At 31.9% G+C, this 72,089-nt stretch overlaps 5 protein-coding genes across 8 annotated transcripts; 2 read left to right on the top strand and 3 right to left on the bottom strand.

Moving 5' to 3' along the window:
• Positions 8,783 to 11,723, bottom strand: LOC109327120 (probable purine permease 5). Of its 2 annotated transcripts, none has more exons than XM_019560164.1 (2): positions 11,591 to 11,723; positions 8,783 to 10,010 (listed from the first exon to the last, which is right to left on the bottom strand). In XM_019560164.1, exons 1-2 carry the CDS (start codon positions 11,613 to 11,615, stop codon positions 8,932 to 8,934), a joined length of 1,104 nt encoding a protein of 367 aa, XP_019415709.1. In that variant the 5' UTR covers positions 11,616 to 11,723; the 3' UTR covers positions 8,783 to 8,931. The 2 variants fall into 2 exon arrangements, with proteins under 2 accessions (XP_019415709.1, XP_019415710.1); XM_019560165.1 differs by having other exon boundaries at positions 11,575 to 11,665.
• On the bottom strand, positions 25,259 to 28,540 carry LOC109327005 (pentatricopeptide repeat-containing protein At4g18520-like). The gene is made up of 4 exons (XM_019559968.1): positions 28,121 to 28,540; positions 27,638 to 27,803; positions 27,205 to 27,232; positions 25,259 to 27,168 (listed from the first exon to the last, which is right to left on the bottom strand). Exons 1-4 carry the CDS (start codon positions 28,523 to 28,525, stop codon positions 25,491 to 25,493), a joined length of 2,277 nt encoding a protein of 758 aa, XP_019415513.1. The 5' UTR covers positions 28,526 to 28,540; the 3' UTR covers positions 25,259 to 25,490.
• LOC109326907 (leucine aminopeptidase 1-like) lies at positions 31,725 to 37,298 on the top strand. The gene is made up of 10 exons (XM_019559804.1): positions 31,725 to 31,931; positions 32,099 to 32,522; positions 33,231 to 33,425; positions 33,579 to 33,804; positions 34,598 to 34,724; positions 35,344 to 35,439; positions 35,856 to 35,933; positions 36,060 to 36,120; positions 36,421 to 36,608; positions 36,988 to 37,298. The coding sequence occupies exons 1-10, from the start codon at positions 31,740 to 31,742 to the stop codon at positions 37,114 to 37,116; spliced, it is 1,716 nt and encodes a 571-aa protein (XP_019415349.1). The 5' UTR covers positions 31,725 to 31,739; the 3' UTR covers positions 37,117 to 37,298.
• Positions 41,168 to 45,158, top strand: LOC109326080 (transmembrane 9 superfamily member 10-like). Of its 2 annotated transcripts, XR_002105213.1 has the most exons (8): positions 41,168 to 41,533; positions 42,360 to 42,524; positions 42,613 to 42,722; positions 42,966 to 43,074; positions 43,156 to 43,268; positions 43,375 to 43,525; positions 43,628 to 44,878; positions 44,934 to 45,158. XR_002105213.1 is itself a non-coding variant. In XM_019558733.1 (7 exons), the coding sequence occupies exons 1-7, from the start codon at positions 41,408 to 41,410 to the stop codon at positions 44,783 to 44,785; spliced, it is 1,932 nt and encodes a 643-aa protein (XP_019414278.1). In that variant the 5' UTR covers positions 41,168 to 41,407; the 3' UTR covers positions 44,786 to 45,158. The 2 variants fall into 2 exon arrangements, 1 of the variants encoding a protein (XP_019414278.1); XM_019558733.1 differs by having other exon boundaries at positions 43,628 to 45,158.
• LOC109326949 (signal recognition particle receptor subunit alpha-like) lies at positions 58,586 to 62,959 on the bottom strand. Of its 2 annotated transcripts, XM_019559884.1 has the most exons (10): positions 62,824 to 62,959; positions 61,386 to 62,412; positions 60,682 to 60,766; positions 60,468 to 60,563; positions 60,214 to 60,366; positions 60,003 to 60,110; positions 59,791 to 59,910; positions 59,361 to 59,486; positions 59,014 to 59,097; positions 58,771 to 58,896 (listed from the first exon to the last, which is right to left on the bottom strand). In XM_019559884.1, the coding sequence occupies exons 2-10, from the start codon at positions 62,387 to 62,389 to the stop codon at positions 58,771 to 58,773; spliced, it is 1,902 nt and encodes a 633-aa protein (XP_019415429.1). In that variant the 5' UTR covers positions 62,390 to 62,412; positions 62,824 to 62,959. The 2 variants fall into 2 exon arrangements, with proteins under 2 accessions (XP_019415430.1, XP_019415429.1); XM_019559885.1 differs by lacking the exon at positions 62,824 to 62,959 and having other exon boundaries at positions 58,586 to 58,896; positions 61,386 to 62,389.

Here is a 72,089-nt window from a genome sequence, read left to right as displayed (position 1 = left end):
AAGAAGCATTCTGATGGCCTCTAGTCTGGCTACAGGAGCGTAGGTTTCGTCATAATCGATACCCTCCTCCTGGTTGTAGCCTTTGGCCACCAAACGTGCTTTATTTCGAATTATTAAGCCAGATTCATCAAGTTTATTTCTGAAGACCCATCGAGTACCAATTACGGGATGATCATTAGGTTTGGGGACCAAGTCCCACACATGATTGCGCTCAAACTGGTTTAGCTCTTCTTGCATAGCTATACCCCAGTGTACATCCTCAATGGCCTCATCAACGGTCTTAGGCTCAATTTGCGATACAAAAGCTACAAAATTACAGAAATTTCGTAAGGAACTACGGGTTACCACTCCCGTAGATATGTCACCTATAACTTTATCAATTGGGTGAGCTTTCTTTGTTTTCCACACGGTAGGCATGTCTGAGTGCTCTTGAGGTTCGATTTGACCTTCATCATTGGCTCCTTTTTCATTATCCATGTCCTTGGAGTATGCTTCTTCCAAAGCACCTGCAACATCATCAGAAACGACCTTTCTCTTCTCTTTTGGAGAAGATTCGTCAAACTGTACATGGATAGACTCTTCAACTTGCATTAAATATTTGTTAAAGACTCTGAACGCTTTGCTATGAATCGAGTATCCCAAAAATATTCCCTCATCGGCTTTAGAGTCGAATTTCCCTAAGGCCCGCTTTCCATTATTTAATATAAAACATTTGCAACCGAAAGCGTGAAGATGGGATATATTTGGTTTGCGGCCTTTTAAAAGTTCATAAGGAGTTTTGTTCAAGTTTGGCCTTAAGAGTACTCGATTTATAACATAGCATGCAGTATGAACTGCATCAGCCCAGAAGTACTTGGGGGTATTACTTTCGTTAAGCATGGTTCTCGCTAATTCTTCTAAAACACGATTTTTCCTCTCTACAACTCCATTTTGTTGTGGAGTGCGAGGAGCAGAGAACTGATGCAAAATGCCATGCTTATCACAGAATTTGTCGAACTGAAAGTTCTCAAATTCTCCCCCGTGATCACTTCGTATATATATTATTTTTAGGTTAAGTTGGTTTTGGATTTGCTTGGCAAGATTTTTAAAATTTTTGAACGCGTCGCTTTTTGATGATAAAAACAATGTCCATGTAAATCTAGAGAAATCATCAACAATAACTAGAGCGTAGTAACTACCACCAAAACTCATGATTTGTGATGGTCCAAACAAGTCCATATGGAGTAGCTCCAAAGGTCTTGAGGTGGATATCACATTTTTATTTTTAAAAGAGTTTTTGGTTTGTTTACACTTTTGACAAGTGTCACAAATTTCTTTAGTTTTAAAATTCAATTTTGGTAGCCCCTCAACTAGTTCGTTTGATGATAATTTATCTAGATGCTTTATATGGATATGTGCAACACGTCTATGCCATAGCCAGATGTCATCTTCTTTAGAAATAAGGCATTTTGAAAATAATGTAGTGACATCGTCCAAATTAACCATGTAAATATTATTTATACGGTGACCAACAAATTTAACGTTATTAGATAAAATATCACGAATGACACAACAATCAGAATCGAAGGATACACGATTACCTTTATCGCAGAGTTGGCTTATACTCAACAAGTTATGTTCTAGTCCTTCAACATAAAGGACATTATCAATCAGAGTTTGGGATGAGTTACCAACTGTTCCTGTGCCGAGTATCTTTCCCTTGTTGTTGTCTCCATAAGTGACGTATCCTTTTCCTTTAAGTGAGAGATCCAGGAAATTTGATCTATCACCTGTCATATGCCTCGAACACCCACTATCTAAGTACCATTTTTGTCCATGTGTTCGGAGACATACCTGCAAAATAGATTACTTACTTTTCTCAGGTACCCAATTGGTGTTGGGTCCTTTTCTGTTAGTGATTAGGGAATTATCTCCCTTCTTTTTCCATACATAAACTCCGCTAGGTATACCATACTTTTTGATATAGCATGAATGATAAGTATGACCATATGTGTTACAATAAAAACAAGTAGGAGAATGCTTATGATATTTGTTTTTAGCTTGAGCTACCGGTTTTCTATATGGTCGCTTCTTTTTAGCAGTGCGAGTATAACCTAGACCAGTTCGATCACCAACATTTCTAGTTTGATTAAGCAGGTTATCTAATTGCAGTTTACTGTTTGTGAGACGTGTGAGTTTTTCATTTAGTTTAAAATTGTCCTCTTGCAAAGTCTCGCAAGTCTCACAGACAGGTTTTTGACATAAGTTACTAGCAGAGCAGTTACATGAACTACAAGAATAGATGAGATCTAAAGTTTCATTTTCCAGTTTTAATTCATCTAATTCTTTTTGTAATTGGCTTATTTTTTGTTCGTTTATCAGGATTATTCTTTTCCTATCAATGTTAATTCTAGCCAATTTCTTTAATTCATCATGCAACTCGACATAAGCATCATACAATACATCATAAGGAGGTGAATCATTCGAAGTGGATGAGGTGTCAGAATATACCTCATCATTGCCCTTGCATGAGTCTGAATTTGTATTGATGTCAGATCTGGCCATCAGACACAGCTTTGCTGACTCCTCCTCACTATAGGTGCTCGATGTCGATTCCTCCTCAGGTACATCCCAAACGATGTAAGCTTTCTTGGATTTGAAGTCCCTGGGAGTGCTCTTCTCTGAATCAACCTTCTTTAGGTAGGTTGGACACTGAAACCTCATGTGCCCTACCTTTCCACACTCATGGCAAGTGAAGCGATCCTTGTTATTCTTGCCTTTACTGGTTGACTCTTTCGCTTCCTTCTTTTGAAACTTTTTGAGTCCTCCTTTTCTTTTAATGAATTTGCTAAATTTTCGGACTAGGAGACCCATAGTTTCATCATCTAGATCGGAATCAGATTCATCATCAATTTTCTCTTCTTTGTCTTTGGAGGTCGTGGCCTTCAAAGTGATGCTCTTCTTCTTCCGGTCTGATTCTTCATTCATGGTCAAGCGACCCAACTCCATTTCATGCTCTTGAAGTTTTCCAAATAAAGTAGCTAAAGGCATAGAATCTAAATCTTTAGACTCAACAATTGCAGTCACCTTTGGTTGCCATCTCCTGTCAAGACAACGCAAAACTTTATTAGTTAGTTCACCTCTAGCAAATGATTTATCGAGAGCAACTAAATGGTTGACAATATGAGTGAATCGCTTTTGCATATCACATATTGATTCGCTTGGTAACATGCGAAACAACTCATATTCGTGGGTCAGCGCGTTCAGTCTTGCGCGCTTGACTTCGCTAGTGCCTTCGTGAGTCACTTGTAAAGTGTCCCACATTTCTTTCGCATTATGGCACTGCGAGACCCTAAAGAATTCATCATATGATAGGGCCGATGTGATGATGTTTTTGGCGCGCAGGTTATGCTGGACCTTTTTGCGCTCATCATCGGTCCATAAACTTTTCGGTTTATCTTTAGGTTGATCGTCCACAAGATGTTGTGGAACGTAAGGGCCGTTGACTACGGATTCCCAAATATCCGAGTCTATGGCCTCAATAAAAATTTGCATGCGCACTTTCCAGTAGGCATACCCTTCACCACTGAATATTGGTGGTCGATTAATGGATGACCCATCACCACCAAATGGATTTGAAGAACCCATTCCTTTTCCCTTTAGGATCACGAATACGCGGTTGAGCTAGCACTTCGTACTAGCTCTGATACCACTTGTTAGGTATCAGTGGTTACAATACACCTAGAAGGGGGGGGTTGAATAGGTGTCGCGGTTAGAATTACCGCTTTTCGCAAATCAACACTTAATGCTGAATCAACCCTATTTAATCGATTAAGGAGAAAAGGATAATCGATTATAAGCACAGTCTTAATCGATTAACACAAAAAACAGTTTTAAACAGAAACTATTTTAATCGATTAATAGAAACAGTATAATCGATTAACACAGGAATATTAATCGATTAAACAGAACCAGTAAGCAATTACAGAAACGATTAAATGCGAAACAAATAACCGATAACAGAACGAATACAGAGCTTACAAATTTGTATATCAGAATAGCTTGCAATACAACAAAAGAACAGAATGTATTAGTTGAATCAAATATACAAATTAAATCGATTGAAAAACAGTAAAGAGAGAGAGAGAAACAAATCCTGCAAATCGAATTTTTATCCTGGTTCGTTTGCTGTCCACTGCAAACTACATCCAGGCCTCCCGGCTGACTTGGGAGATTTCCTTCACTATAATCGAATCAATGTAATTTACAAACACATTATCCAATTACAACACTTAGCAAATGACAAGAAATCAAAGAAACTATCCAATGGTTTGACTCCCTTCCTACCGATAAAGAAAACGTTTCTTTCGGCGTAGCCCCAGCCAAAGAATCTCTCGTTCTTTCCTTTTCTTACACTCTAAGCTATGAAGAAACACACAATCTCTACTGGTGATACGACACCAAGAGATTCCCTTTCACAACAATTACACAAGAATTACAAGAGTAATATTAAGCTATACCTAAGCTCAAATACAACATGAAGGCTTTACTCTAATGCACATTTAACACAAACACATGTGAAATGACAAGTATTAGTTATGAAAACAGAAGTTACAGAATTATAAAATTCATGAAAAACGCATCAAAAATATGCATGAACATGTGAGGGAAAACATGAGAGATTATAACATGAAATGCACTCAATCCTAAAGCAAGGAATCTCTCATTTCTAAACTCACTAATGCAATTAACAAATAGATGCAGCAATTAACACGTAGAATGCTCTAACTCTCTAATAAATGCAACATGCAACTTATGAGATTAATTCTGAAAACGCAGTTTATAAAGAATCAGTCCAGAACCCCAGATAATCGATTAAATACCTTCTTAATCGATTAACGGGACTAAAAATCATAACTGATTCTGTTTTTCAGTTTTTCAGTTTTAACAACTTAAAAATCAGTTAGGTTAATCGATTAACGTAAACCTTTAATCGATTAACTGCATTACAAAAACGTGTTCCAGTGGCAACCACTTTTCACAGCAGTTGGGTTAATCGATTAAAGGTATGGTTAATCGATTAACACTAAATAAAATGTGTATTTTCAAATAGAAAACATCGAATATGTTATGCACTTAGATAATACATGTTTGACACTTAGTTTTATGCCTAGAATGCATATATACATGTATTTATGTAATGCATGAACATATTATCAAATGAACATATCTCATGGATGAAATGATTTAAAGATAAATGCATATGAGACATGTTTTAGGTGCCCTAAGCCTTCGACTCAACTTAAACTAGAAACTAGTCTAAGCCTAGTACCAAATAAAAGACTCAAGCACGTTGGATTGTTGGTTATCTTCAAGCACTTTTAGGCACACGTTGTCCTCATCAAAACCATGACGTTCAAGGAGAGCTTTCCAAAGTGTTCCTCTTGACATGCACACTTTCAACATAATGTAGTGATTCTTCAATGAATGAAAACTGAAGCACTCTCTCTTTCTCTCTTTTCTCTCTTAGAAAACAATGCAAGTTTTCACTTTCATTTACTCAAAGAATAAGCAAGACGATATGAAATTTATATACTGAGAATCTTGGTTTTCTTTATCTCAGTGAAAATTATGAATCTTCTTAATAAATGCACATGGATTGAATATACAACTTTTATATGAAACTGAATTTACCTGGCATTAATCGATTATCCATTATCTTAATTGATTAACGTGTTTAAGCAAAACTGTTTTTCTGTTAAGGCTTAATCGATTATCAATCTCTTTAATTGATTAATAAGTCATAAATCTAAGGAAGTTAGTCATTGTAACTCATTTTAATCAATTACACCAATCATTAACCGATTAACAGATTTCCACAAGCCATAATCGATTATCGGTCATTTTAATCGATTAATATTTATGAAAATAGTTTTTCATTAATGCATGGTAAACTCTCTATATGATGAATGAACATGCAATATATGATTTTGAAATAGATACAACTTTTATACACAAAAATCATGTATGCTTAGTGCTTATGCATGATTCTACTTATCATATATGTTTAGATGTAATGCCTCAATCGATATGAATTTCATTTTAAACTCTTGTGAGACTTCCACATTAGGTTTACCTAACCTAGACTCAAAACTAGGCAACCATCTTAGGACTTCTAGAATTTTAAACTAATCCTAAGTCTACGATGTTAACCTCGAGTCTTTGGCATGTTATTTGTTGTGATGTTTATATCTTCAAGCTTCCATTTAACTCATTGTCTTCATCCAAACTATGTAGGTCTATCATAAAGACAATCTTTAACTATTTGCTATTTCATTGTAGTCTGTCCTTGTCATGTTGACAAGGGGTGGTGAGATTGTAAGTGATATGGTAGTGTGTTGTTGGTGGCATGTCAAGTGGGAAATGGTCCTAACCCCCACCTATGATGTTCGGTATGAAGGGAATGATTCTGACTAAGTCATTTGATTGGTCATATCCGATCTTTGCTCAGTTAAAGGGGAGACCGTCAGGGAAGTCAAGACATCCAGATGACTGAGATGGAACTGTAATAAAATTGTTTAATAATTTAATCAAAGTTCTTACATATTTTTAGTGTAGATATTAATGGTTAAAATTTAATAAAACAATTGAATATAATATGAGGGACATAAGACAAAAGACTATAAAATCACCTTAAATTTTATGTCTTTTATAAATCATCAATATAAACTATTTTTCTTCCTAATTATCCCTTAAACTTTAACTATTATTGGTGAAATTGGTCCATGAATAAAGATAATGATAAATTAAAAGTAATGAAAAATTATGTCACACATTTTATTTTAAATTCAACTATTAGATCGTTATTATTTTATTTTATTTTATATATATATCAATCAATGTTATTACAGTAAACACTTTTAAACATCGCCTAACATGTGTTATTGCATTGCTACTATTGTGAGTGTGATTGTACTGATTTACTTGTTGGTCTATTAACAATTTAACAAGTATTTATATAATAACAAATTTCACTAAATGATAAAGTTTAAGGGGTAATTAAAAAGAAATAATTTATTGTGGTTAGTTGCAAAAGACATAAAATTTAAAAAAGTTTTACGTATTTTTTCCTCGTCTTAAAACACTTTTAATAACTATGATTGTAGTTTTTAAATTTTAATAGTCATAAATTAAATTAATGAGCGATATTGTTTTGTGTTGAGTTTTGTTTTGGAGGGAGAGAAAGAAATGTATGGCTTTGGAATGTGTCTCATTTTTTTGGGAGTTGGGGGAAGAAAATGAAAGGTTTTATCAAACTCTCTAAAATTATTTACATGCTCATTTTCTTGGTTCCCATAATTTTAGATTTTATGCAGATATATATGTCAAAATATGTAAATATTAAACATTTATATTTATTTTATTTTATTGAATTTCTCATTGTTAATTAGAATTTTAAATAGGGAATAAAAAAGTTTACTTGCATCATCATTATTTTTCTAAATTTTACATTATCAAACAAGGAATGTTTAACTTGTTTTATCTTTCTTTCCTTTCCTCGCTTATCCTTGCCCTTTAATCACTCTTATTCATTTTCTATCATAATTTCCAAACATAACCTTGAAGACTAAATCTATTCTTATTTTTATAATATTTTTCAGTTACGTTCAATATAATTAAACTTGGATAAGTTAATGATTTCGTCAACATACTAGATCAACGAATCATTAGCTGGACCAATTAATTTGGTTTATATTAAAAAATATAAAAAATAATAATATTAGCTAACATTATTTAATAACCCTATACTCCAAATTTAAAAATATCAGCATATCTAATTATCACAACCAACAAAAAAAAAAGTTTCACTACCACAAATTAACAAATAAGTTAAAAGCATCATTAAAAAAACATAGTTTTTATGTTTTTAATTACAACGAAGTCGATAAATAAATTTAAAATTTAATTAAACAATTAAGGTTTGCTAGAATGTAAGTTAACACGAATATAAGTACAAATAAGTTTGTGATACATTTGTGATACATGTCATTTTCTTTATAAATATGATAATTTATACAAAGATTTAATAGAAGAATATATCATTTTTCTCATATAATAATAAGAATGTTTCATTCCCTTCCCGCGGACCCTACCTAATGTTTGAATAAAAAAATAGTTTTGATGGTTTGGGAGAAAATAGTAAACTGTCAAACACTAAAATATTATCTTCTCTCTGCGAATAGTGACTAATACTCTACTGAATAAAAATTATAAGAATAAAATATAAAGATATCCGTACTTTACAGATGAGTGTATGTTTGGATCATTAAATATTAATAATGATTAAGATCATTAAACATTAATTAATGAATAAATAAATATCAGAATTTAGTATAGTTTAATATACTTCAAATCAGCTACACTTTACAAGAATCTAGTTTTAACATCAAATATTTCAAACTAAAAAAAGACACCTTTTAAGATATTTTAGCTGCAACTTTGCATAACTAATTGAAGTATTATGTCACTATCTCTTCCAACATATGTTACATTTATCTTTAAACTTTCATGATATCTTCAAACTTCAATGCAACTTTGCCGGAATAATTAATTATTAATAATTATCATTATGGCTTAAGTGAATTTGTACAAAATGCAAATAGAAATCTTAATTCAGACCTACAATCTAAATGAATAATCCAACACAATGGTCACATTGTTTATTCTGATAAATAAACTCTTATTTCGTGAAGGCCATTCATCTTATGTTAACAAATTAAACTTTGACTAACATTCTCAAATGTAATATAGAACATTATAATATTCCCACTTGAACATTACAAATTTAATCATCATTTTTTACACTTTGGAGTCTATAAACACTAGTACTCGTTACATTTAACCAAATGCATCTTTAATCAGAAAAATAGATTGGAATATAGGAACAAATTGTTATGATGATTTTGTATCCATAGAACTACCATAAATATATGAACCAAATCCCCAAATAGTAACCAACAATGAGAGTATCTTAAAACCACTCATTGGGTCATGAAGTAAAATAACAGCTGCAATGCTTGTTATGGGTGTTCTTACTGCATTAAGTACACCTGCTAGCACAGTAGAAGCCAAGAAAATTACAGCAGTGCCACCAAGTACCCCAAACTGGAAAGTGATTGCACTCCATATGAGAACGAGATAATAAGCCGATTTACCGCTTTTGAAGGTGCTAGCCTCAGATGCCATTCCTTGAAAACCACCACTTACAATAACCCCAACCGTCGTAAACAAGAATCCGAATAGAGAAACCATGACTTGCTGTTCCAATACAACAATGAAAGATCTTCTTCCTAGCAACTTCACGAAAACAAGCTCCGAGAGAGCGAAAATAAGGCCGTGAAGAGCGGATCCGAGAATGTCCCAAACATATCCCATGATGTATTGACTGTCAGTGATGTAAGGATATTTGTCTGAACTTGAATCCAATGCAATGATGGTTAATGCAGCAGTTATGACAACGTTGGCGTTTATTATAGATGCATTAACTTTGTTCTTGACAAGAAGATAACCAAACAGAGTCGAAAACACGAGCGACGATGATGCAACAAGCGATGCAGTAGATGCAGGGAGGTAAGCATAGGCGTAAGCATACAAGAGGTTATCAGCAGCACTTAGGAAACCCAAACATATATAAGATAAAACAAGTTTAAAATTCAAAGAAGTAGGGAATGTTTTGTTCACAATGTATGTAGGTAACAAAATCAAGGCTGTTATAGGCCATCCAGCTACGGCCACCCAAGATATGATCCACTTGCTTTGACCACCATTGTCATAATAAACACGAGAGAGAATGCCGGAAGCAGGAAAAGCGACCAGCATCGCTATGATGCTGATAAAAAGAAGAATCCAATAGGGGATTGGCTTTCGTTTGTATGCTTCTGTGAACATGGTCTTATATTTGGAAATCTGATTCCCGAGTGAATCTGATGGAATTGGTGACAATGTGTCTGGCTCCGTTGACTCCATAGGTTCTGCAAATAAGGGTATCATCAGAAAGAACATGGGGGAATAGTTGCTCTTACCAAATTAGTCGAGTAAAAAATGAAAATAAGATAAGAATTCTTTACATGAAAATGAGAGATAGAGACAGATAGAGACTTTCACTTTCATTTATGGAACACAAATAGTTCAATACTTATAACATATAAGATTTAGGAAAGCATGGATTAAGTAAAACACAAACTTTGCTCCTTGTACATTTAACAATAGTAAGCTCGGTGAATGCATCGCAAATGTCAATGCAGGGCTACCTATGCTTAAGCTGCTGCTAAACATCACTCATTTGCATTAGAAATGTTGTTCAAACAATGGGATTTTTCTAACTCTTGTGTCATGTACAGAAAACAATATTGAATCTGTAAAACCTTCATATTCTACTTTTTGGAGTTACATGGAATCATCAAATCCTCAAGTGATAGGAACTGAAGGATTTAACACAATACTGATAAAGAAAATAGTAGAAATTGTCCACCAGGGCATAACTATGATTGTGAGGATGAGAGGGGATTTGTGTATAGCTCATACATTCAATACCTTGAAGATTCTACTGTCTTTTCCAACCAAATACACGAAACAACAACATAACATCAGCATTTCGGCATCTTTTGACGATTCAGAACCTAATATCAATAGAATTCCCAAGGAAAAATTTATGCAGGGTACTCTTCAAAAATCCTAAACAATATACTCCAAAGAAATTGCATCACTGAGGTTATTATCATTATCAGGATCAGAGAACCCAACCACCAGGGAGATCTTACATCGGCTAAAGTATTCTTTTTTTCTGAGTGAAGTGAAGAATTACATACATGTACTTAATATCACATCTTGGCCAGAAACCTTTCTCGGCCTATCCACTTATAAATTGCTCACTTTATTCAGTCATATTCCATGTACGACTTAACTCACTCACACAATAATGTTCTCTATTTTCTGCATTGCTTGTTACTAAAAACAACTCTCTAATTACATGTAACTACATATAACCAACAAGATGTTGATCTAGTGGTGTAAGGTCATGCTAAATTCTCAGAAAAACTAAAAGGTCAAAGGTTCAATTTCAGGGAGCAAAACTTGTTCGGATGGGGCAATCACACACGCTGGAAAAAATTAGTTCTTTATCTATTGGGTGAGAGGATACCAAGTCTTTAAAAACTACATTTAATAACAGGAACTCATAATATTACATTAAAAACTAGAAAGTCTTTCACTAATGGTTCACAAAACTATTTTAGAAACTTATTGCATATGATAAATGAATTCTGCATCTGCTATTATTCCCAAGTCCCAAGTAATGAACTTTTTCACAAGCAAGAATTTATGTGATGAAATATCAAAGAATTTCTACATTTCCGTCATACCCAATTCAAGAATTCAACTAATTTCGAATTCTCAAACACATCGAGGGGGAAAAAATTGTCATAGCAGCAACAATGAAATAAAATACAATAAACTTGATACTATAAAACCAAAAAATCCTCAAGTAAAAGAAACAAAAAAAATGAAGTAACAATTATTATGAGATAAAAGAAAGACATTGGAGACAAGATACCAGGTTGAAGCAGTGGCAGATTCATCTGAGAGAGGGTTTAAGTTGAATGGACAAAACAGAGACACTTGTGCTGTGGTTGTTGCATGCGTCACTGCAATTTTGACGACATATGTAATGAGTAATAAGGAATATATCTTATTTTTTTGTGTAGAAATTGTACTTTATTATTTTATAATACCAACTTTGACATTTTAATTGAATATATAGTAGACTATATATCACTGGAATTTTAATCATCTAGTGAAAATTTACATCACTAAAATTTTAGCTTTAACTTTTTAATCATTTTGAGGATCTTGTGTGATCTAATATCACTATATTAATGTCTTTTTAGTCTTTGAAATTGTACTTTATTATTTATAATAAAATATTTGGTACATGTGTATTATTATTAGATTTATTAAAGAACCGTCAATTTCTCTCTCCTTTTTTATATGTGTTGGTTTTTAATATTTTTACTATCTAATTACTATTTTATCAATTGTATTGGTATCATGAAACTTTAGTCAGACATCAAACTAGAAGAAGTTCCATATTAAATTTAATTGTTCAGTCAGATCGGATGATTTGTTATATATTTAATATTTTTTATTTATAAATATATAATTTATACTATATATAAGGCCAAAATTATAAATAATTATCATGACATAATTTTTCACTTTCCAAAATTATCATTTTTGTAACTCCTCCAATAATAACCATAGTAAAGTTACAAATATTAATTTTATTCTTTTTCAGAATACATTATTATTCTTCCACACATTTTTTTATTTTTATTTTTTCTTGTTAAATTCTATATTTGATTAATTTTGTTACAAATTTGGTCTCTGTTAAGTTTCTATGTAACATTTTTTATATTAAATTATTTTTCTTTAAAGAATGTAATACAAAAATGATACATATTAGAAAAAGTAAGAATGCGGGTTGATAGGCACGAAGTGTTGATCGACACGCTAGTTATATATAAATGTAAAATTTTATATAATTAATAATTATGTATATTTATATTGAAGTCACATTTTCTCCATCTTTTTTGGACTAGAGTAAAACAAAATATTAGAATAGTGTTCTGTATTTTTAAATTTTAAGTGAACTGTCCAGTTTCTTCCTTGGGTTATTCTGTTTAAATCAGGTTTAACACGGTCCGATCATAATTTATGTGGTTCAAAGCAGTCCAACTCTCATTCAATTAAGACTACAAACCAGAGTCGTCTTCAAGTTTGGTCAACGGTCAGACCACCTGGTCTGGTCCGGTTCTCACAACACTGCGTATCATTGTTATTGTTGGGAGGGAATAAATAATAAGTGTAATATCGAAATAAATATTTATACACAATTATTGTATCATTCACCATTCATTTGTATTATTTTTATCTAAGTGTCAATGATGATTAAATATAAACTATGGATGACGCAGTGACAGTGAAAAAAACTCTTAGAGTGTAAGTTTTTTCTCATAAATAATTGAAGAGGAAAGAATTGAAAATGATATAACTCATGAGGAAAAGTGCATGTAGTGAGGGTATAAGAATTTTATACACTGCCACTATATTATATATTATTCATGTTTAATTATTATTAATTTTTCGAAAAAAATAATATAAATGAATAGTTAATAATAGATTGACGATGTATAAATCTTTACAGTGACCATACATAAACATTACACTTATGGTTCATTTGTTTTATTTTAATGTTTAAGATTATGCACTTAGTTTAAGAAGTCAATAAATAATATAAAAGTAAATAAAATTTGACTAAATAACTCTGTTAAGTTTACATATATTTATATAATTAATTTTTCACCATAAATTTGATCTAAATTCTAATAATGGAGAATTTTTTTGGGGAAGAAGTTATTAAGAAAATAATTATTAATAGAGTGGTACATCTAAACATGAGAAAATTGGGATAAAGTTGTTCCATCCAAATTTCACATGTATACTGAAGGAATTACTAAGAAAACGTGTTGCACTGAAAAATGAAGAAAAAATTCGAAGTAAACTTAAGAATGATTTTTAAATTAGGTGGAAAAAATGCTTAAATGAATAAAGATAGATTTAGGAAAATACATATAATTTATCTTTATTCTATGAAAAAATACATAGAATAAGATAAAAAATGAAAACATCAAAATGTCTAGAGTAATAGAGATACTTTTTTATTTAAAACAACAATTTTTTTAGTATAATAGGATAATAACATAACAATAGAAAAAATATAGTATCATTAAGAAAGTTTTTTTGTTTCTTTAATAGTGAGAGATTCTCCTTAAAGTTTTAAATGCTCCTATTTTGTATATTGTGTGATAAAGTTGAAATAAGAGGGTGTGAATAGAAGAAAAATATTATATGGTATCAAAGAGATTTTATAGAGAAAAAAAATTGTAGTTTGTAAAGTAATTAATCATGTGCACATCAATCCGTGCAAAAATATTATATAAGGAAACTTTTACTTTTAAAAGTAAAGTTTAGACTATACATGTTTCATTTCATTCTTAATGTGTATTTTTAATTCAATCCTATATGTGGAAAAAAAATAATGCATCTCAATATTAAGACCGATCAATATCTTTATTGAGTAGACAAGATTTGGTCTACATGACTGACGATTATGCCTAGAAGGTCGACTTTATTGAAGGAAAGGACAATGTTGAGAATATGGTCACATCAAAACCCGTTACACTCAAAAATGTTCCTTCACGAAAAAGGCATAAGTAGTCCAAATACACAACACTCAGAGTCTAATAGGCTGAAAGAACAAGGTCACACTGCCATGAATCATGACACAACTCCCATTGAAGTACAATTTAGTCCACCTCAAACTATAAATTTGTGACACTACCCATAAAGGAATGACAATATATTCTCTCTACCTTATCTTTCTAAACATACTCCATTAAATATTAAGTTGAAGGTCGAAATCCTAATTCAGGTGCCCACCAAAGACGATTCAAGACTAGCAATTGTCCAACAGGACAACTTATATTATGACAACTCTCCTTAAGCACAAAAGAACATTTTTCTAATCCAACCTTATAATGGGGTTACTAATACTTGTAACATACATGTTTTTGGCTATGCGACCTTTTGGAGTTGTTGGTGCGCCCCGATTTTCGGATGCACGGCCTCATTTAGAGTCGTCATTACATTTTTTCCAGTCAAATATGTAGAAAAATATTTTGGCCTAATCGCATTGGGCCTTAGACTTTGATATCCAGGTTCGGGAGTCGATTACACACTAGGGAAGATATTAACATCCTAGTTGCCCGTTTGAACGGTACCCTACTATATTGCATGAATTATTAATTGTGTTATTATTATATTTTTACCAACAAATATTATGTCTGACAAGAATGATCATGGTTCTTTCGTATCCCTTTTTGGAAATCAAGACTACGTAGTTCTTTGGGTAGAAAAAGTTTATTTGTTGGGTTGATTTTATTTCTTAAAAGAAGTAACATTTAATTTTTTTTAAGATGAGTGAAGCATAACCCTTACGTCTGATACCACATCTCATATTAAAGCTTAGTTAAGAAATTTCATTTTTTGTTTTTTTATTTAAAAACCATTTTTTTAATATGAGCGAAGCATATCCCTTACGTCTGATACCACATCTCATATCTTAAAATTGTGGTAATGTGATTTTATTTTTTTATTGACTCATAGATCTTTGTTTTATATATATTTTGAATAAGTTTTCAATTGATATATGGTGAGAAACTAATTAATTACCTATTTTCCTTCGAAATTAAATATTTATTAAAAAGAATGTTGCAGTGTGTATGTAAAGAGTGTATTGTTTATACATTTTTTATGTAGTTATATTTATATGTTACCATCATGATAATTATTATTACTAATGCAATTATTGATAACAAAAATAAAACTGCTATAAAAGAAAGTAATGAAAATGACATACCTTTTATACAAATTCCAACAACAATGGAATGCTGCAACTCTCAGGAAAAGTGGTGCAAAAAGGTTAACCAATGCCGAGTAGACATGTAGAAAGTTTGTGTGCAAAAAAAACTCAGAGACATGACTTTGACATGTAATTGAAGCTTCTCTACAATGGATTCTAATGCAATTATAATTACTCCTGAGTTTCTTTTTGTTTTTTTCTCATTTTTGTGTATGTGAGATCTTGAATTATTGTTTTTTGGTTGAAGATAGTTGTTTTTTGATGATTGTGCATATAAGATGATGTTTAGGGAAGAAAATGATTGATGAGTGTATTTTTTATTGAGAGAATGATTGAGATTATTGAGAATAGATGATGGATGAAAGACTTTTGAGATGAAATTGTTATGGATTTGCGGTTGAGTAAAAGATGAATGAGAAATTGATGAGCAAGTTGATGAGTGGTTGTGTGTGAGAGATTTTGGGATTATTATGGATGATATGAATTTGTTGTGTATGAGAGATTTTTGGGATTATGGATGGAGGATTTTTGGAAATAGATGATGGGTGAATGATTTTTTAGAATGGATGATAGACGGAGGATTTTTGAGAATGGATGATTTTTTTAATGGATAGTGATTTGTTAAAGAAAAAAATGGTTTTTGTGTATGAGAGATTTTTGGGATTGCGGATGTGCTTGTGGTGTAATTTTCTGGTTTTGAGACTTTAAAAAATATGTAGGATAAATGAAGATGAAAAATGTGTTGTGAGTGGCAACGAGTTCTATGTCTCACTAACTTTGTGTTATGTCTCTTTTGTTGCTCTCTTCTCCTTTTTGATATGAGGTTCAAATCTCCATTTATAGCATTATTTCCCACATATTTAAAAATAAAATCATTATTAGCTCCAAGAGAGAATCAAGTAGATTTTGAAGAAAAAATAATGTCTACTTAAAGCTAAATTTGGACACATGATTGAAAATTAAATCAAATCTCTATTAACTTCTAATAGGAAATTAAGGAGATTCTGATTTTTGCCTTTAATTCAAATTCAACACTTTAATTTTTGTTACTATGATGATTAAATCTTTCAAATGTAATAAAATTACTAAATTAACAAAAAACCAAATTTAAACCACTTTTGTCTCGGGATACCTAAAAATATCATTTTTTGATACAAAATACCCAAAAAACATATTTTAATTTCATCTGTTATTTTTTTTTTGGAAAAGGTATTTTGGATCGGACAAAATTGAGTATTCACTGTTGTCACCATGTTTTTTGTGGCTAAAACGTAGAAAACTCTCTTCATACCCAATTTAGAATAAAATTGTCTATTAAATAAGAGTTCTCAACTCGAGAGTCAATTACATATCGAGGAAAATATTAGCGTCCCTCTACCATAAAGCAATATCATACCAAATTGCATGAATTAAATATACCTTTAATTTATTTTATTAAATTGTTTCAAAAACAAATGTTTATTTTTTTTTATTTTGGTGTCTCACAATAATTAATATTGATCTTACGTATCCTTATACGAATTAGGAAATGAAGAGTACATAATTCTTGGGTAAAAAATATATTAGTTGAGTGGTTTGATTTTTTATTGATTAAAAATGTATTTAAAAATATAATAATCTTAATTTAATTTGGTAGAACCAATAGCAAATGTTTGATAATGATCATACATCGTGTCCCTGCTTAAGTAAGAAGGAAGAGACAACAGCGACGGCGACTGTACTAGCAAATCCAAAAAAAGTTATTTTTTGTAGAAATTGTTTAATAGAATTAATAGTAAAGTTTTGACACTGATCGTACACTATGCTCCTACTTCGAGTAGGAAGAGATGACACGGGTCACAATCATACTATCAAATCCCAAAAGATATTTTAATATCTATGATAAAAAATATAATTAATTGCAAAGGTTTGACATTAGTCTTACACAACATTTTCTCTTTGTTGAAATATATTTTGTATTTTGGATTAATATTATATAATACTAGTAATTAATTTAAACTCATTTACCTTTTGCATAATTTCCACGATTAAAACATGTATAAAATAGATTAGTTACTTCGCGTATTAATTTAAACTCATTTTAAATCGGAAGTTTTACCTTCGCGTAAAAATTTATTTCGTAAGTATAATAATTATCGTCAGTTAACTAATTAACGTTATTTTGGCGTAATGAAGAGTTCGAGAGGAGATCGGATCAAGTAAGATCACCTGCAAACAGAGAACCTAGCGACCCGATACACTCAGGTGAGGGAGAAAACATCGTGACATAGTGGTATCCGAATATGCATCAGGACCTCCAAACTCCCTCACAAGTTTGGAGTTGTCTTGAGTATTAAGAAAGTTTGTACTTAACCAATTGCATGTTTGTTTGGATTAAGTACAACAATATTTCTTATACCAATTTATGTTATGTTTATATATGCAAATACCATGTTTACTCTTGAATTATAATGTTTGAATGATTATTATGGGAATGATATGTATGTGATAATTGTTAAATTCAAGGTTTAAAAACATGTGATATAAATGAGAAATATTTTCCCATGAATTCAGCCTATGATATGTTTCTCTAACAAGGGTAGTAATGGGCAAGGCACTTGCTCCTTTCAGAACGACGTTAACACATTCTACCAAATTCGTTGTCATATGGTCGTATTGTCTTCCATTATCATATGATTGTGTCCATTTTTATTTTGGAATATTGTCTAACCAAGTCGTTGCCCTCAGATTTTTTTGAAGCAATACAGCAAGCATTCGCTCGAATCGAGGCCGGACCAATTCATACCCTACAATAAGTTTATCAATGTTAACATAAATCACATAAAAAAATAATTTAACATAAATCACATAAATTTCAATACATATCCATTTCATTGACTTTTTCTTTCATATCATTATCTAGGAACTCCTTGTTGAAATTGCTAGCAACATAATGGATGCAATATACAAAGTGTGCATTACACCATTGTGGGAGCTCAGTATGAAGTGCACCCAACAAACTTGTACCCTTATATAATATTATGCAAATGTTCGGTTGTGGGGTAACATATGTCCGAAGATTGTAGAAAAACCATTCACATGCTTCTTTAGTGTCTCCTTCCATAATAGAAAATGCTATTGGAAATATACGTCTATTACCAACTTCTAAACTAACTATTAGCAATGTTTCAGTATATTTTCAGTCAAGAATGTGCCATCCACTTGAAGGATTGATTTGCAAAAAGCAAATCCTCCAATGCATAGCTTGAAAGCCCAAGATACTCTACCAAGAATTAAAGTATTTTGTTCTTCATGGTTAGATGTTCAATATCTTATAATTGTACGTGGTGCATAATATTGGATAACATTCGATCAACAAGGTAACTCCTTGTATGATCCCTCCCAATAACCATAAATTTAGGGCATTGATATTTGTTTAGCAGTCCAAGCCTTCCTATATGTCATCGTATAACCAAAACAAGTGACTACCTCTTTAACTAATGCTTTGATTGGTATACCGGGATCTTCAGATACTAATTGAAAATACAGTTTGTGATGAATAATGAGTTCAATTCTGTGTGATCTTGAGAAATTTTAATGGATACACAAGTGTGTCTTCCACTAATTTTTCTAATCTCCCAAATATCACGCTTCACACTTTTTGATCCCCGAATTCTCCATTCACACCCAGCATCATAATATTTACATTTTGCGACATATCTATCTGGCATAGACTCATCCACATGGTAATCAACATAATTCGCAATATGAAACTATTTTACAACATTTATTGTTGTTTCCTTTGATTCAAATTGCATACCAACAAACAGATCATTATCAACATCATTACTTATGTGACTACTTTTATATGGATTCTTGTCCAGACTGATAATCAATGTTAATGAAAAAAGATGAAGGGGTAACATATGTTATGCTAACTGGTTCACTAGTGGTAATCTAAACATCGTCATCATCATCATCATCATCATCATCACTACATAGGTCAATGTCTTCCTCATCACTAAAATCTCTAACAATATCATAAATAATGACCATCTACGTATAAACAAAGAGTAACATTAAATAAAATTAATACAAGTAAATGAACTTAAAAACAGAAAATATTTTTAGTTCCCTTGTATAATGACACTTCTTCAATTAGGAATTATTATTCTTAGATGATAATAAAATACTCTAAAAAAATTTCTTCATTTTTCTTCCTTTGGTGTGGTTTGAGCTGGGGGTAAAGGGTGTATTATGTTGTTTGGATCTCGTGCATCATATACACGACTTGGATCTCGTGTTCTTCGTCCACGACATTGACATGGAAGTTGTGTTCCTCGTCCACGACTTCTATCAACTCATACACGGTTTAAGAATCTCGTGCCTCTAAGGCACAAGATGGCAAGGATATCATATTTCTGGTCCACGACTTCTCCAAAGTCGTGGACCCCATCCACAAGTTCTACAAAATCTATACTACTTCCATAATTATTTTGAAACGTATACTAAACGTGTGATAGTGTAGTTTGACTACACTATCCACGTAAATTTTCCTGGCCATGGTGACCTTCTATAATGTGCGGTCAATATATGTAATCAATGTATTAGCCATATAAATGGAGTTTTTCTCATTGTCATACCATTTAGTGCGATTTTTCTTCTTCTTTGGAACCTTGATATATGTATTTTCCATGATATGTATATTTTTATAGGCAAATGTTCGTATTTTTAAGGTGGATGAGAATTGAACTCTCAATCTCCTTATCACTCCACTCTCTAAGCCTTCCACCCTTACCATACCACCTTATGACTCCCTCCATGATATGTGTATATCACTATGTGGAGTCTTTCTTTATTGAAAATATATGACTGGGATTTGGGATCATTATTCTATACAATTCGTTAACAAGCTTTACGATGTGAACCTCCATGGACTAAGTCATGTTGTGATATTTGTTTTATCTTTTCATTATACAGCATGAAATTCCTTATGTATTTTCACTCCTTTACTTTCATCGTTATGTGTGTATCATCAAACGCACAAGCTTTCATTTAGCCTCTAACTTCAGTTTTCCTCATCGATATAATTAACGTATGAACGACTGTTATTTCTTTGAATCTTGATGATCGTGACACCAATCCATGAGCATCTTGCTCCCAAATATTCACGTTCTTTGTTTGTTTTGTTTTGTTTTAGCAAAGCTTTGGGAACATGAATTGAGACACTTCCTGATCCTCTATTTAAGACACTTGTCACAAATATAATCATATAAAAATGTGGCTTATTTTCATATTCACGTTCAAGTCTCTCGAGGGCAACACTAGTTGAGAGGAACTGTCATGCATCCCTAAAGTGTTTAGTTGCTTGCCTATAGGATGAGAGGATACCTTTGGTAATAAAAAAATTATTCTCGTTCGTTCAGGTCTCATTAAAACCCTCCTTAAACCATTACTTAGGAATAAGTGTACCATCTCCGCGCTTCATTTCATCATATAAGTTGAATACAATTTAAGGAGAGTATCATCCCATGTCCTAGGAATTACCCACCCTAAGTTGAATAACTGTACAACAAGGAATCTTGGTTGATGGGGATAGCATATCTCACTTTGTATACCAATCCAATTAGAAAGTTCCATTCAATTAAAAATAAAAATAAAAAATAGAAATTAATATTTTAACATTATTTTATAAAATTTGACTGATTAGGGATATGAGGACAAAACAATTCTAGGACAGAGGTTGCACGGAGTTTGACTCTAGCGTTTGTCTTGCGCAGGTGACAAGTATGAGTTTATTTTACTTGAGCAATATTAGCTCTAATATTTTGAGGTTGATGCTAATTTAGTATGGGCTCCGCCAACTATAACATTGACTCAATTATGGGTGAGCATGAGGTGAGTTTGCCCGATCCTAAATATTGACTAGATCAGCCTTGAAACCCGAACCTAGACATAATTAAATATAATACATACTCATTTTAGATAAAGTCTTCTCAATATTATTACTTATTTTGAATATGTAATTTTACATATAAAATGATATATATATATATATATATATTATTAATCATGTATATATGATGAAAAAAATTATAGTATCAATAATACTTTCGACCAAAAATGTGTCATTACTCTATACACATACAAATATGATGAGTGAGTTGCCATGGAACGGGTCGGGCCGGATCTTGCTTGGTCCATACCCTGCCCTAAATATCGATCGTGTCTAATTTTTGAACTCAAAATTGGCCCAATACCCAATAAGACCCGGCCATATTCGGGTCATATAATGGGTCATTCCAAGTGAGCGGGTAGGACTGGGTCCTTCTAACTCTAGACACAACCAATATAACCAACACTAACTTGCTTTCAGTTAAATTAAGGATCTTAAAGCAATCACAGTGTTTGTTCTCAAGGTTATTCTTAACGAAATAAGAATATTCTTACTCTGTTCTTCATTGTGATATTCTTAACTAATGAAATCTTGGGGAACATTATGCTATTATGAATTTTCCCAGGGTAAACCGCAAGGCTATAACAAGTTTTAATTAATGGATGAATTGAAATATTAGGAAGTAACTATGTAATACTTTAATGTTGGATCTATTTTAAATAACAGGTAATGATCAATAAAACAGACAATACTTTGCAGCATTTGCCAGATACTCAAACTTCCTATTAAAAGATAAGGTTCCTCTAAGCAAGATGCAACCTTCAATTAGTAATGTACACTTTAGTAATTAATTATTAAAAAATAACATGAGCTAATGACTCAATAGTGGACAAATCCACACCATATTTGTTATAGACAGATCACAGATACCTAGTACTCTAGCAATATCAAATATTAATGCCTTAAGACAGTATGCATGCAGGCACCACACAAAATTGGACAAAAGTATCCAAACTATTACTTTTGATCTTCTTGATCTTATCAGTAGACCTTGCAACTAAATTCTATTCATGCTTTTCGGTGAAACCTGGTTTCCCCTCTACAAAGACACAATGCTTGGTGGTGGGTTTTTGATCAAGAGCAAGGAGACTCAACCTAATAAACATATCGGTATAGGCTTCAAGCTGCATGTACATATGGTTGTTGCAGAACCTTTCTCTGGAACCTCTAAGTACTTCATGATTTAAGTTAGATACCTCAGCTCCTTAGTCTGGACTCTGGTTTGAAGGAAAATCTTTTAGAACCCAGATGCTACATGGAGGCAGTGCTGATGGTATTCTTCAGGTCCGTGCTGAACGCATACAGTCAGATCTTGATGGTTTATTTAATGCTCTAGCTGAATGATGCAAGAAGCATGGAATTGCGGAGGATGCAGCTCTTTGGGATGAAGATTGGGATAAATTTGAAGATGAAGGATTTGCCAATGATCTCACGTTTGATACGAAAAATGCATCTTCTAAACCAAAACCTGCAATCATTCATGGAGATCAAAGTTTCCCTGATGTCCATTCAGTTGGTTCGCCTGTGACTGCAAATGGAAAGCATGAAAATTCTACCAATGGTGATTATACACTTGAGGATGAATCTTCTTATGCACACAGTGAAGATGAGTTGGGAAGAAGCCCCCGTGATAGTCCAGCTGGAAAGACTACTGTAGAGAGTCCTCAAGGATTTTCAAATGCTCATTTTAAAGAAAGTATTGAAGCAGATGCAGAAACAAATAGAAGCTTTGATGAATCAACCTGGGGTGCATTTGACAACAACGATGATGTGGATTCGGTGTGGCGTTTTAACCCTACCAAGGACTCTGACTTGGACCACCAGAGAGATTTCTTTACATCTGGTGATGATTTTGGTATAAACCCAATCAGAACTGGATCTACACATACAGATGGTGCCTTCCAGACTAAGAGCCCATTTACTTTTGATGATTCAGTGCCTGCAACTCCAGCTTCCAAGTTTGGTAACTCTCCAAGGTACAGTGAGGCAGGGGATTTCTTTGACATGTCGTCAAGGTTTGATTCCTTCAGCATGAATGAAAGCGGATATTCTCCCAAACCAGAACCAAGGTTTACGAGATTTGATTCCATCAGCAGCAGCAAGGATTTCGCCTACAATCCTGGGACTTTCACAAGGTTTGACTCAATCGGTAGCAGCAAAGAAACTCTAAAGCAAAATCAACAGTAGTTAACATTGAAATTCTAATAGACTGCTTCTTATATGCTTAAAAGATCAAATCCAAAGGAGGACAACAGACGCTTTACCGCCTTCACTCTTAGGGGTTTGTCATAGGCCCTTTCACCAGTGAATTTTCTATCCACATAAACATGCTTAATAAAGTTCCGGAGTCTGTCAATGTTACTGCTACCGAACATGGCAAATCAGAATAATGCAACACACAATTAAACATAAAAGCTTATGAGCAAGTACTTACCTGCTATCAGGCAAAGACTGCTGTTGTTGATCCCATTCTTCAAAATAAATTTCTCTTGCACGCTTCAAGTATTAGAAAAAAATGAAAATCAACTTAAGAAACATACAACATCAGTGAGACTAAGATATCCAGTGCAAGTTTTATCATAAACAAGCCTATATATGATAGGTTATTTTGGAAGATGATATTTGGTTATAAAGTTAAGAATTTGTAAGTTAGGTTTATGTTAGTTATTTGCTTTACAAGTTTTCTTTCCATTTTTTTTCTGTTGTATAAATAAGTCATATTGACTCATTTCTTATTCAATCAATACAATTCATTCAATGAGAATATTATCAATCTTTGTTTCTCAAAAAAATATATTAAGAATCAAGAGCGGAAACAATATATGAATTTCATTCATTGAAAATTGAATTGATGAAATACAAAATTACATTGAATCTTTTATATAAAGAATGGAAAAACTAACTAACCCCAACTAACCCTTTTATTCTTATAAGCTAATCACTTGAGTTAGAACTAACCCAATCATACAATCTCACATATTCACATACACTAATATTTACATGATATAATATATTTCAACAAAAGTGCTTCAGAATCATCTACTTAATGTTGGGATAAAGAACAACGCAAAAGTAAGGCCTGTTCAAGTGAAGACTCAGAGTTGACCAATAAAAATCGAAGAGAAAACATGTTAAGTCCATAACATTTCAGTTCAATGTTGTTAAAACCGTTTCATACTGACTGGTTGAACCAGTAAGCCGGTGAACCGGTCTCAATACCGGTACGGTACAATAATTATACCGGTCATACAATCATACCAGTCAAAACCGGCCAAAACCGATCATACCGGGCTATTTTATTTAAAATTAATTTTTTAATGAAAATAAAAAATATATTCGTTTTTTATTAATTTTTTAACATTAATGTTAATATATTATATATGTATATTTAATTTTGCCGGTATGCGATTTAATTAGTTAACCACTGGTTGAACCATTGTACCACTATACTAGTACCTTAACTGGTTTAATGACTAATACGCTATTAATAACACTGCTTCGGTTTATGTTATGACTTATGAGACATTTCTAAGGTTGTTGGATTTCATTGAAACTAAAATATAAAACATAATACACATATATCTTATTTTGAAAACAGCTTCCTACAACATAAATGAAACCTACACACACATTCACTAAAGAAAATCCAATTGGTCATAAGTGAAAGACATTTCATTTACCCTTTTTTACATTAAGAGTTTGTTTGTGAATTGAGTTTTGGAGGGGAATGAAGGGAAAAAGAAGGCTTCAGAACCATTTCGCAATTACATTTCATGGCTTCCAAGCCTTTATTTTTCCTCCATTACCTCCAAAATCCAATTCACAAACAGACCTGATCGGCACAAAGACAACAAATGGAGAATATAAATTACATCTGTTATCACATTGTTGCTCAACACCTTTCTTTAGCCTACTCATCTACTAAATATACATTATCCATTAACTACTATACATTTGATTGATAAACTTAATGTATTGATGCTCCTCTCTTGTAGAAGATTAAGAGGAATGCAAGAAATGAGAAGAAGACTTGATATCCTAATCAATATCTACAGCATCAATGCCTCCACACGCCGTAAAAACATTTGCATGTATGTAATCATCCACCACAAACCCTTCAGCTTCCATCCTGTACATGAGCTTCAAAGCCTCTTTATAATGGCCATTCCTTACATAACCCAAGATCATAGCTTTCCAAGACACCAAATTCCTCTTCGGCATGTTGTCAAAAACTTGAAAAGCATCAGCAACATTTCCACATTTCACATACATGCTAATTAAAGAACTGTTCACAAATACATTAGACAAGGCAGGGGTCTTGCTTGCATTGGAATGAATTAACTTTCCTTGAGTAGGAGATTCTAAATTTGCACACGCTTTTAGAGCCGATGAGTACGTATAGGAATTAGGCAGCACACCTTCCTCCATCATTTCCTGCAAACATTCCAGAGCTTCATATTTAAGTCCAAGCTTAGTGCACCCGGAGATAATGGCAGTCCACGAGACAACATCCCTAAAAGGCATATGTTGGAGCACCTTGATAGCATGTGAGTATTCTTTACATTTGCAGTAGAACCATACCAAAGTGCTTCCTATGTGCAAATTAGTATGGTTAATACTCTTGATTACTTGTGCATGAACTTCTCTTCCAAATAGCAAAGCCTTGATTGAGCCACAAGCCATCATGACACTTACAATGGTCAATTTATTAACATGCACTTTTCGTCTCATCATTAATCGAAAGACGCTTATGGCCTCTTCACCTAACCCATTTCGAGCATATCCTGATATGATGGATGTCCATGTGGCTGTGTTTCTAATCCTCATTCTATCAAACACTTTCTTAGAATTCACAGTCTCACCACATTTTGCATACATACCAAGTAGAGATGTTCCTATAAAAACATCAATCTTACAGATTTTCTTTACTAGGGCACCATGTAGCTGTGTCCCAAATTTCAATGCTTTATTTTCTCCACAGGCCTTCAGTGCACTACATATAGTATACTCATTAGGAAGGAACCCATCACCAAGCATTTGTGACAACATCAACAAGGCTTCATGTCCAAGACCATGCTGGGAACAAGCAGTAATCATAGTTGTCCAACATACCAAATCTCGCTCTGCCATACAATCAAATGTTTGAAACGCACTTGATATCTCCCCACATTTGGCATAAAAATGAATAATTGTATTGTCAACAATTAAATTCCTCCAATTGCTTTTCAATACACGAGCATGAATTTGTTTCCCCAGTTTTAAGTCCATTCTTTTACGACACAAATTCATGAAACAGACAAACATGGTACTGTTTTCTTGGACACCGTGTTTAGTGGAATCTTGAAATAACATAAAAGCTTCATCAACCAAGTTAAAATTTAAATACCCATCAATCATAGCAGTCCATGTAACTGTATTCCTTCTGGACATACCATCAAACACTCTACGAGCCTGAGCTAACTTACCCAATCTCAAATAACTACATATCAAATTATTATCAACATAAATAATTGAATCTCTAAACCTTTTCAAGACAACTGCATGTATCATTCCAATTTCTTTCACATTATAACATGACCGCAACAAACGAGCTACTGAATCTGGATTGAAGCATTGACTTCTCCCATCCAAATTGTCTATATTCCTGCAGACTGTATCCAAGTGAGAACTGATAATATGTGGAGAGTTCAACTCTGCAGTTTTTAGTGCTCCAGTGCTTTCAGCTGCCGCATCATAGGATTTTATAGCAGTGAAGCATGCGTCCCGAAGCTTTACCAAATCTTGTTACAAACATAATGATAAGTCAAATACCAGATTAATTGAAGGAAGTTTAAACTACCCATTTAAATGACTCATTTCTAAGCATGTGGCAAGTGCTACATGATCTCTTTAGTGGATGGACAAAAATTTCATAGCGAATACAATCACAATTCAGCTTAAGCTTACCCAAATAAATTCTTGATTATCTCTGAGTATGCGGGTGAGCAATCTCGATTCAATTATAAAAAATACCACCATCTAAGTGTAGTTCTAGCAAAAAAGTATTATAAGTTCTAAACTGAATTGCCTCTATGGACTTAAAAAGAACTATCATATATAGGTGATCAAATATCTAAAAGCTAAATCCATTGTTATAAGAAATATCAATTTAAATTACATAAATTATCCAAAGCATTTAGTCTTACCATTTTGCACTCTTGGATCGTCAAAAGATTCAGCTACTGTATGAAGATGCACCAAGAATTCTTTTGTGAAATCTTTATGGCACCTCGAGACAACTTCACTAATATCTGATGGTGTCCCCTTTATCATTTTCATGAGTTCACTGTATCTCTGTACATCTTCATCTATCTGCAGAAGATGAGTAAAATTGGGTATTGTAGCAATCATAAACAACAAAATAGAGGAACAACATAATCTCCTAATACACAAATTTCCCTACATTAACCAAGTTCTTATTTTGATTTCTGGCATAAAACATCTTTCCCCTGTTATTAATTGAACTGTGAAATACAGTAACAATTATTTTGAATTCAAGAGAAACAAATTAAAGATATTAAGAGATTCCTTTGATTAGAACCGCACCTGATTGTTTTTCATTAGTAACTAATTGTAATATCATAATGAAACAAAGTGATGTGCATAAATTTGAATAACAAATGACAAACCTCTTTAAGCTTCATTCCAAGCCAGAGCAGTTTGTTCTTCATCATTGGATCTTTTTCATTATCTGCTCTATCCTGACAGTGTTTAAAAAAATGGTGTCTGATATTGTTCCATTTCTTGTTCAACACTAACACCCTTCTCCAATCAATCAAGGCAGATTTGTCCAGTACAAAAGCTTCAATTAACTTGTCGCAATCACTAATCAATTGGTAGTCATCCAAGAACCATGTATCATTATCATCGTCGTTGTTTTTCTCATCACTTCCATTGCAACCAGGTGTGCTACTACATGACAACCCTTTACTGAAACAATTCGGCACTGCATTCGTGTCAAAGGCAAGAAACAAGTTATAATTAAGTATGCATATGTTACTAATCCTCTGGCAGCATATATTTAATTCATTCATTTCAAAATTAAGGTTATTTATAGGATCAAGAAATTCAGTAAATAGTCTCAATTATATATAAATAAATAGTAAATACCTAAATTCATCCCTAGGAAAAAATGCCCCTCTCCCCCTAATTTAGTTGATTTAGTGCTGAGAAATGAAAAACCACCACGAACATAATATCTTGAATTTTGTAAAAGTATCTAAATAACAAATATCTTGTTAGCACAATCCTAATTCCTAGTTTTACCTTACTAATCTATGCACTATCTTAATAATATAATACTACAAACTTCAAAACAGATAGTTAGAGAGATGAAAAGTAATGAGTGACCTTTGGGAGTAGTAAAAGTGAAGAAAGAAGGTCGAAGTGAGTTTGAAATGAATAAAGAGAAGGGAGAAACAAAATCTGCGGCGTGTTTAACAGTATGAAACCTTGAGAGAAGTGAGGAAGATGGTTGGAAAATTGAAGCGTGTAACTCCATGTGTTGGGGTGGGGTTACTTTTTGAAGTAGTGAAGTGAGTAAAGAAAGAGAGGGAAGGAACTGAATTGAACTCTGTCACGGATAAGAGTGAGATCCATTTTTATGGATTAATTTGGTTCTGCAAAGTTGGAAAATCCATAAGTGTCCTCAAAAGATATTTCAAAATTGATGTATTATATAATTATATATTATTAGTATAAAGATTTATACACTGTCAATATATTATTCATCATTTATTTGTATTATATTTTATGAAGAGTGAGTGATTATTCAACATGAATGTGGGTGATACAATGATAATGTATAAAACTCACACGTGATTAATCCATACATTTTTTCTCATTTAATATATATTTATCTTTAATGTATAGTTTCTATTAAAGTTGATTTATATTATTTTTATTTAAAAGTTAACAATAATTAAAATATAAATTATATATAATAGGGTGATATTGTAAACAAATATTTACTACAACTATTAAATCCTTCCATATTTCAAACATCTTTTTTTGTACTATAAAAAATATAAATTACATTTTTTATTAAGGAAGTAATTGCTTTTGAGATGTTTAAATGTCCTTTCCAACAAATATTGCTTACAGGAATTGAACTATTAACTTTTGGTTTTTCTTGGGATCTAACATAACCTTAATAAGTAGTAACCAATCACTAAATGTCATTCTCTAAATCACCTTGCTTATTAAAAGTATTCCATAAGCTCTCAAAGGTCATATAAAATTCTAAATATACGATGAAGAAATATATTAAAATTAATTTTTCAAATAAGTGAAAAAATATGTATTACTATAATCTATTTGTCAAAATCATCATTTTTACAGTTTTTTAAATCATAGGGTGTCAAAACTAAATTGTTTTTTAGTTAAGCATGTTGCTGATGATGCCATAGAGACTCGTTTGTAAGATCTTAGTTTTTGTATTTCATTTTTCTACCCAAAAAATCATTTTAGGGTGTCAAAACTAAATTGTTAGATATCAAATTTCTCAACGGTCAAATAAGTGATTCACTCTTTAAGATTGATATCTACAAAACAAAACATGTTTAGTATTTGTCAAAATGTGGTATTCATCAAAATACTCATGGGAGTTCACATTTTTATTCATTTTGTAGCTTGATAAATATGTATAGTATAATTTGTGTGGACCTTCTAAAAATTATAGATAAATAATCAAGTTCTCTTACTTGTGTAGATGTTGATATTGCTTATAATACTATGACTTCATTTGAGTTCGAAATGACTTTACACTTATAAAATAGATTATGAGGATCACATATTGTCTTTGTCAAACTTTTGAGCAAAAGACCTAAGATCATATTGATTTTTCTAAATTATTTAATATTGATAACATATATATTTCTGTTCAAAAATTATATTATATGAATTTTAATGAGTAAGATAAGATTAAATTGAGATGTCAATTTTAACATTTTATTGTTGATGTCATTAGTCATCAATGTTTGAAAAACTCTCAATCGTATCTGAATTAAATGCAACTTTGATGATATGAAGAAAATAAATACATATTATTTACTTGATTGAGTTGATCATTTTATCTTAACTATTATGGTTTAGCTGCTACAAAATTTTCAGCAACAAAGACAACTAAACTAAATTATATAGTAAGATAAATTTCTTGTAGCCAACATCATAATTTATATTGAAAATGAAAGCTCAATTTTACGTCTAATTCGATTGTCGAAGAGTTGAATACATTTTAAATGAATAGATAATGTTCTTTAACGTCTTTAATTGTTAATTATTGTTATTTAAAATTAATATGATATTTTAAAACTTTAAAAATTTATGTTTATTTTTTTATATTTTTTGTTACTAAATTAATCTTAATTATAAAATGTAATTAAATTTTGTTGCCCCTAAATTTTGCATCAAGGTGTATCAATGCTCACAAGAATTGAGCCCATGAGCTTTTACTATTTTTAGAGATCTAAAAGGGTCTTATACCACTAGACTAATAATTTATTGATTCACACTTAATATTAATTGGGATGAAAAAAATATTAATGTGGTAGAAGAACTTTTATTTCCTTTTTTCAGTTGAAGAAAAACTCTTAATAGCTTATACGTGATATGGCACACAAATTTCCCCAAATTTACTTTTGTAAGTTTCTTAAAATAACAAGCTTGTGATCCTGCCCTAATTAATACATTTAACCGAATGCACGTAGTCAATAATTTTACCTTATAATTCTTTTTATTTATAGTTATGAAATGTACATAATAACATTCACATTTCACAACAAATTTATATACTTCCATTTATCATTAATGATAAACTTATACATTCTATATACACTGACACATACATACTTTTTAATATTATGTTAGATTAAGAAAAAAAACATATGCATAGTGTAAATTTTTTTACATTCTCAATACATCATTCATCATACAATACAATAGTGTATAATGCATAAAATGTGTATAAATATTTACACTGTTAGTGAATATATATTAAACTCTTTTATATTTTAGAACTACCAATTATTTGGTCAACTAATTTGACTAAATACTATATAACAAGTGGTTTATCTCCTTCCAAATTTCAACTAGTTAAAACAAAAACAAAATTGAGCTATGGGCTAATTGGCCAATTGTGCCAAAAATAAACTATGGCATGGTGAATGCTACCCATCATGTGATGAATCCACCACATTAACCAACCCAATTGATTACATTAAATATGTTATTGTCTCAAACTCCCATAAAATGGCATCTATTTTCACATCCTTCACTACTCCATCTCTTTTTCTCACTACACTCAAGTTTAAATCTACTTCACCCTTTCTTCTTTCTTTCTCTCCTTTCTCTCTTACCCACCACAATCTCATGTCTCACTCTCACACCATCGCACGTGCCACTCTTGGCCTCACTCACCCTTCCAACATCGATACCCCTAAGGTCCTTATCCATTTAGTTTCTACAATCTTCTATTTATCTATTATTATTATTTCCGTAACAATCAAGCCTTAATCCCACTAGCTGGTGTCGGCTTTTCGACTTATTGAATTATTATTTCAGATATAAATAACTTTCTTTTTTTGTTCTGTTTGTGCAAAATATTTAAGATCTCTTTTGCTGCTAACGACGCTGACGTGGCGGAATGGAAAGGAGATATAGTTGCGGTTGGAGTAACAGAAAAGGACTTGACTAGAGATGATAAGTTGAAATTCAAGAACCCTATTTTGAACGAGCTCGATTCGAAGCTGGGTGGTTTGTTAGGGGAAGCTTCTTTGGAAGAAGATTTTAATGGGAAGTTTGGTCAGTCAACTGTTCTTAGAATTGCAAGTGGACTTGGATTTGGATCTAAGAGGGTTGGATTGATTGGGCTTGGACAATCCACGGCGACTTCTGCGCCTTTTAAAGGCTTTGGTGAGGCTGTTGCTGCTGCTGCGAAATCGGCTCAGGCAAGCAATGTTGCTGTTGTTCTTGCTTCTGTTGATGGACTTTCTGTGGAGTCCAAGCTTAACATTGCGTCTGCAATTGCCTCTGGTAGTAGAATATTTGAATAATTGATTCAGACAATATAGTTGTTCTTCAAAATAGTATTAGTTGAGATTAAAAATGTGATTTGAATTTTGAACTGATTCTTACAACTTCTTGACACCTGTTAGTTTAATAGTACTAGTTAAGTTGTTTGAATTAGGTGTTCATATAGTATTACTTAAAATTGAAAATGTGATGTGAATGATTTATTTTTAGAGTTAGACAACTTCTTGCAACACCTCTTATAGTTTATGAGCCAAGTTTTCAGAGTCTGAACTTTGAATCAGTTATTTGTTCAAATAATACTACTTAAGATCGAAAATGTGATTTGAATAACTACTCCGGTGTGCATATAATGACATTGTTTTACGAGCTCTTATATTATATATGCACCTGGAAACAACCTCTCTGATTGCGAGGGAAAACTGCATGCATCTACTCTCCTCAGACTCCACTAAGTGGGACCCTCTCTTATATTATTTATGCACATTAAAGTTTTTACACTGGTTGATGTTGTATGGATTTTAGGTGAATATACTGTTTTTTTGTCTGTTGACCAAATTATACATGTAATTAACTGAAATTTTGTAGATCGGTGTAAAAATGATGTAAATGGAATGGCGTTCAAATAATATAATTTTTTTTTAATTCTTGTGTCTGTATGCTTGTGGTGTTTATAAATTACAATTGAGGTGTGAGCTTGAACTGTGTTAGGGGCTGCCCTGGGAACGTTTGAGGACAATAGATACAAGTCTGAGTCAAAGAAATCAGCACTTAGATCTGTTGAGATTCTTGGTCTTGGAAAAGGACCTGAACTGGAGAAGAAACTTAAGTATGCAGGAGATGTTTCTTCTGGAATTGTTTTTGGAAGGGAGCTTGTAAATTCCCCAGCTAATGTGCTCACGCCAGGTTCATACAAGCTTGTGCTTATATATTATAATATGATACATACTGTTTCTTTGTCAATGTCATTTTTTTAGTGTCTCAATACATCTGTGAAATACTTGTACAGTTTTAAGTTTCTGCTAATTTCCTTTATCCTTGATGAATTGTGTACCTCAGGGGTATTGGCAGAAGAGGCATCTAAGATTGCGTCAACATATAGTGATGTTTTTACTGCCAAAATATTAGACGTCGAGCAATGTAAGGAATTGAAAATGGGGTCCTATTTGGCTGTTGCTGCAGCCTCAGCAAATCCTCCTCACTTTATCCACCTGGTTTATAAACCACCAAGTGGACCTGTCAATGTCAAGTTGGCTTTAGTTGGAAAAGGTTTGACTTTTGACAGGTAATTAACTTAACTTTGCCACTTTCTGTTTTAGATGAAAGTAGTAATATACTAAATTTGCCTATAAAAAAAAGATGAAAGTCATGAAATTCAAAAAATAGAGCCATCAAGAAGAAATGAGATTTTCCCTTGTCTGTTATCAATGGTGTTGATTTTGAGATGATAACTTTTATTGGTTATGAAGTTAAAGATTGGTGACTTTGTTCTTAGAGCTTGTTGATATGAGTTAGTGAGTAAATTGCTTCATTGTCTTCTTTTGTTAATACACTGTTGTGATATTTTGTGGGTTCAAAAATGTCTTTTTCAGTTGGAAATGGCACATGCACACCATGATCTATTATCTCGATTGCGTTTCTCCCCCTGAACTATCCATTAGCATATTCCACCCTAGTATACTGTGAATCATCCCATTACCAATAGCCCCTGATTACATGTAAAATTGTTGCTCCTCACCTTTTGTGAAAGGAAAATGACTTGTCCCACTTATCATCCTTAATTTGGGAGTTATTGACTTATTGTCGAGGGGAAATTTGTAGTCCTAATTGTTTTTCCTGTCAAAGTAGTCACATGAAGTCATGATGGTTTTTTACCTTGAGTTTTGGACAATTTGACAGTTTGGGGTCTATTAGTAATAGGATCATAGATCAAGGTGGAATGTTTTGAAATTGGTAGTTTAGGGGGGAATTTCTGTTGGAGTGATAAATCAGTGTGGGCAAGTGCAATTTCTCCTTTTTCTTTTGCCGCCTTCTTATAATAACAGCTTATAATTTTTTTTCTCTTTGCATGTTATTAGTGGTGGCTACAACATCAAGACAGGACCTGGCTGTTTGATTGAACTCATGAAATTTGATATGGGTGGTTCTGCTGCAGTTTTTGGTGCGGCAAAAGCTCTTGGTCAAATCAAACCTCTCGGAGTGGAGGTCAGTCATTTATGTCATTGTTCATGACTTTTTCCTTTTCAAAGAATAACATTTGAATTGATTGATTTGGCGTATAATTTTTGTTATCCTTCCAACTTTTGAAGTTATGTTAAAAGCATATGCTTAGCAGCTTAGGGGCTAGTTGGTGGTGGTCGAGTAAGAGAAATTTTTTAACTCATCTTAAATGCTACGTAGTTGAACTTTTGAAAATGAATTGGGTGGCTACTTTCCTTTTTCATAATTTGTTTGGAGTTCTTGAAGCAGTTTCTCTTGACGCCTTTTAAATGTTTCCGTAACATTATGATGGCTAAAATTTTGAGGCATTGAATTGTAAGTAGTTTATGATGTTTTGTTGTATTGGGTTTAGTGGAATGCATGTGTTCTTTAGGGCATCTCCTTACCCTTGCATATCTTATGGGATGGGATTGTCCATATAGCTTCTCCTTGTTGTTTATATTTCTGATTTGCAATGCGACTGTGCAGCTTGAATGCAGTTTTGAGACCCCCCTCTCACTTGGAAGATATATTTGTTACTCTTTTCTGTTCTCCCTAATATAATCACTTCTTTGGACTCAACAAAAAGCATTTCATCTCCAAGTTTAAAGTCCTGTACGTGCAGGTTCATTTTATAGTTGCAGCTTGTGAAAATATGATAAGTGGAACAGGTATGAGGCCCGGAGACATTGTCACGGCTTCAAATGGAAAAACTATAGAGGTAAGGATTTATTAGGTCCATGTTTCTTAATTTGTACATGTAAATTTGACTTAATGTATTCGTATTGACATGGTGTATCTCCCATATCTTTTCATATCAATCACCTCATATTGGATTATCAGTTACTGAATTTATCACGTTGAAAATACTGAAATATTTCAGTTGTTTTTTTAATTAATTTTCATATATTGGAGACAAATATATTTCAGTTGATTTTGTTTTTAAAATTGACTCTAGATACTCTGTTTTTTTTGTCAAATGTAACTGCAAATCTGTGCTAACCATATCTGTCACAACTAAAAGTCAATGAATTAAAGTTTTGGCGTTTGAGATCTATATAAAGGCAGAAGTATTATACTTGGCCTTGTTTATTTGATTGGTATAAAAGTATGACATTAGCTTAACCTCCTGTGTAGGTTAACAACACAGATGCTGAGGGTAGGCTTACACTTGCAGATGCTCTGGTATATGCTTGTAATCAAGGCGTTGAAAAGGTGTGCAGCTATGCATCTGAAAATTTTCTAACATTCCCAAATATTACAAAGGAATTTAAATTATGCAAAAATGTCTAGACATCTGGTTTTAGAACACCACTAACATGTTGATAAACTGTTCTTCAGATAGTTGACTTGGCAACGTTAACTGGGGCCTGTATAGTTGCTCTTGGACCTTCCATTGCAGGTAATTAACAATATAAACTTAAGAGTTGTTGTATCATGTATGGATTTGAATTATTATGTACCGATATTGGAAAAATGGCCACTATATATTCAGCACTAAAAAATTATGAAGTTTCGGGCAAAAAGAAGAGCTAAACTCTGGGAGAGGCCAGATCTGAAAGAGGCATCTGTGGAATTCTCTACATTATAGACTTATAGTGATTTTTCCACTAATGGCATTTAGTTTCTAATTAGTTTTAGAACTTGCGCAATCATTTATTCATTGTCAACTGATTGCTATTGCTAACTATTGTTTTTAAAGGTGTGTTTACCCCCAATGATGACCTGGCAAAAGAAATTTTTGATGCTTCTGAAGCAAGTGGAGAGAAATTATGGAGGTTGCCGTTAGAAGATAGTTACTGGGATTCCATGAAATCTGGAGTAGCTGATATGGTGAACACTGGTGGTCGACAAGGTGGTGCTATTACTGCTGCTCTTTTCTTGAAGCAGGTATATGCTTTGATAAATCAATTTTTAAAGCTTTTGTCCTCAACTGAATGGCCCTTTTCTGTCAAGGACTGGTAATTATATCTAAATGTCATATACCCCTTTTCTACATATGATTGTTGGCAAGTTTTATTTGTTGGTAGTAGTGTTGCACATGAAATGGTTGGGTGATATGTGAATTACTTTATTTCAAGTGAGTAATTCAATGCAGAAACTATTTTTTTCGGCAGAAGCTTATTGCGTGCATTACCACAAACAAATATCACCACATTAGAAGTTACAACTATTTTTAATAGAACATATTGGGAAGGAAGTATTTGTAGTCTTATTGCACATATATAACTGTATGTTAAGGTTTTCTTAAACATTTGTACTTTTGCAGTTTGTTGATGAAAAGGTTCAATGGATGCATATTGACTTGGCTGGTCCAGTGTGGAATGACAAGAAACGTTCTGCAACAGGATTTGGTGTTGCAACTTTAGTTGAATGGGTTCTGAGAAACTCTTCTTAGATGGTAACTGAAATCATGAAATCATGTTACACCACTAGTGAATCATAGAGGATGAGATAAATGCTTGTCTTGGTGCTCCTTGTTTGATAATATCAGTTACATTATAGTCTGCTTTATTAAAAAAAAAATTGTTTTGGTGATTCTGATTCTTGTATCCATTACTTGCTGTCTCTTTCTCATGATTCTGGTATATGTTTAGAAGCATTGATTAGCAGCTTTGAATATTATTACAGTCTTGGCTCATGAACAAGGACCTGTTCGAAAAGAAATTATTGGCTTATTGCTTTGAATATTTGGTCTATTTAGTCAGTGTTGACCAAACAGTGAGGATTTGAGTCCTACATTTGGTTCATCTTAGGCTGCAATTTCAACCTTGTTTGGTTTATATGAGCTGATTCTGAAGGAGTTAATAGTGTTCAGGGGTGCACCATTTGTATTTTGTAGTCCCATTTGTGCTTGATGTGCTAAACAATGACTGGCACGGTGATAAAAGTGTGGCATTTCTTGTGTTTCATTTCTTGTGCCCTCCATATATGTTCAATCTTTCTGATTGTCAAGAAATTACCCTGTTATTAAATATGAAGTAATTTTAAATTTATTTTGACTAATTAGAGGAAGAAAGGCAATGAAGTGGAACAATAGAATTATAGAAACGGTATAAACTCCCTTAACTTCTTTGGGCTGAGTTTATATTTATGTTTGGTCCCCTGCTTTTTATTCGAGAATATTTAAATTTATAGGTATTAAAAATCAATTTAAAAGTATTATTTAGTTTTTATATACTCTAATCATATATGTATGTATCTATATACATGATTAGAACAAGAATCCTCTCCACTAATAGAAAGACAAATGATTGTTTTTCCTCATGTTTATAATGATAAAAATGTGATTTTATAGTGAATAAAAGGATAAAAGTTTTATTAGATGTTGTCTTTAATGTATTATTGTGTGGCATTTGTTTCTCCATTAATGGAAAATATCCTTACTCACATGATCATCGTTTGAGTTTGAAGAAAGGCATAAATTTGATCTTGTTATCTTACTTAAAAGTTCCTGATTTTTAATTAAGGTTATCTATTGAAAAATCATTCACTAGTTGAAAGTTTCAACTCATTTTCATATCCTTAATTATAAGTGAGAATTTTTTTAATATAAATAAGATATAAATATGGTCAAAAAAGCTATTGTTATAACGTTTTGGCTCCTCTTTTTTGTGACCTTCACTACCACCGGTCAGCCATTGCCACCACCATCTACCTCCATCTCACTATATTCATTAGCCACTAATCATCTTGAGCCAATGCTCTATATATTATCTCATTCTCCTTAGCAGTACGCCAACCAGACATCCCTTTCTTAATAGTTCATGTATCATGGTTGGAAAAATACCAGATCTTTAACCAATGTTATAGGACGATGTATTGGTATCAAAACTATACAAAAGTAAAAATTAATAAACATAATAATATGACATTTGGTGCAATTCCAAAAAATCTCAATCAAAATCGTATAAATTCCAATCAAAATTATATAAAAATTACCATACAAAAATTTATGCTATATACCCAAAAGAGCAACATAAAATATGAAGGTGCAATCACAAAGAATGGAAAAACTTATTATGAAGGAAGGTGAAACCCAGATATAAACAGAGATGATGAAACTCACTAAGAAATCAAACATAATAGAAGAAATAAAACCAAACAACTTGCGGTGTTTGATTATGAAGGTGAAACCGAATAAAACCAAACAATTAGAACAAATGAAAAACCAAAAATAAATAGATTCAAATATAAAGAAGAACAGAATCTGGAGAGAATGTAAAATGGAACATAGGGTTACAGAAACCACCACAAAGCAACACAAATATGCAAACACGTGTATGCTAACGAAGAGTTAAAATCATTAACTAGGCAACTGTTCAATTCCATTTCAAATATAAGGAAGGGATATATATCGAGAGAGATTTATTTCAATAATTATTAATTATATAAAATTTTATTTTTATATATAATTATATGTTTATTGATAAAAATTATTAATTATATAATAAATCACCGGTTCAATCGAATGGTTTAACCATTTAAACTAGTTAAACTTGATACGGGATCATTTCTGCTTTGATGTTCTGCTCAGGTTTCACAAAATTGATATTTCTATGAAATAAATCTATAAATTCTTTTATATCTTAAGAAAAATATCTAGTTTCACTTTAAAGTACATTGTAGTGTGTACAAAATAAATTAAAATAAAAATAATTTATATTAATATCAAAATTTTAAAAATTTAAATATATTTAATGAAATAGATTATATATTTCATAATTAATTTCTATATGATATCACATTTTTTGTACTACCAAAGATATCTCTTCACCCTATGGGTAAGAATGAATCACTTTCGGGTGTGTGGTTGTCTATTCCAATAAGTGTCGCTTCCAGTAATTGAACCATTGACCTTTTGGTCATCATTAGAATCTAATAGACCTTACACTACTAGACCAACGTTTTGTTGGTATATGATATATATCACATTTTAAAATCGTTGAATGGTTAGTTCATTGACAATGTTGTTGAACACTTCTCGCTAAATATAAGTAGATGGTGAGTCATTCATTCATGCATCTCCCATTCAATTATGAAATATTTTTTCACAGTTGAAAAAACTATTTCTATAATTGAATTGCTAACTTCAAAAGAATATAAACTAATGGATAAACAATGTGTCTTTCATTTTAAAGCAACTTATTTGAAAGATGATTCATTCCTTTCAAAGAAGTAAATTCAACACTTTTATGTATATGAATGATGTCTCAAGTTGGTTGTCAAACATTACCAAAACAGTTAAATAAAAGTGATATTGATAAAACTTTGTAAATTCAATCAATTTTGTCATATCAAAATTATAGAAGAAATCGCTTTGACTCAAACAAGACACAAAAAATACATGGATATTTTCTAAGACAAACAATCATGAAGTTCCATCCATAATCTCATAAAATAGTTCATGATAATGATTAGTTATTTTTCCCAAAACATGTCATTTATAAATAAAAAAATTGAGACCTATAAAATTAAAAGTGATATACATTTTCTTTTTGCACACCCTCAAATGTATGTGGCTTCTTTCCTAAGTACACATATCTATCACATTGTATAAGATGATTTCTATGTTAGTTTTATAAGATGATATATTATGACTCTCATAGGAGAAATCAAAATATTCCATGTTAAGAATAATAATTGATATATTATTAGGAATTTAATATTTATACATTGACAATGTAAGTATTTTTAAATTGTCAGTGAATCATTTATCATTAATATGTTAATCATCATTGATTCTCAAACAAAAATAATACAAATCAATAGGAAATGATATACCGACAGTGTAAAAACTTTACACTAACCGTGCATAAATTTTAAACTATATTATTATTTTATCTGATACCCTATTATTCAAATGATGAAATTATTATTTGTGTAGATTTCATACACAAACATTGTATAAATAATAAGAATTTGGAACTCTGGGCTAAAAGCTAATAATTTTATACTTTTGAAACCCTTTAACTGCATTAATAAATGTAAGAATTATATAATATTTTTTAGGGAAGAAGTGCAATGCCTCGGTTGTTAGGATTAGATGTACCCATACAAAAAAAGAAGATTACTCTAACACTTTCAAAAATGTCAATTGCACCTATTTCCAATGCTTTTTTTTTATATTCAATTTTTAATGAGTAGCTTTCCTATTTAAATTAGAAGTTCTTCCTAAAACTTTGTCCCTCACAATTAAAACGTTTATATAATATTTTTTCATAGATAAAGTTTTGATCAATTATCGAGATTTAAACTAAGGACTCGGCATATTTTATGTCTCATAATTCTACCAATTGAATTTACCTTTTGGAAATACATTTATATAATATATTAATTATCTTCAACATTTTCATTTTGAGGAAATTGATTATACATATTTAATTTCTGTATATTTCATAAACATTAATCCATATTCCATACTTTTCTTACAAAAGTAGGTAATTCGGTTATAGCTTACTATTATAATCATAGTAAAACACAAATGAGATCCACCATTGAAACTGTAGGATCCAATCTTCACCACCCATTATCATTCATCATATAAATTTTGTGTCCAACAACTACCACATCGTACTTTATGTAACAAACAAACTAAGAAAACTTGACACAAAAACAAGTGGAAGAAAGAACAACAAGAGTAGAAAGAGAAAAGTTCCTTGATCTAACTGTTTTTCTTTTTGGAAAAAATGGCTAAAGGGATTTTTGCATGTCACCTATGGTTATGGATCTCTGTGTTTTTTCTTCTCATTGTTAATGTCAAACATGGAACTTGTTTCTACCTTCCTGGTGTTGCACCTGAGGATTTCCATAAGGTTGTTATGTCTACATTTTTCACTCATTGTTTTTTATTGTTTTCATCTTCATTTTATGTTATATATTCTTTTTTTTTTGTGCCTTGTTGGTTTGAGAATAAAGATCTTTGTTTGGTTTTCCAATTTATGATGATTTTGGTTTCTGGGCATGTTTAGTTAGTTTTTCTATTCTTCCTTCTACGTGGATTCATGAGATCTGATCATTTTTGTTACAACTCTTGTCCTACTTTATGTCCCGATACAATTAAAAAATATCACTTAATTAAAAAGAAAAGTCATAAAAACATAAACTAATACTTGATGTCTTCATAAAATTTCTCGATGTTGTTAATGTTGCTGTTGTTTATTTTCATTTTTTTGATGGACTAATGAATTTAAATTTGCAGTTCATATGATGAGATTTTGATTACTCATAAAGATGGTGACATGGTTTATTCATGAAAATGAATATTTTACATAAAATCTGTTTTTATCATACAATGAATTGATGGAAAGGGACTTGTAGGAATTAGACATAATAGATAGCTTTCAGCTTATTTAGCTGATTTAATTAATGCTTGGTTAGTAAGATAGCTCTTTTCGGGTGATGATCATCTCTGGTACAGAAGTACTTAAAAAAAAGGAAAAAATAGTATGATGTGACACTTTTACTTTCCAAATATAATTATGTGACATTTTTATCCTTAGATATATAAACAAAACTAGCAACTTGCTTCTCTAGTAATGGAAAGGATCATTTTCAGGTCTTTTCGGATCATAACTTAACATAAAGGCTGATGTTAATAGCAAAATCCTAACATAAATATGTTATGTTGATTTGTGACAGGGAGATTTTTTGATGGTGAAAGTGAACAAACTAACTTCTACAAAAACACAGCTTCCATACTCATACTATTCACTGCCTTATTGTCATCCAGAACACATTGTTGATAGTGCTGAGAATCTTGGAGAAGTTCTTAGGGGTGACAGGATAGAAAACTCTCCCTATGTGGTTGGTTAAATTTTGAGCATACTTTGAAACTTTTTTATTTTTGTTTAGAATGATCAATTGAAATTTTGAAACAATTTGATTCTTGTAGTTTAAAATGAGGGAGCCACAGATGTGCAATGTTGTTTGTCGTCTAACTCTTAATGCAAAAACAGCCAAAGAGTTCAAGGAAAAGATAGACGACGAATATCGGGTGAACATGTGAGTCACGAATGATCTTAAATCTTACTTAAGAAGGATATATATCAGTTACGAAAAATGTGATTTGAACAACTAACTGGACTGTTTCTCGTATCACCTAATAGTTTGAGCAAAGTACACATACATTGTGTATTAAACTATTGGGTGTCACGAGAAGTTGTTTGAATCAGTTGTTCAAATAATACTCCTCGTGTATTTCTTTGTGACTAAACGATTCTGTATTCTATCCCGGAATTGTTGCAGGATTTTAGACAATCTTCCTTTGGTTGTCCCTCTAAGAAGGCCTGACCGTGAATCTTCCCTAGTATATCTGCATGGCTTCCTTGTTGGTCTTAAAGGACAATATGCTGGAGTAAGTGCAAACTTAAAAACCATTTAACTTTTTCTTCATTGGTTTAATTCATTTTGACCTATTGTACACAACTATTGATAGAACAAGGAAGAAAAGCATTTTATCCACAACCACTTAACATTTGTGGTTAAGTATCATAAAGATCCAGTGACAGAAACTTCAAGGATTGTAGGCTTTGAGGTTAAACCTTTCAGGTTGTTTTACAATTTCTCCTTCTTAAGTTATATTTATTTTGTGATATAATTCATTAAACTTTATGGCTAATAATATTGTAGATTGAAATGATTTCTATAAATTCAGTGTTAGGCATGAATATGAAGGTGAGTGGGATAAAACTACTCGCTTAACTACGTGTGATCCTCATGCAAGAAAGATAGTCTCAGGCTCAGAATCTCCTCAAGAGGTTGAAGACAAGAAGGAAATTATTTTTACCTATGACATTGAGTTCCAGGTTAGTTACCATCATAATTCATGGTAAATTGAATTGCCAAAGTGTGCATATGAGAATTTAGTTTGGATGTCGATTTATTTTTTCGCTGTGTATATCTTGTAGGAGAGCGATGTGAAGTGGGCATCTCGTTGGGATTCCTATCTTCTAATGGCAGATGATCAGATTCATTGGTTTTCAATTGTTAACTCTTTGATGATTGTACTATTCCTATCCGGCATGGTGGCTATGATAATGTTGAGGACCCTTTACCGCGATATCTCTAAGTACAATCAATTAGAGACGCAAGAGGAAGCTCAAGAAGAGACAGGATGGAAACTTGTCCATGGCGATGTTTTTAGGCCTCCTTCGAATTCAGACTTACTATGTGTATATGTTGGAACAGGTATTCAGTTTTTCGGAATGATTCTTGTCACAATGATCTTTGCAGCTCTCGGATTTCTATCGCCTTCGAATAGAGGAGGGTTGATGACAGCAATGCTCTTGCTTTGGGCACTTATGGGACTATCCGGTGGATACTCTTCCGTGTGTCTTTATAGGAGGTTCAAAGGAACAGAATGGAAACAAATTGCTCTCAAAACAGCTGTTATGTTTCCTGCCACTGCATTTGCAATATTCTTTGTCCTAAATGCTCTAATTTGGGGCCAAAAGTCTTCCGGGGCGGTACCATTTGGAACAATGTTTGCTCTTGTTTTCTTATGGTTTGGAATCTCAGTTCCACTTGTGTTTCTTGGAGGTTACATGGGCTCTAAGAAGCCGGTGGGTGAGGATCCTGTAAAGACAAATAAGATCGCGAGACAGATTCCGGAGCAGGCTTGGTACATGAACTCAGTCTTCTCAATTCTGATAGGAGGCATACTTCCTTTTGGTGCAGTCTTCATTGAGCTTTTCTTCATTCTCACCTCAATTTGGTTGCATCAATTTTATTACATTTTCGGCTTTTTGTTCATTGTGTTCCTTATCCTCATTGTGACTTGTGCTGAGATATCAATAGTTCTTTGCTACTTCCAGCTTTGTAGTGAGGACTATCTTTGGTGGTGGAGATCATATCTCACTTCAGGTTCCTCTGCACTCTACCTTTTCTTATATGCTGCTTTCTACTTCTTCACAAAGCTTGAGATCACAAAACCAATATCCGGAGTCTTGTATTTCGGATACATGGTGCTTCTTTCATATGGTTTCTTTGTAGTCACCGGTACAATCGGTTTCTACGCATGCTTCTGGTTCACAAGGCTAATATACTCATCGGTAAAAATCGATTGATTCAATGGCGTCAGCAGGAAATGATTGGATTGTTAAATCATTTCACTAAGCTTATATTTTTAGTTGGAACTATGAACTACATGCATCCATCAATTAGTTCTTTGGTTCCTCCTTTTGAAGTTTAAATATCAGAAAATTTTCAATCTCTTTAGTATAGGTTGTTTTTCAAGTATCATATTTTTGTATTCTTAGCATTCTTCTTTCCATTCCTCCTATTTTTTGAATTGAATATTTTTTTTGTATTACACATTCATAAGGATCATTGAGCAATGTTTCTTTCCTCAATGATTATTTAGGAAAGAAAATGGAATTATTGTTACTAGTAAATGTACACCTTGATATAGATCTTGGAAATAAAAGCATTCCTTTTTGTTAATAAGATGAATTATGCTATTAATCTTCTCAACATTGGATGGAAGTCAATAATTAACAAAATCACTGACATTGATTCAGCCAATATAAACTAGAATTGTTATGGTTTTAATTGGATGGAAGGAGAATTCTAGGAATTACAATGAATTCAAAGAATTGAAGGAATAAGAAAATTTGACCCTTATGAGAAAAAGGAACCTTATTGTCTATATCTCAATGATTATCATTTTCCAGAAACATATTGATTTTCCATTACCTAGAATCCATTTTAAATTTGGTTCAGCTTAAATTATAATAAAAACAAAATAACCTATGTATCAAAAGCTCTCTTATTAAGCTAATCCAAACACAATGTCGCATTAGTCAATTGATAGAGAAGTGAAAACTTGTTTTGAACTATATAGGTAACATGCCCTCTGATTCCTAGTTACCATCATTTTTATGTCAAGTGTTCAAATATTCTAAAATGGATTGAAAGTTGATTTGAAATATAATCAATTATACAAGCATGCATTTCAACTCTTCAGCAATTAAAGCAAAAGCCTCGACCTCTAGATTTTGTTTTTTTGTAAAACCAATGATGTATCCTCACTCTATGGATAAACTAATCGCTTTCAGAGTATGTGGCTGCCCTTTTCAACAAGTGTCGCTCTCAGGAATCAAATCCTCCACCTTTTGGTCTATCTGGAAAATCTAAGAGGGACAACAAGTCCGAAAAATCTCATAGACATTGCAACCAATGATGCATCAACTGTTCTGAATCACGCCATTTGACTCTGATCTCCTCAAGCAGAATCGTAAGAGACTGAAGATATGTCTGTATTCTGTAATAATCATATAAAAAGAAGAACCTCAGTTTCAGTTGCAAACAATTTGCTCTGAAAACTGTTTAAAAAGTCAGTTTATGATAAAAAGAAACAACATTTAGAAGATTAACAAAGTCACATTCAAAGCTCTCTCCTCAGTATATGTGTACATGTAAATGTGTATTTGCTCTAAATCATTCATGGAGAACCAACATAGACCTTTTTAAGCATGAATACTTCAATTCTGAAAATATAAAGCACACACTTAGGTGGAAAAGAAGTACTCTATTGTAAAATAACTCTATCCCTTTATTCTCAATTAATCAAATATCATCACATGTAATATTGTTAATTTAAAAATTAATTTAATATTTATTTAATGGAAACATGATATCATCATTTTCTGTACAAATATTTTTAAAAATAAACAAAATAATACACATGTCACATTCATTTTTACTGACTAGAGGAGATAAGTTCTTCTCATGTGAGTAGATATATTATTCTCTTATTTAATACATATTTATTAAAATTTTATTGGTAATAATAAATTAGGCATGAGAAAATAGGATAAAAAATCTCAATTTCTTCCAGTGACTTCCCTCCCATTTGAAAGCAGCCTCTTACGAAAATACAAACAATTAAAGCTAAGTATTTACCTAAAACCTTTAGGCCACATAACTTATGCACATATAAATGATAAACAAATAATCTCATGAAAGCAGTAGGTTGTTTAATGTATGTTATGATTTGTATTAGACCAGACTTGCAGCTAGTCAAGTATGTAAGTACATATTAAAGTCAGGGAAGTAGTCAAATGAATTTTCAGATATTTGAAGAAGACTACAGGTTTCGGTATCATTGTTGGCCGCCAATAGAGTAAGTCTTCAGTTGTTGGTTATGTTAATTTGGACTATGCAGAAGACTTAGATGATAGAAGATCCACAACATGGTTTGTCTTCACCCTTGCATGTGGACCAATTATGTGGTAATCATCCGTTCAAAGGAAGTCATATGGCTTATGGGGCTGGTAAATGAATTATGTATTGAGCAATGTGGAGTTTCGCTGCATTGTGACAGTCAGACTGATATCTTCTTGGCAAAGAACCATGTGTATCATACTAGCTAGGACCAAACATATTGATGTGAGATTTCATAAGATCAGAGACTTGGTAGCTTGTGGGCAGATACTATTGCAGAAGGTTCACATTTTAGAAAATACAGCTAATATATTAAGCAAGTCGGTTAATGTGGACATTCACTAATGCTAGACTATGGAGCGCCCCCAACCCAATGATGGAAGTTGGAGATCGACGATGTTCGCCAAGGTGTAGATTGTTGTGCAATTACTCATATTCTTTATATAACAACAATACAAGTTATGAACTTGAGCTAAAAGGTTTGGGGCAGAAGCTATATATTTATGTTATGTAAATTTAATCTAACAATGAGAACAATAACTAAACACAAATCATAATTATCTAATACATAGTAGTAGTCTCTTGACACTCCCAGGAACGTAGATACAATTGGTCGAACCTCGTTACTAAATTCGTTGTGTTATTCTCTTATCTTTACTCTTTTACTATTTGATTGTTCACTTATTCCTAACATATGTATAAATAATATTGTTCTCTACCTTAAGGTTGTTGTGTACTTTTCTATCTCGTTATTTATCTATAGAGATTTATGTTTATCCATAATCATGCCGTCAACCAAGTGTTGAAAGACATGAATTCCATTTTCCACGAGTTCCATATATAGATTAATGAAAATTTTCATCCTTGCTTTTAAGAGAAAGACTTGCATGAAGATGCATGTGGAGACAACCAATTAAATTTTGCCAATACATTAAAAGTTTAATTTTGATTAAAATTTAATTATAAATGATATCACCAACAAGCATAAATACACTTATCTCTAAATGTGACGTGTTATATGTATCTTGATAAGTTTTTCTCTGCTTTTAATAGCCATAATCTATTAATTGAAGCACCTTCACGTTAGAACTCATCCCCTTAGATAGAGTGGGGTTTTGGAAAGTTTCTCAAACCTTTCAAAACCATTCATGTGCCTATTTTTAAAGTCCATCAATTTGGAGTTTTTTTGGAGATAAAATATCAAAATAGCTAAATATGTTTACTAATAATATATAATTACATATTATTGTCCATTTCTCATTGTTAATTACATTTTTAAGGAGAAATAAAAAATATTATTATATTATCATTAGTTTATCATCCTTCATTTTCCCTTCCTCTCCCTTCCTAACCCTTTGATCCCCCACCTTCAATTTCCTTCCCAACTCCCAAACAAAACCTTACACATCTTATTATCTTATTAGCAATTATGCTAAATTTTCAAATTTAGATCAAATGCCACTTGTTAGTTACACAATAAATATAATGTAGAATCCTTTCTATTAACAAAGTGAATCTGAACCAATTTATTGAAGAACATTTTTTAGTTTTCCAATGGAAATTTAAAAGTAGAGTAATTTTCAAAGTGTATTAGCCAGGAAAATAAAAGATCTAAAATAAAAGGGAAAAAATAATAAATTATTTATCGGTTAGCAATTTTGGAAGTTGTCCAATGTAAAAAAAGTAGTTCACATGATAAAGTCAGTAGCAACAAAAAAAAATGACATTTATCAGAGGACTAAAATGTCAAATTTATAAACACATGATAAAAATAAATTTTGAAAGAAGACAAATGTGAAAAAGGAAATTCCAAATGACTAACAACAACAACTAAACTTTTGTTGCAATAAGTGGAGTCTGCTACATCAATGGAATGATGTTATAATGTTTTATCATAAATCATGTTCATTAACAAAATATTGAGTTTTAAGTCTTTCTTATCATTTCCTCAATGGTGTTTCTTGAGTGAACATATGATGTTCCATAAAAATGTATCACTCCATTGTGCTATTATTTTTTATTGGTCATATAAATACTTATCATTACTTTTTTAACTTAAATGCATTTTTTACAACCAATCATAAGCAATGTCACATGGAGTGGCACACTTTGTAGTACAGCAGATGTGCTCCCGTGTTTCTTGGTCTCCTTCCTCCTCTAAGAATTGGACTAACTTTCATTTAATATGCTCTCCTTGTGAGAGCTTCTATCAGTCTTCTCCACACATGTTCAAATTACCTAAGACGCGATTCTACCATATTTCCTATAATATGAACTACTCCAATTTTTCCCCTAATGCATTCATTTCTAATCATATTTTGTCTAGTGTGCTCATCATCCAACACAATATTCTTGTCTCTGTTACATGAAATTTATTCTCGTGTTGACATTTTATCGTCCAACATTCACTCTCATATAACATTACAAGACTTATCGTTGTGCGATAAAACTTCCTATTAAGCTTGAGTTGTGCCTTTTTTTCCACAAATGACACTCGAAGCACTCCACAATTTCATCTAACCCGCTTGAATCCTATGGTTCACATGTCCGTCATTTTCTCCAGCGTCTTATATGACTAACCCAATATACCTAAATCTAGTGACTTGTGGTGTGTTATTATCTTCAATCTTTACCTTTACAATAGAGTTTGTTCACCTCTAGCTAAACTAACACTCCATATATTATTCTTACTTAGAGTTATATCGAATCCATGTGCATGCTTCTAAAGCTTGTCTGCATAATTCTAACTTCTCAATTAATTCCTCTCTCGAGTCCCCCATTAAGACAATATTTTCCGCAAAGAGCATGCATTGGACTCAATGTTGACCCTTGATGTTCTCACCCTGGTCTTGACCTCATCATATATATCACCGATTGCTCGAATATAGACAATGCAAAAACCTTTCTTCTCTAGAGCAATCGACAAACCTCTTTAGGCATCTTATTATACATATTTTCTAAATCAATGAAGCTCATGGGAATGTCTAATTGTTTCCTTTGATATCTTTTCGGTAATTGGTGTAGCAAGTATATAGCCTCCATGATTGACCTCCCTGACATAAAACCAAATTGATTTCCAGTGATATTTATCTCTTGTCTCAACCTCCACTCAATTGTCCCCTCTTGTAGCTTTATAGTATGACTCGTGAGCTTAATCATCTTATAGTTTGCACAATTTTGTATGTCACCCTTGTTCTTATAAATATGAATTAAGATGTTTCTCCTCCACTCGTTTAGCATCTTTTTAAACTTCATGATCTCATTAAACAAATTTGTGAGTCACCTAATTTCTTGATCTCTTAGAATCTTCCAGACCTCAATAAGTATATTATGTGGTCCAATCACTTTTTCATTCTTCATCATTTTCAAAGCTTCTTTCACTTCCAACTCCCGATTTCTACAATAAAAAGTGAAATATTGATCCTCATATTTCGTATGTAGTCTATTAAAAAAACAAGAAATCATGTCCTTCATTGAAAGCATGTGAAAATAGTTGTCCCATATATCCTTTTCATTTTTGTCCTTCACCAAGACTTTTCCATTTTCATCTTTAGTGCATTTCACCATGCTCAAGTCTCTTGTCTTTCTTTTCCTACTCCTTGAAAGTCTGTAGATATTTCTTTCTCATCCCTTGGTACCTAGACATTTGTATAACCCATCATACACTTTATCTTTAGCTTCGCTTACCATTTTCTTGCTCTCTTTCTTAGCTACCTTGTATTTTTTCCATCTTTCAGAATTTTTACACAACGACCATGATAGATAACATTAACTTTTCACCTTAAATTTGTCTTGGACACTTTTGTCCACCACCATGATTCTTTACCCCTTGATCCAAAGTCTTTAGATTCGCCTAGTATCTCTTTTATTATCTTCCTAATTCCTTTGGTCATCTCTTGCCACATATTATAGCACATCCTTGTATCTTCCAAAATCCTTCTTCCAAAACCCTTCGATTGAAGTTCCTACATTCTCTTCCCTTCAATTTTCACCATTTAATCTTTGGGACCTTTGGTTTCCCTTTTCTATCCACTATGCTCTTGACCCTTACATCCAAAACCAAAACCTCTATGTTGGTTCGTTAAGTTCTCTTAAGGTATGACTCTGCAGTTCAAGCAAAACTTTCTATTTGATTTCCTTATCAGAAGAAATTTTATTTGAGAATTTGCAACTTCACTCTTATATGTGATAAGGTGCTCCTCTTGCTTCTTCAAACACAAATTGGCTACTGTGAATCAAAAATTGAAGAAAAGTCTAGAATAGTTCGATCTTCCATATTTGATTCTCTTATTCCATGTTCACCATGAACACATTCAAATCCTCTAGTGTTTTTTCCCCACATGCCCATTAAGATCACCTTTGAGAAAAATCTTTTCTCTTAAAGTTATTGTCTGGACCACAACTTCTAAGTTCTCCCAAAAATTTATCTTTTGATGATCATCTAGACCTACCCGAAGTGCATAAGCACTAATCACAATAAAAGTGTCTTCCTTTATTTCAAACTTTAGAAATATGATCCTATCCTTTATTCTCTTTACATCCACCATACTCTTCTTTCATTCCTTATCTATAATTATAGTCACCCCTTTTCTCGATCTTTGTGTTAATGGTATACCATAGCTTAAAACCTGAAATGTCTAATTCCCTTGCCTTTTCCCACTTAGTTTCTTGCAGCATATAAAATTAATCCACATCCTAATCATTGTCTTAACTATTTTCATTGATTTGCTTGTAAGAGTGACTATATTCAATGTTTCAATTTGTATCCTAGATTAGTGAATTAACTTCTTTTGAAATTATACTCATGAGATATAACGTGTTGTTTCTGGACAACAAGTTAATATTAACATTATCATATCACTGATCATATCATAGAGATTTAACAAAGTTTTACATTGATTGTGGACTACCTAGTATAACTTTCATCTTTTATTCAAGCATAGACTATGTATAACATCAAAGACATATATAGTGGTGAATGAGAACAAATGTGTTCAAGACTATAAATGTATCAATAATAATAATAATAATAATAATAGATTAATAGATATTGACAAAGAATCAAAAAAGGCTAACCACTTTTAGCAATAGCATATTCCTCATGAATCATCATCCTTGATGTCATGGTACAGTGATATAAAAAGGAAGAATATAAAGGTTATAGGGTTGTATAAAAAATAAAGTAAATAAAACCAAGAGATGAATGAATAAGAAAGAAAACATAATACAAAACAAAACTACTAAAAACAATAACAACTAAGTTTTTATCGCATGGATCAACTACATGGGTCGAACGACGCTATAATATTTTATAATAAAGTTAAATATTGTACTTCGAGTTGGTGATGATGTATATTGATGCTTCTAGTTTCTGGGATGAGTATTCTCTGGATTGGAAGTGCCAGAAGCAACCCTTGCAACATCCATGGCTGAAGCTTCAGGCTTCTTCTTGGAGTACAAAACAGTATAACCAATCACAAAAGTTGCAGCAAAGCCACCAATAGCCATTGTCATGGGACTCATAGGCATTTTCTTACGTTGGTGAAGTACCTCTGGGCAATGTTGTGCAGGTGAATGATGCCCTTTCACTGTTCCAGCTTCTGCCATTTTCACTTTTCCTTGACCTACCATATTGGCTTTTTTCTTCTTTTGTTATGTCTGTGCAATGAAATGATGTTCACCTTTTTTTGTTATGAGTATGATTTTATGTTTATAGGTTGAGGTGTTTATGAAAGTGTTGTTGTAAGAAAGAAAGGGACATATATGGGGTTGGTTAGAAGAAATTCTAGGCGGAAAACAATGTGTTATGAACAAGTGGAGGTTGTAGGGTTAGAGTCTTTCGTGTTTGACAAATGGTTGTTGATCAATGACTACCTTCAAAAATAGCTTGAAAGTCTTAAGTGGTAAGAGATTTTCTACAAGGTAAATTAAATATTTGGCTATGTAATTGTTTTGGGATAAGACTGTATATTAAATGTGAGTCTCGTGTATCATGCCACTAGGTAATTGTTTTGATGACTTTGGCTTAACATAGATGAAACCGATGTGTTATGATCCTCTACTGCTGTAATGCAATATGTGGTCCTTTAAATAAGTCAATTTTATGAGAATGAAAACATAATCAAATTTTCGTTTCAACTTTTTACCTGTGAACAATTCAGACTTCAAAATTTAATTTTTTTCTGTTATTATTCATTCGTCTTTTTTTTTTTTTTGTAAGAAACTAATCAATTTCAGGGTTTGTGGTTGTCCCTCTCAACAAGTATTGCTCTTAAGAATTGAACTTTTGACTTTTAAAATTTAAATTTGAACATACCACATTTGTTTTGGTATAAAAAAAATAAATATTCTCAATAATAGTCATTGTTGTGATCATTAAAAGTATTTCATTCGATCCTGATAGACAAACTCGGCTAATAAGATTAAAGATTTATTATATATTTTTCTCCATGAAACTTATACTCATATTCTACTTTAAAAAATAAACATTTTCCACTTAAACCAAACCATATATTTTCTAGTGTTAAAGATTAGGAAGGGAAATGTGATTTGTGCATTGGCTAGCTGAAAATAAATAATGGATTATTGCATGAAAAAGAAAATGTAGTTTTGTATATCTTAACTGGCTCCAAGCTCATTTTTTAGAATTGGGATGATTTTTGCTGGTACATAAAATTGGGGTGTGATGATATGAGAGACTTGTCCTTTTTTTATCTACGTTAGTAATAGTAATAGTAATAACGAAATATTTATTTAGTCTTTAGTTTTCTTGACATTTATGATTTAATTTAGTCTCTATATTTATAAATTATAAATCTATTATTAGGCAAAGAGGCGTGTTGATATATTACTGTCTCCAATATGAAAAAAGCATCTCAACTTTAAACGAAGAAGAAAAAAGCATCTTAATTTTAAAACGCAGTATACTTGTGTGTTAGCTCAAATTAGTATAATATAAATGTGTAAAATAAAAAATATCACACATTGAGCAATTTGAAATATATAAAATTGAATGAAATATAGAATGTTATTGGATGAATGAAAAATTTACTTATTAACAATTAAACATTGAGAAGTTATTATGAATATAAACAAAATGTTAATTTGCGACAAAAAGTAAAATAAGTGAGTGAAGAGAGAGAAAAATGTCAGAAAAGTCTTATATGTCAATTATTTCGTCGGTGAAAATTTTACACGTCAAAAAATTAAATATAGAGAAGTTGTGAGAAATGTAAACAAAATGTTAACGTGTGATAAAAATTAAAATGAGTGACTATGGGGAAAATGTTAGAAAAGTTTAAGGGGTGAGTTCTTCATTTTATGGAAATTTTACCTATAAATAATTAAACATAGAGAAATTGTGAGGAAGGTAGACAAAATATTAACTTATGACAAAAGTTAAATATTAGAAAAGTCTTACTTGTGAATTCTTCAATAGTAAAAAATTTATGTGTGAAAAGTTAAACATTGAGAAGTTGTAAAGAATGTAGACAAATTATACTCACTTGTCACAAATTACCTAGTAAACTTGTGTCCAAGAGTCATATAATACGAAATAGGAAGGAGAAATAATAGTCATAATAATTATTTTAAAATTTGTCAAAGATAACTCGTAGTTTTATTTTGGGGTATTTTAGGCACTCCCTTATTAATAAAATTTTTGTGGCAGATAAAAATTTATTTTAAATTGTAGTTTTGTTATGACTATTCCAAAAAAATTAGAAGTCAACAATGAAGTAAAAATGAAAAGAATGGACTAAGAAAGTTGAAGAAAGAGAGTTGAGGATTTTGTATTTAATTACACAAAATAATAGTAAAGAATAAAAAATATTAGATAGACAAAATTAATCTCTAAATATCACATATCAAAATTGTATGATATCTAATAATATAAAATCACTTGCCCATTCAATTTATGTACAAATAGCAGAAGTAATGTTGTTTGTACAACTTAAATTCAATATGAAATTGTTACATTTTTTTTATACATAAACAGTTTCCACTTTGCATTAAAAGAAGAGAAAATAAAACATTGAAGATTAAATTCCTCTATAACTTTTAGACTTATAACATTCAAAAGCTAATTTTTACCAAATAAGTAATATTTTTATTTATTTATTTACATATTTAATTACACTGATCACTAAATTATAATATAATTAATAAAAGAACTAAATAAATAAGTAGTATATTTTTTTAGTCGCTTAACAAATTTAAACTAGTTTCATAGTTAGTTTTACCGAATAATTCTAATTCGATAAGTTGTCTACACAACTGTAAGCTTCTTGCGGCATAACAATTACAAGCTCAAACTACTAGATACAAACTTACACCTACAAACTCAAACTATTATATACAAACTTACACCTACAAACTACAAGCTCATTTTGTCGAACAAACCCACAATGTTAGAAACTACATGTCAAACACGCAATATTTAAATGTGCAAAAACCATTATTTTAATTAATTAAATTAAAGTGATCTAACGAAGTAAGATTTATTGTTATGGACATAATTGTGATGTAAACTATACAGAAGATCTTGCTTCGTGAAAGATGGTGAGTTTAGTGAGATGTAGCTCTTCATGAAAGAGCATGAACTTCTTATAAATAAGGGATTGTTGTCCTCAATTGAATTGAAGACACACAAACACAATACAAACAAATTAACTCTCTTCATCTCATTGAAGGGGAATTAAAGCTAAGGATGGTCTTCATTTGAAAGATCAAAGAACTTTCATGTTCTATCATGAATATGGAGTTAGTGAATGCAAGATAAAGGGCACGTGTATGATCATTCCTCATATTCTCTATGTATATCAATGTATGCTTACACTCTACATTATTCTTGATGATTTGACATGAATGATAATGATAGTGTTCAATTGTTCATCTTTTAAGTAAATACAACAACAATAATCAAACATTTATCTCATCAAGTAAGGTTAGTTACATGGATCTAACGAGGACATAATGTTCTACCATTAATCATATTTGTTGAAAAATTATTTCTTAATTATTATACTTATGGCTTTTCTTGGTCTCCATTTCCCTCTACGAATTGGATTGACATTCATTTAATCTAATAAGTATACTTATTCAATTAGGCATCGTATCTAGATTCTGTACTAACTTTACATGCCACTTGTATTTAGGAAAATAAAGTTGAGAGGTGTGTTAAATATATTTATATTTTGTATTATAAGTTCGAAAGCATGTCCTTATTAACAAAAATCCATCATCAGCGTATATAATTAAGATGGCAACATGGGCTTGGCCCGACGGGCCAGCCCGTTTGGATTAACATTTTTAGCAGGTCAGGCTATGGATTTGAGCCCTTTTAGTAATAAGGTTGGACCAGGCCAACTCATATTTTGCCGCGTCAAAGGTGGGCCAGACCGGACCAGGCTGACCCATATTGCCACCCCTACTTGATCTAATGTGAATGACTTGACACTTTAACTCCAAATGGTATATTTCTTCGAGTGCTTATCACAAAGAGTGATGGATTGATGTAGCGATATTTTAATCTTATTGGCGGTGTAGGATATATGGATAGAGAGAATGTTAGGATTTAAACTTAAATAATTAATTTATTAGGTACAAGAATCTTATAACTTCCTGTAATGTTAAGATAATGTTTTTCACTTGGTGTGAAACTCCTAGTATTTAAGGAAATTTTTGTGGAAAAGGTAATTATATTATTCCATAAAAAAAATAATTGAAGTTTATATCATATTTGATCCAAAATATTAAAATCTCTGCAAAAATATTAAAAAAATGGGTCAATCCGCCGACCTGCCAGCCCTGTCAAATATGAATTAGTCTAACATTTTGAGCCATTTTAGCAATAAGAGCTAGGCCCAGCTAGCCCATATTTTGGCAGGCCAAAGGTGGGCCAGACTGGTCCATATTGTCATCCCTACATATAATAATAGACTTGTGTGAAAGACATACATAGACATCGAAGAAAATTTTGACAACATATTAAAATTTTAATTTTAATTAATGTTTAGTCCTAAACAATAACACTAACAAAATTAATACATTTATCATCAAATATAACGTGTTTGATACGTCTCAATACAAGTTTTTCTCCGAATAACATCTTATCAGTGAAAATTATATTAAAGCCTGCATGGTTGGGAGACTATGTGATGAATTGATTTGGATTAATTCCTTATATCCCTTCTACGATTCAAATCAATTAGCAGGTTATCCTGTAATAGTATTTAATGGAATTGGAAAGGTAATGAATGAAAAATCCAGTCTTTGTTCTTAATTATTTCTCTTATTCTTCTTTACATGGTGTAGATCTAATTTCCTACCCAACAATTACATAACAAAATAAAGAGATTTAAGAACTCCCGTGTTAACAAATGACATCACTTTTATTTTAGGGTAGATAAGATTTCTATATGTAACATAAAAATATAAAAAAGAGAATAACAAATTAATAATTATAATAGAGTGGAAATTCACTTACTCCAAAGTAAGTTTTTTAAACTTACTCTTCATCATAACCATTAATTCTATAGACATTTAATGATTTAGATCTACTTACTAATTGATATCATTGGATATCCTTAAAGTTGATGACTAGGATTGAAAGTAAATTTAATAAACTTACTTTTTGAGTAAATGAATCTCTTCTCATTATAATAATATATAGCACAATAATATGTTTTTTTTTATTATAATACTATATAATTGTTGTTGTATTATTCTCTTTATTATATTTTTATGTTATATATATAAAATAAAGTAAGTGTTGTATAATTATGGATAATGAATAAAAAAAATATCATTTTAAATATTTTATAATAAACATTATGGTAGTTACAATTAATTTAGTCAAAAACCAAAATAAGACAATGTTATCATATAAAGTAATATGAGAGATATTGTTCATAAATTATTTACCAAAATATAATAATCATAAAATATATTTAATATAAATTCACTGATAAAGTATATTTTTAAATCATTTTTGACATAAAAATATTCACTAGTATACAAAATAACCAATAGAATTGCTTGTTTTTTTTAAATAAAACAAAAACCATAAATTTATTGGATAATCGTCAAAGAATTAAAGATTAACATAAAATTATTATATCATTTGAATTATTATTTTTATTAGTCAATAATAATTAAATATGAAATAATTGATAATGCAACAATGATGTATATAACTCATATACGCTATTACAAATATTTTTTTCTTAAATAACAAAACCTTATATCGTCTTGGCTTTTTTAACAAGTAATATGGTGAGTGCATTAGTTACTGAATTAAAGATTGAAACTTTGTACTGAAAAATGATGTGCTTTTCAATGCTATCTTTTTAATCTTTCAAAGTTGTATTTTTCATTTTATACAATATATTCAAGATTCTTTAGCTTTATTAACTCAATAGAGCCAGTCTTGGAAATCAGTGATCATACTTCTCGTGTATGGTGCAAACCAAAAATGAAAATATCAGCTTTGTTCCTGGCATTGTATTACATGATTCTATATAATTAATGAGTTTAATATCTATATTCTATCTCATATCAACCGATTTTTTTTTACAGAGTTAGTACATCTTTCATTATTAATATATTATATATGAATGATAGATAATACACTAATATTATTAATGCATAAATTATTTTCTAGGACATTTTGTAAAAGAATAAACGACTAGTTTCCCAGAGAATTTAAGGTATAATGAAACATGTCATTAATTTAAACAAACCAAATTGGCCTCACAAGTCACAACCACATAGTACTTTCCAACAAAGTATTGGGATCAAAGGGGACAAAAACAAGTTCATCATCAAACAGAAACATTCAGAGAGGTGAACAACCTTGTGCAATAGAAAATAAACCAGCTTATGTCTTTCATTTAAGGAGGGTCTTAACAATTGATTTGACATTTAGTTTCTTGAGATCAGTGTAGGACTGTCCACACCCCACAAACATGACAGGAGAACCAGATATGTAAACCATTGAAAGTGCAGCACCCACCTGATAAATGGAACCATCATAAATTAGACAACAATATTATTCAATATTCATCAACAAGATTCAAATGTCAAGCCAAAGCTTCATTCATCTTTATTTGCAACTTGTAAATTCATATACCTTATCGTCGATAGTGTCAAACTTTGTGAGCAAGATCCCATCTATCAATCTTGGATTAGAAGATGGTGAGAGGTCCCCGAGTTTCTGCAGTAAAATAGTTTGAGGTTTCAACATAGGAAACATAGCTAAGAAAAAAGTTGAAGTTGGACACATGTTAAACAAAGGATGATAGTTTTTTGTACAGCCGGGTTGGACATCGAGCTTAGACACTGTAAATTGATATGTGTGAGTGAATATCAAAGTATCTCAAATTTTGAGGTAAAGAACATGTACAGTATGCAAATGTGAGGGAGGTGCCAAATCCAGTAATACAAATAATAAAGTTGTTCAAGAAACATAGAATTGACCTGGTTGAACTTTGAAAGCTGATCAACTGCATCATTACCAACCAGTGCTTCTCCAACAAATAAGACTAAGTCTGGATTATTGAGGTAGATGAGTTTCGATAGTGCTCTCATTAATGGTTCATTATCCTGCCAACCAGAAATGACAAATCAGATGAACATAAAAACATCCATATACATACATATATTATTGTTATTGTGATACTATATTCACATATAGCCGTAACTATTCACCCAATTCAATATGAGAACGAATGGTCATCTATCCCAATAACGCATACAACACATGTAGGTTCACTGTTTAGAATTACTATAACACAAAAGAACAGAAACAGAGCATAGTTGGCCAGTATTTGTAGACATGCAAACTTCATATTGACCCAAACAGTTGCAGTTATAAACATGAAACTCTTGACAATAAATGTAGTAATACCTGCATACGACCAGCAGTATCAACTAGAACAACATCTGAACCATTGCGTGTAGCTTCCTGAATTGCTTCTTTTGCCACAATGGCGGGATCTTTCTCATAGCCCTTCTCAAATATGGGGATCTGAAAGAAGGAAATCATAGGATTATATGCTTCTTCTAAAAGATTCTGTGGCATGAACTGGACAAATATTTAAGCAGTAAACTGAAATAAACCTGAAGTCTTCGAGCATGAGTCCGCAGCTGCTCAACAGCCCCTGATCGAAATGTATCACAAGCAGCCATCATGACACTAACATTGTGCTGCAGAAGCCAGTAAGCAACCTACAGAATGACACATAAAATAAGTCATTGCCATCTGGTTAAAAAGCACACCCTACATATGGAATCTCAAATAAATTGGAGAAACAAAATCATTTTTCTCCACCTTAGCTAGATTAGTGGATTTTCCCACTCCGTTAACACCAACAAATACAACAACATATGGTTTCCTTTGTTCCTTAGAAGCATGCACATCCCTCAGTATATCAATAGAACGTTTTGGAGTTAAAATACGAACAAGTGCTTCTTCCATTGCTGCCTGCATTAATATTTTTAAGCACACTATTGGTAAAAATGCTATACAAGTTTATTTATAAATAAAAGGCAACATAAAATCTGGATAGTAATATAGTAACAAACATGCGCCGTTGAAGATATCCTTGTAAATGAGGCTAGCTTTTTGCCTTCAAGACTTGCGGCCACTGATTCACACAATTTCTCAGCTATTTCCTCAGCCTACAAGCAACACACAATGTAAATAACATTAGCTAGGCAAAGGGCCAATGGATACCCAGTATAATGTAAAACGAAAAACGAAAGAAACAAAGAAATTCTATTGAGTAGAAACACATACCACATTCTTGGTCATGAGCCTATCTTTTAGAGCCTTCAAAGCTGGTTCTAAATCTGACTTTTCCAAATTAGCCTTCCCTGCAATACTGAGCAAGAGTATGTGCACAAATATCAATATTCTGATTAGTCATTTCAGTGAAAAGACGAAAATAAAAACAAGACAGAATAAGAAAATCAAACTAGAAGTTATAAATTGATCATTCAAAAGTTGCAGGTACAACATTTTTAAATTGGCCTTTGAAGAATAACTATTTTTTTGTTCCCGTCTAACCCTTTCCAAAGTTTCAGGTGAAATAGCCTAACATATCGAACAACATTTCAAAGTGAATGAGAAGGGCTTCTTGATGATATATGTGTATAAAATGCCAAAAGAAGCAGTACACTGAACTCACTTCGCACCGACAAGTTTTCAATTTAAGGTATACACATCATAATTTTAATTGCCTGCATGAAGTCATTACTAATACAACCAAAACATAATGGTATATCAAGAAAGCAATGTTACAAAATATGAAGTCTTCACATACAATGTACAGTTGTTTATCAATTCAAAGACGTAAAGCATGAGAGCAACAATCCCCCATAGTAAATATAAGTTAAACTGCAGATTAACCCAGCAAGATATCAAATAAGTTAACAAAATGAAATATGCCAATAAAGCCAGCTGAATGCACAATATATAAAGAATAAGCAGAGCAATCCTACCTCTGGAACATGGATGAAAACCAACCCTTGTTTTTAGCACTAGGCTTGCTCTTCTTCCCCACATCATCCTCCTCCTCCTCCTCCTCCTCATCCTCACTTTCACTGCTAATAATCTCCTCTTTGTCCATCATACTTTCACCTTGAACTGGAGCCACAAAATCTATCTTCCTGTCCCCATCTTCACCTGCATTATCAGTAAAGTCCAGTTTTTTTTCAACAGGGGCATCATCCCAAACTCTATTTTTCTTCGTCGCCTTTTTGTTTGGATCTGCCTTGGAGGCCTTGGGTACAATATCTGTTTTCTTGCTACCTTTACTCCTAAGCTTCTGAAGCTTATTTACATCAAAAGCCCCATTACCGGAACTTGCATAGTCTCTACCATTCACATTACTATCCACATTAGAATCTTTAGTAACAAAATTGCCATTGGAGTACCCATTCTCCAACTTACGACCCTTATTATCATCACCCTTATTATCATTACCATCGCCACTGCCGTCATCCTTCAAACCACCTTCACTCTTCTTCTTACTACCTCCTTCGAGTCCAGACTTATTATTCCCCTGCCCTTGCTTCTTGCCATTATTACCCCCCACAGGCTTACCCACCGGATTCGACTTCTTCAAATCCTCAGCACGAGCCAAGGCTTCCATTTTCAACTGCCTAAAAGTCTCATCGAAATCATTGTAAACAGTCCTTTTCGGATCATAAACCTGCGAAAACTCGCGCTTCACCATAGCAAGCAGATCCTCCACGTACAAAAGATGAAGGATCCGTTGATAAACCGCAACAAACACAAGTCCAAGCTCATTGTGAAAGGTCCATTTAAGGGTATAGGAAGCCCCCGGTACATCATAATTGTATGACGCCGCACCAGATCGCTCCTCCAAAAGACATGAACGGATCAAGGTGTCAATTGGTGAACCTTTCAAAGCATTCCCAAGTTCTTTACAAGTCCAGAGGATTAACCCCCCTCTTGTAAATATCAGTAACTGCTCTAACATAGTTAATTATTCGCAAAACTATCCTGTAAACAATAATTAACAAAAAAATTAGAGCAATTAAATCCCATTTAGAAAATATAAGACAGAATCTCATCATAATCATTGTTAAAGCATACCAAACATAATAAATTAATAATCATAATACTGCTCTAACATCATTAGTAATTTAAAAACTCATCCTTTTAATAATAACAATAACAATAATTAAGGAGAAAATGAATAGAATTCAGATTCGGAAAAACCTAAAACCTAATATTGAAATTATAATACAGAACAAACATAATCATATATTATAATTATCAATATATGTTAGTGATTGTGTGTTAATGTGTTGATGGATTATTGAATTGGAATGAAATATGAAAGAAAAAAAGGATTAGATTTGAGAGGGATCAGAGAAGAATGAGAAATCATGAGGGTGAAGGAAAAGGTACCTTGGAGCTATGACGAAGAAACTGCTGAGAAAAAAGTCAAATAAAATTTAGAAGAAAAGAAAGGAAAAAAAAAATGTGAAATTGAAGTTTCTGAATCATGTTTAAGGTATTTATATGGATTCATGATGTTTTGTAAGTATGGTCCTACACGTGCTGCGTTTTGGGGGATAAATCTCCCGTACCAAAAAATTGTTTTTTTTTTTATTTTCTTTTAAGGATAAAAATATTACTGTGATCTAAATGGAAAATTTTCTATCAACAAAACGTTGGTTTAGTATATAATCTTACTAAATTCTCAAGGTTGAAGATTTGATTCTCAGACTGCAATCTAAATGGAAAATTGTCAACCAACAAAATATTGATTTAGTGATATAACCCTACTAAATTCTCAAGGTCGAAGATTCGATTCTTGTAAGCAACATTTAATAAGAGACAATTAAAAACTCTGGAAAAAAAATTAATTTCTTACCAAAAGGTAAGAGAATAGTACAAAAAAAATAAAAAAAATTCTCGTATCTTATTTTTTGTTTAATTTTTGATGTACCATATCTAGAGAGAATACTCCCCAATTTTAGATTTCAAATTTGACATTTGAGCATTTTGGTTGCTCTACAAAATAAAATTCCTCTTTTAAGGAAAAATAAATATATTTTAATGTGAAGCCGAAAATATTACATAATATTATTTTAATGTGAAATATTATTCAATGCATTTAAAAATATTGTTTATTTTTGTATACTAACCAAATAAAACATTAATTATACGAATTTTAAATGGAAAATACACGTACTGGTAGTATATGAGTTTTATACACTAACGATCTATCATTTACCATTTATTTTCATCATTGCTGACTATTCAGAAAAAGTAATACAAATGAATGGTGAATAATATAGTAATTGTGTATAAATCTTTACACCGATAGTTGATAGATATTATACTTATTTTTAATTATATAATTGTTATTTTCTTTCCTTATTTTATCATTCTAATTATTTTCTTTGTCTATACAATAATAAGAAAAAAATATGAAAAACAAATAAGGGGTAAAGATAATTCTATTGTAGAGAAATTATAGAATATGAAATGTAAATAGGAATATAACTCTAAAATTCCCACATTCCTTTATAAATGTCATTTTAGGTCTTTTGACACAAACAAATCTTTTTAAACAATATAGATATTGGTTTTCTTTTTATATCATTCTCAATTCCTTCCTCACTTTGTTTCACAATTGTTTTCTCTCTCTCCACATCAATACTGATAAATATATAAATGATAAATGAGTAATTAATATTATCTTAAACTTTGCTAATAATAAATATATATGAATAAAACGACACATATAAAGGAATTAAGGGAGTATACATAAAGTGAGTAACTCATAATAACACATATAAAGGAATTAAGGGACTATACATAAAGCAATGTTGTAAAAATCATTTCGTATCGGCTGGTTCAACCGGAAAACCGATGAACCGGACCCCTAACTGGTACGATACAGGTGTTGAACCGATCAAGTATCAAAACCGGTCAAAAATCGATGAACCGGCCGGTATTTTACTCAACCGGCCAGTTTATATACATATATTTTTTTTGAAAAAAAACTTAAAAATCAATTACAAGGTGACCAATCTTTCCAACCATTCTTCAACACTTCAAGGCACATGTTTCCAAGGCATATATAGATTACACTTTTTGGTTCATGTAATCTTAGTGAGATTTGTGTAATCTTGGAGTAGTGTCTGAAAATAGGATTTGGTGGAAAAATATAATATCGATATGAGACAACTTTGACTCCTTGGTGTTAAATATTAAAACTCCAAATTTATTTGTTTTGTAGAGTGAGTTGTGAACTTGTGTTATTTATTTATATTTTGCGGTTGTTAAGTGATACTTTTGGATTAATATATGTTTTATAATTTAGATTTTGAATTTGTTAAAGACTTAAAGTTGTTTGTTTATGTGAATTTTAAGTAGATTATAAATATGAATTATAAATTTGAGTACCTACGTATAAGGATCATATCCCCCAAGGGCCACTTGAAGGTGGTGTAACACCTGCACGTACCATTCGTCGAATGGGATTCTCACTCCAATCCGCTGAAAGACATACTCGTACATATAAAAGTTGTATTGGTTTTGGTTCTCGGCCAACATGTTCTGGCACACCCGCTCTTAGTCTGTCGGTCCGTACCACATGACATCATTACTATAGCAGGTCAATACCTCCATAACAGGTTTATGATACGGCATATAGACAATAAGAGACCTTAACACTTCGCGGTCCACCCACCAATATGGGGTATCTAGGCTTTTCATCTTCCTCGGGATGACCAACCGACCTACACGATCATCGTAGTTCCGATCCATAATTAACTTGTTACCAGAAGCAGCAAGAGAATCCGAGTTGGATAATTTACCCAAGACTGGACACCACTTCTGGTTAAAGGCGCTCGATCCATGGGAACGATGTTCCCTTCGCCTCTCTTCCTCTGCAAACCTCACAGAAGAGCTGTCAGCGAGAGCCATCTAGACTGCCTTCGAATAGATCGACTACTACCCGAAGCATGGGTGGACTGGACTCGCCTCCCATGGAGGGCGACTAGAGCAGAAAAAATGGGTGGAGGCCCGGATAAGACTTCCACCCCCTCAGAACTCGACCTTCCACTGACCATCAGGAATTTAAAAATAGACTAATAAGCAGAAGGATGAGAAATTGCCGAGTAGAAAAGTAGATAGGCTGGAAAGATGCTAAAAGAGTTATTCGGATTCTAAAGGCAAGTTAGCTCGACATGAGTAGTTTTCAAAGGTCAAGTGAAAAATAACGAAGGAAGGGGTCCCCTATATATAGAGGAGAGTTGGAATTGGGCCCCGCCCATGGCCCATCCTGAAACGTTATATGGCTCGTCCAATAAAACTCTGAGTGCAATCCAACGGTGACCCTTGAACCAACGCGTAGGAGATGAAACGATTAGACGTGTCGAATGGGCATCCCAGACCTCTAGGCGAAACGTCACCTCACCTACCATGTGTCGGTGAGGGCAAAGCGTAATCATAACCTACCATATGCCTATGGGTTGTTGATGGGACCACCATCAACCTAGACCTGCTAAGCCGGACTAGAGCGGATAAACAGACCAGGATGATTACAACACACGATCGACACCGCCTTCAAACCCAGGTAAAACGTCAAGTATGGCGAACTGAAAGACCATTGGGAAACCGCATCGACACCCCGCATTACTATAAATCTACCGGCATGCCTCAAGCTCAGGCATACCGATAGATTGGGGGCAACTTTTTCGGCCCGGATAAACCGAGTACGTAATGGCAATACCCGAATAAATTGGGTATGTTGTTGTCCCCTACCATCATCCCGGGCTACCCTAGTCCAATTAGAGTAAGGTACCACATGGCAACCCGGTCATTCTGGGTCACCCCATATTTCCGAGTTAGGCCAAGAATATCATATTGGGCCTATGGGCTTGGCTTCAAGGCCCAGATCAACACCACGTTGAGTCTAGCACGTGAAGAGCTTGTGCGCCACCACCGACCGTCCAATCTGGTTAATGGGCAGCCTACATGTCAGCTACATTGCTCCTATAAATAAGGGAATATTTTATCTCTATTATTATTATCTGATAATCGCTTCTCTCTCTACCTATACTATGTATCTCTATCTCTCTCTAAACCCTTACTAACTTGAGCATCAGAAAACCTTTTTAGGTACCTCCTCTGGTCGGTCTACCACAATAATCAACGTCAACTCCACTTATTCATCACTAGCTCACCCGGTCAGACCCAGATCATTCGGTTTACCCCCAGTTCTATACCAAAAAACAGAGTATAAAATTTATTTGAATTCAACAGTAGTTATACCTATATGAAATGTTTGCCAAAATTTAGATTTTTAAGATATTAATAAAATTTGATTGTTCTAAAAAGTAGTTAACTTGAAGATGAAAACACTCCATACCAAGTACTTACACATTAGTAAAGATCTAAGTATAAAATAAGTGCAGATTCAGGTAGACTAAAAACAAACAAACCCCTAAACCTATCCTTCCCATCATCTCATTCTTATCACACATAGGTTGATAGCCCATAAGTCATGGTTGGATCGACCCACACAATTTACATTAAAAAAATCTAGAAAATTCATAATACTATATAATATAATGTTATTTAATAATTTTAAATTTTAAATTTAAAAATATTATCATACCTAATTAAACAACCAACAAAGAAGATTTTACTACTATAAAATATCATAAATAAGTTGAGAAATCATCAAACAACATATACACTATGCTTTAATTACAACAAAAGTACACAATAAATTTAAAATTTAATTAAACAATGAAAGTTTTTTTATATTATAAGCTAACAAATAAAAAACGTAATTAGAAATAAGTTACTTGAGCTTTTCATCTAAAAGAGATCATTTTGGTTTTCTTAAAAAAAAATAGTTTTGATTAACTTGGTCGGTTCAATCGGTCCATCCATCCAAGTTATCAGTTTTAGGTTTAAATTGACTGAGTAAATTCGTTGTTGATGTAAAACTGGTTAGATTAAAGACTCCAACATATTAAAAGGTTGGTTCATGATCAAATTGGTTAAACTGACCCATCTGAACAGAGTTTTATAGCACTAGATAAGTGCAAATTTTATCTTAAGTTTATGATCTTCTGCAATTATCTTTCAATTTCAATTGATTACATTTGTATATACAACTAGAAATGTTTTATATTTTTGATATTTCACTTTAAGGTATATTTCGAATGGAAAAGTAGTGAATTTAAGTAAGAGTTGTCTAAGCCAAATTACAGCACATATTCTTTCACTATTAGATTGAGTTCAAATTTGATATCAAGAGTATAATATATGAAATTTCATTATGAACAATCAATAGATCACGAAATTTTGCAGAGAAAACATCCTTGAGTGAGTCACAACTCGCTAGCAAACTTAGTACTTAAGGTTGAGCTCTTTGACCTAATGGATTCATTGAGCAAATTTCTTCTAGCTCAACGAATATGAGAAATATGTTGCGCAAATATGAGAAATATGTTGCGCAAATTTGCTAGAGAAAATATAACTTTCTGGACGAGCAATGTGTATGCACTCATTGTGAAGATGTTCAATGAGACATTTTTCTCTCAACTATTTTTTTCTGATTTTTTACATCAATAAATAGATAATTACTTGGCTCTTAACCTAATTGGCGATACTTCTTCATTTCTAATTTAGTAGGTTTAGGTTTGTAGTTTTAGAGAATTTTTTTTATTCATTAGAGAGGGAGGTTTGAAGATTCAAGACATTGCAACCTTATAGAGCTCACTTTGATGGTCATCCATGGAAGGTTCTCGCCTTTTCTTCTCCATTGTGTTGATTATAATGGAAATGGGTAATTGACTTCTCTCTTGTTAGGATTAGATGTAATTGTTTACTTTGATAAATTCATATTGATTCACATTTATATATTTCCATATTTCCATTTATATTCAATGATTTATGTGGTTTATTTGTGTTCTTAATACTTATTGCTTAATAACCTAAAATATAATTTTAGATGGTTAATGTGGGTTGAAAATCACATGATTAAATTTGAACTACAATATTTCATCTAATATATCTAATTTTTAGAAATAAAGTTAGATTCATTAGTCAATAGAGTTCAAGCCTATTATGATTTGTGTTGTTAATCATTAAATAAATTGATGGTTAGAGAAACGTGCTATCAATATTATAATTAGGGAACTAATCATATTATGCAAATCAAAATGTAGACAAGTTTAGTGAGTTAGTTCATTTAGATATTGACATGTGGAATAACTTAGTCTAATCTCGATACTTTTATCGCTTTAATCCTTGTTTTAATTTCTAGTTTTTAACTCTTGTCTTTAAAACTTAAACCATTTTCAAAAACCCCTTAGATTTGGACCTTGATTATTGTTAGAAAGAAATAATGTCTATATGAATATGATAACTCTTTATTTTATTTATATTTCATTAACTCATTTGATGGTTAGTAACAAACATTGAACCTACCTCTAGCATTACAAGATTTGACAACCATGATTTATCTCTCTAGATGTCTTATATTGAGGATGTGAACATCAAGAAATTTGAACCAAAGATAACATTTTTTATAAGATAATAAAAAATAGAAATCAACTTGTTTGAGGATAAAAATGACTAAGTTCATTAATAATAGAGTAAAAGTCGCTTTGATTTATGATATTGTAATCATTCCTTACTTTATTCGCCGAGAGATACAAATTATATGCTAGTCCCTAAAAGTGTATCTAGGTCACTGCTCCGTCATGGACTAAATTGATTGAGGAGATACACTTTTTAGGGAACAACCGATTGATAAATATATTTTTAAGGACTATGCATGTAATTTATATTTCTCATGAACTAAACGTATGAGTCATTGTACTATATAGACCATTATAATTGTTACAGATTAATATTATTAACATTTATAACATTTAATATTTTTTTGGAACAAAATATAACATTTAAATGCAGAATCACTTAAAGCATTGTGAAATTGAACATTCTATGTCCAAATCTCGATTCTCTAGTTGATAAGCTTGATTTGTCAAATATAGCTTAGAAAACTATTTTTGGCCGATAAATTAAGTCGAGATTTGGCTTGCTCCGCTTCTCTTTGGTTTAACTATTTGGAAAGTCATGTTATATGAAGGACGGTATAACATGGTATAACATGGAAGCATACTCTTATACCTTAATGTGGCCTCTCTCTACCCAATTACAATATATCTATTACTAATATATTATTAAGAAATGAGTCAAGAGATAGAAACCAACATTTTATTGCTATGCCACTAATTTAGTTACTTTTCTATTGGAGAACAAAGCTACAATGACACATTTTATATATTTAATACATGTTGAATTGTTTTACAACATGTGTCTATTAGTTTGTTAGCTAGTTAGTTAGGTAAGTTTGTTACATATTCATGTACTATAAATAAGGTTTTTCATACATTGATCAAAAAATGAGAAATCATCATAATATTCATTTTACATTTTTGCATTATTTTCGTAATATGGTATCAAAGCCTTCATCCTGAAGGCTTTAGTAACCGTTGCGCATTCCCTACAATATTATTATTATCTTTCTCTTCCAAGATTCAACAATGAATCATCGTCAACAATTCAACATGAAGTAGAGAAGTTTGTGAAGAAAGAAGATGTTTCTGGAAGAAAGGCAAGAAGGAGCAACGAAGTTACTTTTGTATTGCTTCATGACAAATGTCACATTCTTGTTCAGCGGTAGCATTATTATTGGTAGTTCCACCTCTTGATGTTGCAGTTTCAGAATATGCCACAAGGTATGGATGGCATAGCCTGACGTAGTCGTGTGAGGACATCCAATAAATGGCAATCACTCCTCAATGAAACAATTCTAGGTGGAAGTATCGCTGCAGCATCACACCTCTGTTTTAGAGAGGTAGATTCAAGAAGATCTAGTAGCAATTCTAATCCATTATTGTCAATGAAAATGGTTTTACGATTATTATCAGAACACATATGAGCAAGGGCAACAACAACAACAAGATCAACAAGCTTGCATAGACAACAACAACAACAATATCAACAAGATCAACAACAATAACAACAACAAGATCAACAACAACAACAAGATCAATAACAACAACAACCATACATATTCTGATCATCACACTATCAATCTTGTCCAAAGAACAAGAAGAGATACATTTTCTTGGGTTCTTTTGCACACTCAAAGAATCTTCCAACAATGCAAAACCATAGAAAAACTATGGGAATATAAGATTTATAACCAGGAAAATAATCAAGTGGTTGAGAAAATCCAATCACATCAGGATTGAGATTCTGATCCATCAGATTGTTATCAAATCAAATTATCAAGCTGGAGTCATTAACATTTACCAGCTTGAAGGAGCTATTGGAGAACAAAGCTACAATGACACATTATAACATTTAATACATATTGAATTATTTTACAATATGTGTTTATCAGTTTGTTAACTAGTTAATTACGTAAGTTTGTTACCTATTCATGTACTATAAATAAGGCTTTTCATACATTGATCAAAAAATGAGAAATCATTGTAATATTCATTTTGTGTTTTCACATTATTTTCACAATATCATGTTCCATAAAGGATGTTATATCATGGAAGCATATTCTTATGCCTTAATGTGACCCTCTCTACCCAATTACATTATATCTATTACTAATATATTATTAAGAAATGAGTCAAGAGATAAAAACTAACATTTTATTGTTATCTACTAATGTAGTTACTTTTCTATTATACCCAAGCCTAGTGGAGGAAGAATTACAAGGCCTTAAACAAAACAAAAATATGTGGATTCAAAGATTAGGACATCCTATATTTATTATAAAATATTCACCATTTATTGATTATGAAAGAATGAACATTGTATGAAGACCACGACAACAATACACTTTTCCCTACTTACTTTTATGAAAAACATAAAATTTTAGATCAAGACATTAATATGCTTATGATAGTTTATACATATATATAAACTAGAGAAGATAAAGAAAGACATATGTGACAATTGTCACGTATATTAATATATTTTTTGTAGACTTTGGCATATCTTATTCTCATCATAGAATACAACCACAAGCACCTATAAAAAATAATAAGTTTAAAAAATTGCAATAAACCAAATTTATTACTAATTTTCCAATAAATTACTTTTGCATATCTTGTCTTTAAATTTATATATATTATCTTTTGAGGAATGCAAGCATTTTATAATTTTATTTATTGTTACTCATAGAACTTTTCTATTATTTAATTTTTTTAATATTTCTTTATAAGTTGATACTTGTTACAAGTTAACACTACTAAGTCCATTATAATTATTTTCACCTCCCCAAACAAAGAAAAATGGAGATGATGTGATACGCCTCTTTGTTTTTATTGTGAAAGAGATAGCAAAATAATTCAACTCAAAACTGCTTTAATTGATAGGAAGTCAGAAAAAAAATATCACCTCCTTGACTGCTTTCAATTCATGGCCGTTGAGACTTTTTTGACTGAATATATATTTCGTGTTTCAACACTTGCATGCACGTGGAAAACATGAAAAATCTCTTATTTATCTAAGTTTTAAAAATTAAAAGAAGCAAGCATAATAATTAAAATTATACTTTGACCACACATCATATATAAGATTTTACTATTTGAAAGAGTACTAAATTTGTT

This window comes from Lupinus angustifolius, chromosome LG14 (genome assembly GCF_001865875.1).
Source record: "Lupinus angustifolius cultivar Tanjil chromosome LG14, LupAngTanjil_v1.0, whole genome shotgun sequence".
Classification (NCBI taxonomy): Eukaryota; Viridiplantae; Streptophyta; class Magnoliopsida; order Fabales; family Fabaceae; genus Lupinus; species Lupinus angustifolius.
This window is presented reverse-complemented; position numbering and strand designations above follow the sequence as displayed.

Bases quoted from the DNA above. Each gene is read 5' to 3' on its own strand.
- LOC109327120 (XM_019560164.1), bottom strand. From the start codon at position 11,615: ATGAATCTGCCACTGCTTCAACCTG. The intron at 10,011-11,590 runs GTATCTTGTCTC...CCTTATTTGCAG, and splicing joins TCTGCCACTGCTTCAACCTG to AACCTATGGAGTCAACGGAG.
- LOC109327005 (XM_019559968.1), bottom strand. From the start codon at position 28,525: ATGAATGAATTAAATATATGCTGCCAGAGGATTAGTAACATATGCATA. The intron at 27,233-27,637 runs GTAAGACTAAAT...GTTTGTAACAAG, and splicing joins CGATCCAAGAGTGCAAAATG to ATTTGGTAAAGCTTCGGGAC. The intron at 27,169-27,204 runs CACTGCTATAAA...GGCAGCTGAAAG, and splicing joins AAGCTTCGGGACGCATGCTT to CACTGGAGCACTAAAAACTG.
- LOC109326907 (XM_019559804.1), top strand. From the start codon at position 31,740: ATGGCATCTATTTTCACATCCTTCACTACTCCATCTCTTTTTCTCACT. The intron at 34,725-35,343 runs GTCAGTCATTTA...CTGTACGTGCAG, and splicing joins TCAAACCTCTCGGAGTGGAG to GTTCATTTTATAGTTGCAGC. The intron at 35,934-36,059 runs GTGTGCAGCTAT...ACTGTTCTTCAG, and splicing joins GTAATCAAGGCGTTGAAAAG to ATAGTTGACTTGGCAACGTT.
- LOC109326080 (XM_019558733.1), top strand. From the start codon at position 41,408: ATGGCTAAAGGGATTTTTGCATGTCACCTATGGTTATGGATCTCTGTG. The intron at 41,534-42,359 runs GTTGTTATGTCT...GATTTGTGACAG, and splicing joins CACCTGAGGATTTCCATAAG to GGAGATTTTTTGATGGTGAA. The intron at 42,525-42,612 runs GTTGGTTAAATT...TGATTCTTGTAG, and splicing joins TAGAAAACTCTCCCTATGTG to TTTAAAATGAGGGAGCCACA.
- LOC109326949 (XM_019559884.1), bottom strand. From the start codon at position 62,389: ATGTTAGAGCAGTTACTGATATTTACAAGAGGGGGGTTAATCCTCTGG. The intron at 60,111-60,213 runs GTGGAGAAAAAT...GTCATTCTGTAG, and splicing joins AATCCACTAATCTAGCTAAG to GTTGCTTACTGGCTTCTGCA. The intron at 58,897-59,013 runs GTATATGAATTT...TCCATTTATCAG, and splicing joins TTGACACTATCGACGATAAG to GTGGGTGCTGCACTTTCAAT.